The 72,089-nt window shown below is 35.0% G+C and overlaps 2 protein-coding genes across 6 annotated transcripts; both read left to right on the top strand.

Moving 5' to 3' along the window:
- Window positions 1-18,400: 18,400 nt before the first annotated feature.
- Window positions 18,401-60,233, top strand: LOC143257010 (ceramide phosphoethanolamine synthase-like). 5 transcript variants are annotated; one of them, XM_076515057.1, is made up of 7 exons: window positions 18,485-18,572; window positions 25,027-25,195; window positions 30,880-31,234; window positions 33,194-33,730; window positions 47,782-47,904; window positions 56,692-56,772; window positions 58,923-60,233. In XM_076515057.1, exons 3-7 carry the CDS (start codon window positions 30,986-30,988, stop codon window positions 58,950-58,952), a joined length of 1,020 nt encoding a protein of 339 aa, XP_076371172.1. In that variant the 5' UTR covers window positions 18,485-18,572; window positions 25,027-25,195; window positions 30,880-30,985; the 3' UTR covers window positions 58,953-60,233. The 5 variants fall into 5 exon arrangements, with proteins under 5 accessions (XP_076371171.1, XP_076371170.1, XP_076371174.1 ...); XM_076515056.1 differs by lacking the exons at window positions 18,485-18,572; window positions 25,027-25,195 and adding an exon at window positions 18,401-18,479; XM_076515055.1 differs by lacking the exon at window positions 25,027-25,195 and having other exon boundaries at window positions 18,444-18,572.
- LOC143257011 (uncharacterized) lies at window positions 39,362-40,279 on the top strand. The gene has a single exon (XM_076515060.1). It carries the CDS (start codon window positions 39,367-39,369, stop codon window positions 40,108-40,110), a length of 744 nt encoding a protein of 247 aa, XP_076371175.1. The 5' UTR covers window positions 39,362-39,366; the 3' UTR covers window positions 40,111-40,279.
- Window positions 60,234-72,089: the final 11,856 nt, after the last annotated feature.

Genomic DNA, 72,089 nt, shown 5'->3' with positions numbered 1-72,089 from the left:
TTCATAATATTTAAAAAGGCATTATGGTGATTGGAAGTGGAGTGGACAAAATTAATGCAACAGTTTATGAAAACCTTTCTGTTCAAGTGTATTTTTCTTCGATTTGTTGATGGAAAGTCTTTCTCCCTTGTTTATGGCGTATTTTACACAGTGTTTGATAACTCAACAGCAGTCACTGGTTCCTGTTACAACCAGATCAGAAGAAAACATACTATAGATGGCTATAATAACGTCCTTCCCTTCACACCAAAACTATAGTTATTGAGTTATCTAAAACATAGCGTCTAATAAAGTTACAAGGAACCTGGATTAGTTTGAAAGCAAGGATTTAATAACGACTATGTTTAGATGTTTGTATATGGCGTTTAAGTGTCGTGAGGACGAAGTAGAAGATAAGGAACCGCTTACGGTTGAAGTACATAAAGTTCTGACTAAAAAAAGTTAAACACTACTTAGATCTTCGATAAATATGAAGCCTTTATTAAAAATTGAATATTGGTATTAACTTCTGACCAAGCAAGCTGCGAACGTAGGTATAAAATAGCAACCAATAAACGCTATAACCAACCCGCTATCTATTATGAAAATGACAATGTACTGTTTCATCATTTGGCTACCTTCGTTGTTGGAGATACTTTTGGTCATTGAAGTTTGTTTCGGAAGTTCCTCTCTGGAACAGCAATAAATCTATACATTTACAACGTTAAAATCAGAATTTCGATTTTCCTTGTTGGACACAGCAGATAACCAGATGTGACTTTGCCATAAGAAAAACACCCACTTGTTATAAAAAAAAAATTGTACTCAAAGACCGTGTGGAAAATGATTTTTTTTAATTGAAGCTTTTTCTTAACATAAAAACATATGGGAAAAATGTTTAAAACCTTAATCTCTAATCTTCACAAGTAATGGAATTTATTTATTTATTAGTGTGGCTTTGTTATCTATAACTTCAGATAACAGCTAACTATATGTATGAAAACTGAATATAATTTATAAAACCAAATTTATAATGCTTAGAACGCACTCAAGCGTCAGTACTGTTAACGAGATTTTCGGCAGTTGTCAGTCTTATATTACATGAAGCTCAGCCAGATAATATTCATAGCTGTCTATTGTTCGTTTGTTTCAGATTCTACACGCAACATGAAGTGTTATATGAACATATCCGACCTTGATTTGAACTCTTAGAAGGAAGACAACTATTCAACAACAGCTTCCGCCAGTTCCTAAAAACATTCTCACCTGACTGAATGGGAGGAGGTAGGTTGATTGCTATTTTCTAACCCGCCAATGACACCCAAAGTGCTAAGTGCATTTTTAATGGAACGGAATATGAGCCATGAACTTTAGGGTTCACTGTTCTATCACACTGTTTAGACCCATGCCAGGTCCTCATAGATATGAAATATTGATAATAATAAAATGATAAAAATACTATTTTAAAGACATGAAAACTAATTGCTTACTACTGTGCCCTGTCACATACTCCTGTGGGCCAGAAAAGTGAATCTTTATATCATCCTTTTAAAATAACAGCAAATGACCAATGGAACCCACTTTATCCATCCCTCAATTTTTCATCAGAAATTTCGGCTACCACAGATTAGTACACAATACCGTGTGTAGTAGTTAGAATTAAGCTAAAACATACACTTTCTTTATGAAAACGTCAACCATATACATTGCACTAATATCGGTGTATTTACATAGCCTGCTAGGCTAAACAGTGACCCCAAAAAAAGGCCACAAAGCCACACTAATGATAACGTTAATCTAACGTAACAAAATATAATTAATTCTGTTGGATTACACAACATAATGCAGTTTCTTTAACCAGCATGTATAAACAGGTTATCATGCTCCATAGTGACGCGTATATCGCATATAATGTGTGTTTGATGGGATATGGCTTGGTGGTTAGGACGCTTGCCTGGTAATCTAAGGGTTGCAAGTTCGCATCTCCGTCATTGAACATGCTTGTCCTGTCATCTGTGAAGGCGTTAGGATATAAGGATCAATTTCACTATTCGTTTATTCAAGATCAGTCTAACTGTTGGTGGTGGGTGATGATGCTTTCCTTCTACTCTATCACTTCTAAATTTGAGACGGTTAGCAAATATATACTTTGTGTAGCTTTGCTCCTTATTTAAATCAAAATTATACTGTAGGAATGAATGTTAATTGTGACGTTACCACTTGCATCTTTGTTTGTTTATCTTCCTACCGAGTGTAAATAATGAATTGAAACATTAGGTAGTCAGAACAAATAACAGCGTTTCAGCTATTAGATAGATTAGTGCCTCTAGATGGCGCTATCTAATAATGCTATTGTTAGATTGGTTTAGTTTGTATTAAAAATCTTGGAAAGCTACTTGGGAGCTCTCTAAGCTAGCTGTCACAAAGCTAATAGTAACAGACTACAGGGAGAGCAGCTAATCAATACCACCTACCTCCAACTTTTGGTTACTCTTTTTCCAACAAATAGTGGGAATGACTATAGCGTTATAACGTCCCACCAGCTGAAAGAGCGAGTATGTTCGGTGGGACGGGGATTCGAATCCTCAAACCTCATATTGTGAGTAAAGTTTCTTAATCAACAGGTCATGGCACTGTTGAAATATTATTAATATACATTCTTCTAGTTACTGAAAATTCCTGAGGGCCTAGATTAATAATTTAATAGGCCTAACATGAATGACCTATGATAAGTATAATTGTAAATAAGTTAATATTGGCTTTTCAGTGAAAAGCTAAATAATAGGGTCTTTGTATTCGATTTACCGTGGGAATAGAATCCAAGAAGGTAACATTGTAAGTCCATAGAGTTACTGCTGACCTGCCAGGAAACAACAAGTGTATTATCTATTACACATAATTTTGACTTTATACTTATAAGAGATCTGGCAAGTAAGGAAATTTAACATCTATAATTTGATAAAATATTTCAAATGTTTTATTTAAAACTGACAAAGCCACATGTTGTGATGCTTGTCACACCTGCCTTAACGAAACTTGATTAAAAGATTAAATATAACTTAGAGTTAATTAGTTCGATTATTATATTATTGTTAAAATTAAACTTTATGTTAATTATCTTTTAAGCCGATGTCATTAGAAAGTGATAATTGTTAATGCAAGCATGGTGCGTTTGAAGAAATTAATTAGTAACTTAATATTATTGAAAAATGGTTTTTAGTTATCCAATTAGCAACTGCCTCTGTGATTCATATTTTAAAATTATCCAATCAGCTTGTAATTTCAATACTTCAGGCTACTGAGAAGAATATATGGTTGCTTGAGAACAAGTTTTGTAAGAGAAAATTCTTTCATTGCCCTCAGATGCTTGTCACACAGATCCCACCCCCACGTTTATCCAGTCATTGTATATGTGTGTGTATATGTAGATGCACAAACGCTATTATCTACGACTATGCTAGAATTACGTAGCCTCCTTCCACTTTTCAACAAAGTCAGGAGCTCATGGTATTGAACTGCACCCCCCGTGGCACAGCGGAATGTCTGGGGGCTTATATTGCAAGAAACCGGGTTTCGAGACCCATCATGAGCAGAGTACAGATATTTCTTTGTGCAGCTTTGTGCTTATTAACAAACGACACTGAATTAAAATTTTGGTCCTCCTTTAATAAAAATAAAAATAATGCTTTTAAACGGAAAGAAAATGATGCAATGAAATAACGCTCCCCATTCTAGTCATGACTTGGTGGCTATGGCACTCCAACATGCTCACCCTTTCAGCTGTGCACGGTATAATGTGACGCTCAATTCTATTATTCATTGATTAAAAAGTAGCTCACGTGTTGGGGGTGGGTAGTGTTAACTAGATGTCTTCCCTCCAGCTCAGATTGCCCTCGAGTATATTTGCGTACAATTCAAAACAAAACAAACTATCATGACGCAGGAATAGCAGTGTTAGCTACTTAAAATAAAAATTGACAGCTTTTCGATACCTATATTTCTAGGCTTTTATGTTGTAGCAAAGTTGCGAAAAGTAAGTTCTTAGTTTTAGACAGTTTTTTTAAATTGTGTTTTTTGTTCTTGTTGTGTGTTTTCTTTTTTCAGTTAGTGCTCTTTGTTTTAATTTCAAACGCAGATGCTTGAAAGGAAAGCATAACATAGTTAATCTGTTGTAGATCGGATTGACTATGCTGTGCCTAGTGCAGGGATCAAGTCTTCAATTTTAGAGTTTTAAGCCCTAAATATTACCTATACTCCAGATAAAGCAAAAAAGGCTTGGTATAGCCAGGCTGTAAAGTCGCTCGATTCGTAATTTGAGGAGCGCGGATTCGAATCACCATCACACGAAACATGCTTGCCCTTTCAGCCGTGGAGACGTTATAATGTAACGGTAAATCCTATTATTCGTTGGTAAAAGAGTAGCCTGAAAGTTGGCAGTGGGTGGTGACGACCAACTTTTTTCCCTTTAGTCTTACACAGCTAAATTAGGGAAGACTAATGCAGATACCCCTCGTATAGCTTTGCGCGAAATTAAGAAAGAAAAACAGAAGTAAAAAGCACTAAAGAATGTGGCGTTACAAATGCTTTTGTTCCACTTAATATAAAACATGAAAATTATTCATTTATTTTTGGTGATAATAAATTATTTAGTTGTTATTAAGCACAAGTCAAAAAAGTTGATTATCTGGATTGTGTTCACTACGGGTATCAAAACCTGATTTTTAGCGTTATAAGCTTTTAGACTTATCGCTGTGATACGGGAGGCTTGCTGTCGATATGAACTGCCGAACTCAATTACGTTTTTTCTTAACTTTGATAATCAATTTGTACTTATCCATCTTATTTCAAATATTAATACTCGCTCAAGCTCCATTGAAGCGCGATTTTGACGTAAATTAAAACATTTTTTTGTTATTTTATTTCACCCAAGTGTCTTTTATTTTTGTTATAATATCAAAATAACTTGTGTATGAAAATGTTAAATTCAAAACTAAAATGGACTCACAAGAAAACGAACGAATAACTCGGCCTTTGTTTAAGAGAAACTATATCATTTTTAAATATTTAGTTTCGTACACAAAAAGTTAGTTAAAGTTGTAAACAGCTGGCACAAAACTATTAAAATGATATTATTAAAATAAAAAGAAGCTAAGATTTATATGATAGTCAAAGGACTGTAACTGTAGCAATTTTGATTGCCATCTGTTGGCACAGCTTATTAAATAATAAAGGCCTAGGTGTGTGATCGTATGTCTCTTTAAGCTAGTGGAAGATTTGACACAGAAACGTGTACCGTTTTACAAACCCCCCTTACAAAATGCTGTTCAGTGTCTTATACTTCAGAAAATTTCCGTTGCAGATTATTTTATTTCTTAATGTATTGTTATTTTTCCTAGCTTATAAATGTATACTAATTAAAAGCCGACTATCTTATTGAGTATGTGTGATACCACACTCTTCACTATCTTTCTGGTAAATTCATTTAAATTTATTCCAAAGGATTAATTTTCTTATCTGAATGAACCGAAACCTGTTTAATTAAGGAATGAACATGTTTAAAAATATCCGAATATCAGCTTGGATATAACGAAAAGAAGTAAAATCTATCTATGGGTATTGATACTTTTGCTGATAAAGCAGAGAACAACATTTCGACCTTCTTATGTCACCGTCAGGTTTGTTAACACAATCCTTACTTATATATCTCTATACATAAGTATTAATTGTTTGTCCTGAGATACAAAGAAGAAGTAAAAGCTTTTTCGAAAGTAGACTTTGTATAGTGAGTTTTGGGTAAAATTTAACAAACATCTGAGAACAAGAATTTTGTTGCAAAGTATCAGTAATACGACTTTTTCATGTTTTTTTAGTAAGATTCTTTGAAGCTGCTTTTGTGTAAGGCGTAAGTTTATTAAATTTTATAATTCGCTGTTAACAAGATGGCAACACTGTGTCATATTACATAAATACTTTATTAAAATCAATGTTAATAAGATTTTCTGGTATCCCTCCAAAATGTCTTTTCAGACATTTTTAGTGGCAGACAGAGGTAAATTCCATTTTCTTCCTGAAGTCATGTGATGACAAGTTTAGTTCGATGGAAGTGGCATTATTATCCATTAGGTTTAATTCTACCAACAATTGGAAGCACAAATATGTCCTGTACGGCATTAAGACCGTATATTTCTACCACAACCATAGGTGTGTGTGTCACATCCCTATATAAAAAGGAGTTGAAACTGGTTTTGCATTCTGTATGAATGAGTATACACTCATCGTTAAACTGTGGTGTGAAAGCGACTTGTCTCTGAAAATAATGCTGCTTCACTCATATTGTCGGTTCAATAGGTGTGTTATTGGTACTAGGGTATGCGAGATTTTTCTTTGCCTCACTGTGAGTGGGTTTGTTGTTTTAGATATTCACGCAAAGCTACTCAAGGGCTATCTGATAGACAAGAGGAAAGTTGGCTAGACAATAATAACAACACTCAGTGCAAACTCTTGAGCTGCTCTTATGTGACCCTAGTAGTGGAAATTAATCGTTATTCTTATAGCGCACCGACGGCACCAAATTTTGGAGAGTGATTTTTACAGAAACAGCACACATACCATGAATCCTCGATCTCACAGGTCACGCATATCAGCACTCATTGAAAAGTTAAAGCGTGTAACAAGTATGTTGCATCATGTTCTACGTGATGATAAAGTTAATAAATTGTTTTTCTATGAAATAAGCTGTTTTATTTAATCAACGATAAATCTGACAGCTTTTAACGGTAAAAATTTAATTTGCATACTCACGATTGGAAAGCATAGCAAGCTCCTTGTGTAACTTTGAGCTTAATATCAAATAATTTTAATCACGAGATTTGAAACTCTTGCACCGCTCCTCCATCAGTGACAGAGCGGTGTGTCTGTGGAGTTGCAATGCAAGAAACCAAGTTTTGATACTCGTGGTGAGTAAAAATAACTCATTGTATTGTTTTATAGATATCTTCAAACTCAGGCAATAGATAATCATTTATTAGCTGGCCCGGCATGGCCAAGCGTGTTAAGGCGTGCGACTCGTAATCTGAGGGTCGCGGGTTTGGATCACCGTCGCACCAAACATACTCGCCCTTTCAACCGTGAGGGTGTTATAATGTGACAGTCAATCCCACTATTCGTTGGTAAAAGAGTAGCCCAAGAGTTAGCGGTGGGTGGTGATGACTAGCTGCCTTCCCGCTAGTCTTACACTACTAAATTAGGGACGGCTAGCATAGATAGCCCTTGAATAGCTTTGTGAAAAATTCAAAAAACAAACAAACATCATCTATTAGTCTAGGCCACCACCTGATAATGAATTGACAAAATAGTTTGATAACTTAATTAAATTGAAAATTTTAATGTGTTGATAAAAAATATTTTATTAAATTTAGTAAATAAACAATTATTTTCTGAGCATTGTAAGTCTAACCTGATCACAAATACATAAGCCTGCGAATTTAAACTTTATAAGAATTTGTTCAAATTTTAACAACAGATCTTCTGTAATTCATTTATGCAGTTTTGAAAGAAATGTTCATTTTTTATCAAGTAAAAGTTTATTTTCTCTATAAATCGGGAATATAATTTTTACTTCGATCAGATTATTATTTCTTTTACTACAACGAACATTTTTTATCATATTTGTTAAGAAATATACAAACAATCGGAAGAAGATGGAAGAATACTAATGCCAATCGAATTTGCATCCTCATTCATCTTGATTTTTCTTGTGAAATCTACGTCTATTAGTCTCAAAACTACGTGTTGTGATCTGTATTTTATGTATTGCGTCTGAAGAACCTCGTTTTAATGTAATCAGCCATCACACATATGTTTCACCTTCTCTGATACCTCCTCTCCAGTTCGCTAATTTCTTGATGAAACTTATCCCATTGTTTTTTGTGAGACGACAACAGGATTTGCAGGAAAGTAGTCAATATGCGAGTGTAAAAAATAAACTTTCAAGCTCATTTTACATCTAAACTTTTTGAATTTATCGAGCATGTTATTGACAATATATTTTTTTTTTAAATTTGCGTCCTTCTTGTTTCCTAAGAAAAGTCTCAACAACATCTTTAAAGACGATCCACGTTTCCTTTTTAACTTTCCCCACTGCCCTTTAGAACTGTTCATCAGATGTCAATTTCCTAATTTGAGGCTTAACAAAAATTCCTTGTTTAACTTTCGCTCCTGAACTTCCTGGGTACTTGAAACGGTCGTCATCTTTGTCTAAGTCCTTTAAAAACTGCTTCATCAAGCACAGCTTTATGTGAAGTGGAGGTAATAGGTTTTTCTTTATGTCAACCAAACATTCACATTCAATTTTTTTTCGATTCAGTAATATGGTGTCTCTGAAGATAGGTAGTTCTTAGCCTGAAGCCTAGAGTTTAAAATATTTGAAAATGATTCATTTATGTAAAAGTACATATGACATTTTGTGAAAAATCTGTACGTGATGGTGAAAAATGAATGCTATTTTGGGATTCATCGTACATAGATAACTGTAAAACATGTAAAGCCATTGCAGACTTGTGTTACTATATAGCTTAGTCATTGTTACCAATTTACTCATAAATTAAGTTCAGTGAATTTGGATGTTATATTAAAAGAACTATAGAATATCTTACATCACTATAATTTCATATATAATTCACTAAACATTCTTCTGATTTACGAGTTGTTTCACTATCATTAATTTTTTCCACTTTTAATTTCCAAAACATCAAAAAAGTAAGTTGTTGTTACAATTTGCATACTAACGTACATTTTTTGTAACTTAGAAAAATACTCACGTCTTGTAATTTCGTCGTTCCATAGAACGATTAAAAATATAAAAATGACCTTTGAGAAGTAGTAATACTTTCGAAAAATAGATGACAACACAGTGAAAGAAATTATGAAAATTTCCATTACATTCCCAGATCAAAATAAATGTTACAATGAAGTTTAAGAAAACTTTTAGATCATTGTAGTTTTTTCTAATTTGTACAAAACTGGCAGCTATTTCTAAATTAATAAAAATTGTTTTTTTTTTGTTTTCTTTATTTAGTTTTCATAAACATACAGTGTATAAATGATATATTTATTCATTTTTTCTGATACATTTATTTATTAGTGTACTGAATAAGTTTTAAAAAATTCAAATACATAATTTAAAATTTTTTTAAATATCCTTTTGTTTCATTGGTTTCTATGAGATTACCGCTGACAACCTCTCTACTAGCGAGGGTAGCTGACTAATTAAAAAACGCATTCTAATATTTATAAGCAACAACAATACATTCAATGAGTTAAATACAATATTGGGTTGATTTTTAGTTTTTCTCATTTAGGTGGTCTATTCTGATCATAAATTAATATTAGTTTCTTTCTGTTAGGTAGCCTTCTCTGATCATAACTTAATATTAGTTTTTCTCTGTTAGGTGGATTTTTCTGATCATAAATTAATATTAGTTTCTCTTTGTTAGGTAGCCTATTCTGATCATAAATTAATATTAGTTTTTTTTAGAAGTATAAATGTTTTTGAGGGTGACACAGAACTCTTTCACAAATTCGATAATATAATTGCGAGTAGTAAACCACGGCGATTGCATTACAAAATGCTAAATGTTTTCGCTATTAGATAAAGCCCTCCAGTGTCTGAGTGGTAAGCGTGCAGACGTGTAACACTAACAGTTGGATTTCTATACCTGTGATAGTCACTGACTATGTCAGATGGTCCATGCTGTAGACTTGTGCTTAAAAACCAACAAGAAATAACATTATTAGATTAGACACCTAATAACTTCATTGAACTACAAATACTTAATAATCATTAAGTTATTGAAGTACAATTAACCTTATTAATCAAGAACTGTTGTTTATCCAGTGAAAACATGCTTCAATTCTCAATTAAAAAAATAAAAAAGAATTTTAGTACTGCGATAAAAACAGTAATCGTGTTTTGTATTGCAATAAAAACACAGCAAACGAGTCTGAGTAGTGTAATAAATACAATAAATGAATGTGTACACTGTAATAAAAACAGTAAATGAGTTTGTGTACTGTAATAAAAACAGTATACGAGCTTGTTTACTGTAAAAACAGTATAACTGAGGCTAGAGCAAACATTAGCTGAGCTTATGGTTCTGAAAAAAATGTATGAATACAATGAATTACTTTATTCGAAAACTTGGTTCAGTTTCAGCTGTGAATATAATATCAATGCGTTATTTTGGAAAGGACGAATCATAGTCCTTTTGGGTGTGTGCGAATTATTGTGAGAAACTGGAAGACAAGCCTAATATTTTGGCAAATGCAGCTGGTCCTGATGTTGAAGTCACTAATATTTTTGGAATAGACGATTTCTCTAGTTTCGCAGCTTTATATTTGTCGGAGAAGTTAGGCTAATAAAGACCCACCTAAGTTTAACTTGCAGAAACATCTGCAATATGTTGCATAATTGTCTTTTCTAGTATTGGAGTCAATCGTGTTCTGGTGTCAAGCTTCGTTTCGAAAGGTCCAAGATTCGATTCCTTAACATACCGCTGAATACGCTTTGCATTTTAAAAATTCCGCTGATTGGTTAAAAAGTGTTTCATGTAGGAGGCATTGGATGCTGACTGTTATTCTCCCTCTGGATGACCGTCCAAAATTAAGTACTGTTAATCTACACCTCGAGGGTTTTGAGCAATCAGTTCAGCCTAAGCATTGCATAAGGTGCTATTCACATTGAAAACACCAATTACTAAGAGACATCTAGCGACAATAATAATAGAAACATCGCTTGGAACATTCAGTTTTTATCTAGAAAACACACTTTCGGGTATAACAGTAGAAATACATATCGATTTGATAGGCTCTGACGAAGAACGAGTATTATTATTATGGAGAAAGAATATTCGGTAACTAATACTATATTTTTAAATCTTTTCAACAAAAACGTTGTGTTGCTCTCGTGTTTCACCTACTAAAATATATTTTTATAATGAAAACTGGAAAAACCAAATGACTTCAAACTCTTTACACGAGTACTCACCATTTCATTCCTTCAGGAGTAATGTAGATGCAAATGACATAAGCGAGACAATCGTCCAAATTACACCCTTCTTGTAATACGATTCTCGTAAATGATCCGTGTTGAAGCAAGATATTTTAGGTAATGTGTTGGCTGCTTATGATTATTATGGAAAGTTAGTAAAGGTAATCTATTCGTTTTATTTAAAAAGTACTATTTCTTATATGAAGTTTAAGTTCGATCCTTTGTCTTGAGCTGCCATATTAGGACTATGTTATTGTTACTTACCTAGTTAGTGTTAATTTTGTGTTTGATAGTTGAGTCATCTAACTGAAAGTAGATAGTCATGTTTCTAATTATTTTTCATAATGTTTATCCTGATTACGACAAAAAAATCAAGGGATATTCCCTTTGAAATAATAATGTATTTTAAAGAATGTATCCAATAACCTTCCTGAATTAAGACAGGCCTAGAGTCACATGCGCAATGGATATTATTAAAATAGAAATAAAAAACGGGATTTTTTTCCTTTTCATTCTCTATATATAAGTTAATTAAATCCTATGAATGATCATGTTAATTTTTCAGTGTCCGCCCACTATTAGTAGCATCAGGTGTTTTTTATTAGTAGGTGGCAAGTACGACATAAACAGAATAAAATGGACATTTTGAGTGGTATAGCTTTTAAACAATAGGCTTTAATCAAACTCTTCTCAGTGTCGTGATAATTCCTCTTATCGACCGTTATAGTCACGTGGTTAAAGACTGCCCAATTACGCATCAAGAATGAGCTAAAAATAGGATAGTCGCAAACTGTAGAAAATGAATGAATATGGGGAACCACTTTGAGAAAAACAATCTAGACTCTGACAAGTGTATATAACATGTTTCATGTTAACTTTTGCAGTGTATTAATGCAACGATATCATGATTGCCCAATCAGACAGCTACAGTTGATGAGCGCTGATATCACCAATTTGAACGGGAAACAAAAATAATATGTTTTTTTTTCCCATAGGGTAATAAAATCCAGTTTATTTATTTTTTTTTACGAAAGCATTATTGTTAAGTTGCATGATAATGTGAACATGGGCCAGGCTTAGTTTATTGGTTAACGCCCTGTTGTTTGAATTCGAAGAATTGAACCACTGTATACTTCTGAGCATGCTCCTCACTTTCAACTGTTGAAGCGTTATTGTTGCTGATTTGGTTTAAAACATCAAAACGGATATTCTTATACGTAAATTAAATGTTGATACCATCACAAGAACTAACTTAAAGTGTTAAAATCAATAATATTATTTAAATTGATTTTGAGAAATACCATGTTCATTTGGCAAACGTGACGTTATATTAAAAATATGTACATTATCACTAATGGTAAGAAAACACGCGTCACGTATACGTACATTAACCACGATAAACTTGGAGCTTTAACACTTTTATAATTTAACTCAAAACAGATTAGAACCGTTTTACAAACAATTTTAAACGTGAATTACCTATAATCCGGTAGTTGTTACGGCTGACAGTGCCATTGACGATAAAGTGTAGGCCCGGCATGGCCATGTGGGTTAAGGCGTGCGACTCGTAATCCGAGGGTCGCGAGTTCGCATTCCTGTCGCGCCAAACATGCTCGCCCTTTTAGCTATGGGGGCGTTATAATGTGACGGTCAATTCCACTATTCGTTGGTAAAAGAGTAGCCCAAGAGTTGGCGGTGGGTGGTAATGACTAGCTGCCTTCCCTCTAGTCTTACACTGCTAAATTAGGGACAGCTAGCGCAGATAGCCATCGAGTAGCTTTGTGCGAAATTTAAAACAAGACAAAGTGTAACGTGTATACGCGTTTGTTTGTATAAGTAAACTTAAGTTTCCCTTTTGTTTTTCATTTCCGTTTAGAGATATTTACAATCGTTACCTTCCTGAAACGAGGATATTGTAATTGGTTTCTTTCCTGTCTGTCTGTCTATCCATGCGTGTATCTCAAAAAGAAAAGAAAAAAATTACATGGAAGTTTTATACACGATGGTTAGTATGGAATAGTTCTCCACAAACTTAATTCGGATCCAAATCTGGGTCTTAGAACACTCTGAAGAATTTTCCATAATGAGGAGATAGGGAATTTTCGCGGTTTTAGTTCAATAACTTTGTACAATTTAATCGTATTTATATCAAATTTCATGGTCACATGACGGTTGAGACTCCTCATGAAACTACAAAAAACATTTGGATCTCAGACGGATTTTTTGAGTTTTCGAAGATGCACTTTAACGTAATCTAAAATATTCGCATATTTACAACGAGTGTTGGATCACTTAACATCTGATGTAATACTCGAATTCAAGTGGTAATGCAAGATATAAGAAAAACTGTGAATTTGAGGATTGGCTAAAAAATCATTATTTTTGCAATCTCGGAACATTAAAATATGAAAAAGAAATCTAAAAGGTTTTACGTTTCGTTTACACTTACTATTACTGCAGTTTAAACTTCATTACTTATGTTGACTTATGCAGTCTGCGGATAAACATTTAAACATTAATGCTTCTTAAAGTCCAACAGATAAACTTTACGCACTTAAACTTATTACAATTCCTATAAAAAAGCTCCAAATTCATAATTCCAGTACAGAGCCTACAGAGAAGTGCCACGTCATTAGTTCAGTCTATGTCTGATACAAATACTTCACGCCTTTAACTCGTTCCAAATCCTCTATAATCCCAATTCTATAGAGGAAATATACGCACTTAATCCAATCCAATCCCTAGAAAGAAATTTTATATTGTTAACCAAATAAAATTCTACAAAGACACTCATACAGATAAACTTTAATCGTTATTCCAGTCCAAGTCTTACAGAACAACCACTTTTTATCCTTAATCGAAGTCCAAATCGTACATAGAAACTTCAAGTTTTTAATCTCACCCAAATACTCCATAAAAACTTCGCATGCTTAACATCATATAAAGTACAACAGAGAAATTTTATGTTCTTAATCTCAGATAAAGTACAACAGAAAAAAATCACGCCTTATACTAAAAAAAAAAAATTACCCACCATTAAATACCAGAAGAAATATATAAATGCCAACCCTGAACCTCACTTTCCGACTCCTATCTATGGTTTAAAATGATCTCGTACGTTTCCACTACACCACTGTTTATGAGTAGTTACAGAACTTGTGGTTAAAATGGCTACGAAGGAGGTTAATATATTTATAATAAATATACAATACATCTATTGATGAAGTTCAAGTAATCGTAAAGGAAAGATGAAGTCTGTCTTACTCAAAAGTAAATGTTCCAAAATATTAATTAAGTCTGTGGTTCGAAAGGTAAAAACGCATCTTCTAACTTGCTCACCCGTTCAGTCACGGGGAAGTTGTAATGTTAATACTAATTACAATTTCCATTGGCTAAAAGTAGCCCAGTTGTTGACGAGAGGTGCTAATGGCCGGCTGCTTTCCCTTAGTTCAAAACCAGGGACGACAGCAGATAACCTCGGTAGCTTTGTCATAAAGAAACAAAACAAGAAGTTTTTGTCTCTAAATCTCCAAAACAGTTTAACGGCTTTCTCAACCGTAATTTCTTAACAAAGATTCTGCAACTGGAAATAATCTAAAAAAAAAAAAATTCTTGTTGATAAGTTTCTTTCGCAAAACGTTAAAGTAAAACAAACGGCCCAGCATGGCTAAATAGTTAGAGCGCTTGGCTCGTAATCTGAGGGTCGCGGGTTTGAATCCTTTTCACATCAAATATGCCAGGGGAACGTTATAATGAATTATAATTTATTTCGGACGATTTTCCGAATTATTATATTACGTATTATAATATCAAATAACCGAAAGTGTGAAATTGAAGTTAATATGTATCAAATTTATGACATTTTTCAACAAGACTGATGTACACAAATTTGTTTTTAACATAAATATATATTTACTATACAAACCATAAAAGCTATGCAATTTATAATAGCGATTATCACTAGTAGTTATTACAAATGATGGTTCATATATAAAAGTTTTACAAAATTACATACAGTACTGATTCTTATATCGGGTCTTGAACTGAATATTTTATACACGATCCCGGTTCACGACGAGCAAATTAATTCTGAGTTGACATTATCATATCTCGCTTTTGCTGGTTAGGTCGGTTGACGTCACACCCTTACAAGCTTACTTCCTCCGGTGAAGATTTCTAATTCCCTCGTAGGAATAAAAACGTCCGAAGAAATTCACTGAAGTTAAACGGTTTGTAACGTTTGAAATCTATAAACGTTCCTGGTTCTATAGTTTTCCAATTAGTAGGCGTTAATTACAATTATAGCTTCCTAAGCTATAGCTGTACAATAATAATAATAATAGTCTTTGAGCGTAAGACTCTAGAACATCTATCAAAATTCGCTTGGCAACAATACTGTCAATCACTAGTATTACTTACACACCTAGTATGTTGTTAATTCTCGTGTTCAAGAACCTTCTACAAATTTCGAAGACAGACAGGACTTGTGCATTACAGGATTAAGAATATACGTCACATGCAAAAAAGAAAACTATACAGAAATAAGCGTTGGCATTAAAATAAATGTATAACAATAAATCTGTTACACGGCCAATCCCACTATTCAAGGCTACACGAGAACTATCTGCACTAGCCTTGAGTGAGATAAAAAACAAAAACACAGAAAGCAATAAGAATTCATATTGTGTGCTAGAGGGATTTAAGCATTTTGATAAAACGGTTAGAAAAAAAAAATATTGCGGATTCAATGCCATTACGGTTTTACAATAAAACGTTGGTTAAAATAAGAGTTGTTTTTAATTACCTGGAGTGTAAAGGCAGTTTTATTTGGCTTTATGATCAAAATATACTTAAATGAGTTCTTAATTACTTTTATAATTTTGCCATCCTCCAGTAATACAGCATCATCTATGTGTACCTGGACCTACCCCGCTAGAAACCGGGCTTCGATATTTCGGTGAGAAGTGTAATGTAACTTTACGCTTAACTAAAACAAACAGTTTAGAATGTCGTTGAGGATGCGCAGATAGAAATTACAACCATGTTAATGACCTAAGTTATGTTTCACTGTACTTGTTAGTTTTTATTCTAAAGTAAGTGAACCGTGAATGTTTTATAAGTGTCCAGCTTTAATTCAGCTCAAACATAACGTTTCGATCAGACTCCCTTCATGAGGCAGTGAAGAAGGACGTTTGCTCAAAATGTTAAAAACTCAGAAACTAGAAAACGTTTTTATTTATTATTTACTATATTTTATGAAGTTCCTTCTCTCGTCTTTCGGAACAACACTTCAGTGAACGACAGTGCTCAAAATGAGCGAATTCTCTTGAGCCTAAGATTACCCCTTCTTTCTTCTTGTAAAGTGTTTGAAAGACAAGGTGAAAATCGTAATTTTTCCGGATCAATGAGAAAATTTCATAAATAAATATATCTTACGCAATCATGATCTCGGCAAATTTCATAAGAATAAGGAATACATTTATAGAAATATCTCGCAGAACAGGGTGGCCTCTAAACAAGTAGCTTATGAAGTACTTTGAAGTATGATCTTTATAACTATAACTATATGTTATTACAGACAAGAAGTTGCGATACTCGTGTTAGTAGAGTTTCATAACAAATTGCTGTTTATGCTACGAGTACATCCAAACGTCTGAGCCTCGACTAATAATAGAGGGACGTACTGCATGTTTTCTATCTCTTTAACTATAAGATAAGCTTTTTTAAACTTATTGTTTTTTTTTAGTTTCCTTGGTCGCTGTGAGGCGATGAAGCAAGTTATTAACTTTCTCTTTTCCAGGTAATACACAGAATTTGTGTTTCAAAATCAGATTGTCTAATTTTCTTACAGGAATAGTAAGGCATTTAGCTAACTAGCTAAGTTATTAATAACACTGAATCTCATAGTAGTTACGGACGGTTATGATTTTAGATTGAACACCTCCTGCTAGTTATTTTTGGTTACTAGTGCAAATAGGATTTCTTTCCTTTAATTAATTTATAGTTTTATTTTACATTCTAGTATAATTTACATAGGAGAGATTATCTAAACATGGTTTCATATAAATGTAGCTTTATTAGTCCTTCACCTTTTTGTATTTTGTTGATTGTAATTAAACATTTGTTATTTGTGTAAAAATATTACTAAAAATCTAAATAATAGTAACAGTGAGATTATAAAAAAACATTGCATGTGAGATATATTTATATATATAACAGTTTCAAAATTTTCAATTTTGTTTTATGTTTACATTTATGATTGCTCGTTTTTAGAATATTTTATGTTGTGATAACTAAGCTTTCCACTTATATTAAAGTGTTTTTTTTTTATATTTGTCATAATCTATTAACCAACTCACTACTTGCCAAGTACTTTACCTTCAGGCCCAGCATGACTAGGTGGGATAAGGCGTTTTACTCGTAATCTGAGGGTCGCGGGTTCGAATCCCTGTTGCACCAAATATTCTCTCCTTTTCAGCTATGTGGGCTTTTTAATGTATGGTCAATCCTACTATTCGTTGGTAAAAGAGTAGCCCAAGAGTTGACGGTGGGTGATGATGACTAGCTGCCTTCTCTCTAGTAAGTCTTACACTGCTAAATTAGGGACGGCTAGCGCAGATAGCCCTCATGTAGCTTTGCGGGAAATAAAAAAAAACAAACAAAAACTTTACTTTCTTGGTCGCCTTGTAGTTGACTTCTAAAACCATTGCAGCCAAACAGTAACATCTCAAGAGGATAATTATCGTGTAAGCTCTAGGTTTCAGGGCCAAGAAGCATAGATATGAAAGGATGGAGAAATTATTTAGTGTCGCAACCCTATGGATATAAAATCTTATCTTGTATGTGTATAAACATCTTTGTGTTTCCACATACGTAGCCACTTCAGGTATTACTATGGAAAATTTCAAGCGATAAAGCACCTTTTTGTTTGTTTTTTTCTACTGAAGATGCAAGGCCATGATGAGATGAATGGGGAAGGAGTTAGTAGTCTGAAATTTATCAGGAATGGGAGCAGAACTATAAACTGGTTTCAACCATTAAGTTATGCTTTCAACGTTTCTGTAACTTGATGATGAAAATGTGGCTGTTACTTATATTTCGTGCAAGAGGAGTAATATGAATGTCAGTTGTCTGCTCAAATGTCAGTACATTGCGCAAAATAATTGTAGAAATCTGATGTTACTCATTTATCGCTAGATGAGAGAAATTTATCATACTGTTTAGTTTGCTCTTTCAGATGACTGAACTCTGATTTTAACATATTCCTACGCACTGTACTATCGGTAACCTTTGCTCGGAACTCTTCTTGACAAACATTATCTACACTGAAATTATTATTATCAAAATAAATACATAACCTTTGAACAAGTTATACTAACAGATCAATAAAACGACTTTTATTTAGGTCACACATCGAAACAGCTGCTGCAGATTCAGTGATAGTTAAGCTAACGTAAGTCTCTCTATGTGTTTAGTTTACTTCTGTAACCCTTAAGAATTATTTGAAGCACTGCTTTAGTTTAACATTACTGTATTAATTTCCAAGGTAAGTTTGTTATTAAATTTATTTTTCCTTGTTAAACTTGTGTGTGTTTGTTTTAGAGCAAAGCCACAGTGTGCTATCTGCTATGCTCACCTCAAATAGTCAAACCTCGGATTTTAGCATTGTAAATTAATAGACTTTCTGCTGTACCGTCGGAGGACTTCTCTTATCGAAATGAAACAATGAAAAGCGTATGCTAAGAAAGGTTGTTTGTTTGTTTGGAATGAAGGAGAGAGCTACACATTGATATATCCGTGTTCTGCCCACCACTTGTATCGAAACCCAGTTTCTAGTGTTGTAAGTCCTTAGACATTCCGCTATGCCACTGGGGGGCTTATATTAAGAAAGAATCAAAGTTTATAACGCTTCTAGAGCATCGATTTATTTCTATTTTCGAAATGAACAATACAATAAAACATATTGCGCTTTTGTTAAACACAAACCTGCCCAACGGGCACCATAGAGACAGAGCACCGAATTGTATTGTTACAGCCTCTCCAATTAAACGTTGGTCTATTGTAGAACACAAATATTTTGAAATAATCAACTTTTCTTGTGTTTCATCTTTTAGTGTAGACTGTTAAATATACCTAGGCTTACTGTGTTTGAAATTAATTATTTAAAATGAAAGTGGATTGTGCGTCTCACAATCTAAGATACTAAGATATTGTAGGCAAACAAAAAATTACACATTTTGTAACTAGATTCATATAACTAATTTTCGTGTCGTAAGTCAATATATGTTGATTTTGAATTCAATATTGTATAATAAGAATTTTTTTATCACTTCCAGATTAATATAAAATTAATTCAAATTGTTTAATACTTTAAACAAACAACGACGTTTTCTTGACGTTACTGTATCTGTCAGCTTCAATTTGACACATATTTTCTAAAAGGTTAGGCCTGACATGGTCCAGTTATGGCGCTCGACTTGCAATCGGAAGGTCGCAAAGGCGTTATTATATGACGGTCTCATGCACTATTAATTGATAAAAGAATAACTCAAGAGTCGAAGTTGAAACGTAATGTAAAAATATCAAACAAATGGCTATTAAACGAGTGGAAACATCCATTTACACTTGTTACTATTTTAAAATATTGTTACTTTAGAGCCACCTAGTGGTTTTTAAGGTCATTTTTATACAGTCAGTAGTTTGATAAAATAATATCATGAGCACAAAGAAAAATTTGGCTTTAGAAGTATAAACAATGTAAGTCATTCATATAGATAAAAACCAAAACTGGGCCTAGAAACTATTCTTGAGAAATAACAGAAGGTATATGGTTATCTATATACATATATATACACACGATAGCCATCTGTCACGTTCCATATGTCTTGGACAGTTAATCCTAAATATATATATATATATATTTAAAGATATATGTATCAAAATACTTATGGTTTATGTACCTGTGGCGGGCAGAGAAAATATACTCTATACTGCAGCTTTCTGCTAAACAACAAGCAAATCTAAACTAAATTTGCGCTCATGCCGAAATACGTGTGCAACAAATTTGAAAAACTTTTAGTGAATACGAAATATCACCTGTTTAAACTAAAATGGAAAGAAATGTCCAGTATCTTTCACGTACCACAGCTTACGCACCATATTGTTTGTTTTGAAGTTCGCGCAAAGCTCCTTGAGGGCTATCTGCGCTAGTCGTCCCTAAGTTAGCAGTGTAAGACTAGAGGGAAGGCAGCTAGTCATCACCACCCACCGCCAACTCTTGAACTACTCTTTTACCAACGAATAGTGGGATTGACCGTCACATTATAACGCTCCCACGGCTGAAAGGGCAAGCATGTTTGGTGCGATCAGAATTCGAACCCGCGACCCTCAGATTACGAGTCGAACGCCTTAACACGCTTGGCCATGCCGGGCCTTCACTATACTGAGACAAAAACTAGCTAATTTTGCTAAGCTCATTGTAGTCTTCTCTACATATTACTACTTAATAAATAAAACTACAGCTTCATTATTTTATTGCCTCCTTTTACTTATTCAAACAAATATCAGATCTGGTTGATGAACTCGATTAATCGATTACCTATAGACTCAAATTATAACAGTTAATGTCACGAAAATAATCAAGTAATCAAAGCTAGGGATCCTATTTATTACTTTTTCTGGTTATTATATTATTCAAGTAATTGTAATATTGTCATTATAATTTCTTATTCTTATTTTTCGAATTTTTCAAGTCTGGTGATTAAAGTGTTTACGTCACTAATCGAGGGTTTTGCGTTTCATTTACATTCTAACTAAACATACCTGCCTTATCAAGCGAGGGGGCATCATACTTGTTGCTTTACTTTTGAGTAGTGGCAAAGCTAATAAGGATAACTAATTTTGAGTTGCTAAACAGAGAGAAGGCATCCAACTTTCAACACTGACCGCCAACTCTCAGGCTATTATTTTACAAGTTAGCAGTGTAATTGACCATAAAATTATCATGTCCATTTGGTTGGAAAGGCAAGTACGTTTGAGAGCTCAATAGTTAGCAATGGAAATAAAGAGCTTTCTTCAAATCTGGTCAGTAGCTCCAACTTAGGGGCAGAATCAGGTAGCCTTAGTAGCTACGTCATAATCCAAATAAACTTGTTCATCCTTAGATACGTAACTAACTGAATACACGCGATGTGATATCAAGTTTTACTTCCGTTGGCGCAAGAATATATGTGATTCGTTCGTTCTACTTTTACAGGAAATACAAATGTGAGTGTATTAACTAGTGGTTGTTCGTTTCTAAACTAGTCACAGTTGTATTTGTTGTTTGGGTTTTCCTTGCTTGAACGAAGCAGTAATGTACCATTACCTTTTTATAAGCTACAAATGGAACCAGTGTTACATTACTTAACGCATACGCGTAGTTGTAGGCAGTGCTATGCACAACATATATGTATCTACGAATGGTCATATCTAGATAACTGAATACTGAGCTCTAACTTGAACTAATTTCAGATACCCAAGAATATACTTTACGTGTTTGTTACCGTTGTCATTTATTCAGTGGTCCTTAAAAGAATTTGCAGCTTCAACTGTGAGTTATCTTTGTTCAACCTTCCCCAAGTAGCTCTGAAGGTTTGTACAAGTAAAAAGTGGGATTTAATACTCGTGGTAGGCACAACGCAGATAGCCAATTGTGTAGCTTTGTGCTTCGAATGATTAATCGAAAGATTAATGTTGACGTGAGTAGTGACTTCTTGTTTTAAATACTGCTACACCTAAAGCACGTAAATAAGGACTCGCTTTTTTGAGTATTGCTACACTCAGAGCACGCTAACAGTGTTTTTTTTTTGAATATCGCGCAAAGCTACACGAGGGCTATCTGCACTAGCCCTCCCTAACTTAGCAGTATTAGACTAGAGGGAAGGCATCTAGTCATTATCACCTACCGTCCCGTCCGTAAATAATGATTTCTTGTTTTGAGTATCGCTACACTCATAGCACGTAAATAATGACGTCTTGTCCTGAGTATTGCTACACTCAGAGCACGTAAGTAACGACTTCTTGTTCCGAGTATGGCTATACTTAGAGACGTAAATAATTACTAGTTCTAATTTGCCTCTGCCTCAAGTGGCACAGCGTTATGTCTACGAACTTACAACGGGTCTCGATACCTGAGAAAAATCATTGCATAGTTTTTTACTTATACTACACAATTCTTATTTATTTTCACTAAATAATTATTTTTGTTTGTATTTGTCGTACAAGTGGTTAAATAATACTTGAAAAATATATTATTTTCTTCTCGGAAATTTAGAGATTTTATGAGTGTTACAACGGTAAATCTGAAGGCTTATACCGCTAAAAACCTGGGTTTTAATACACTTGGTGGGTATAGAACAGATATCTCTTTGTATAGTTTTATGCCCACTACAAATAAAAAATAATCTTAATTGTATACTTAGAATTTGTTCAGTGAAACCTAGTTCGTATTTTAGAACTCGTATGTTATTATACCCAACGTTTTCCACGTGATATGTGTTATGTTGATGGTGTAGCTATATAACTAAGTAGTACTTAAATATCTAACTTCACATTGATTTTAGTACCTTCAGTCCCTAAATGGGATAGCGGTAAGTTTACGAATTTACAACACTAAAATTCCTTGCGGTGAACAAAACAGATAGCCCAATGTAGCCCTAAAAATCAAAGAAAATATTAATTTCATATCATAATCCAATTTCCAGCAAAATTTCATAGTTGATGATATTATTGTCCAATTACAACTTTGAAACTAGTGCGTTCCTTCAAGGAAAAGAAAAAGTCAGAAAGCAGTTGGTTCATGGCAATGTTTCAATTAGCTTCTAAATGATAAGTTTTCTATTTTTATAATCATGATTAAATGTATATTCAGTAGGTGATAAATTATACAATCATTTGACCACCAAGCACCTTTGAAAACACTTATTTCTTTAGACTCTCACGCTGTTTGAAAACATTAACAGTAACAACAACCTTTAGTCACAAGTTAACAAAAAAATCAACAAACAGGCTTAGCTCTTGTTTTTATTTTCCTCATGCGAAGAAATGCAATTATAAAGCCAGCATGACTTAAACATGCATGTTTTATTTTAATTATGGCGCATGTCATAAACCATGTCGCTAATAATTTCCTCTTTAGAAGTAACTCATTCTTGTTTATAATTTTAATTGCCTTTAGGTTTGTTTTTCTGCGAGTGTTTTTAGCTTACAACATGTTGATTTGTCTTCTTGAAGAAATTAAATATATATATATATTGTCTTATTTTTACTTTTCTGAACGTAGCGAAACAAAACCGTTATCCTTAACTAGGGATTTGAAGTAGGTAGAATAAATATTATATTTTACTGCAAAGTAGATTAGTGTTTCTGATGCTGGTAATTTTTCTTAACGTAGTGTTACGTTATTCTCACTGCCACCTGGTCTTACAGTGATAAACTATAAATAAAATGTAATATATATATTTTCAATGTGTTTTCACAACTGTAGAAACGTGGCATTGACATAGGTCAGTGTACTCAGTCAGCACGAAAAAACTTATGTCACAATTGTATTAACATGGCAATGAGATAGTGCAGAGTAAGGCACTCAGTAAAAAGAAAACTTATTTCATAACTACATGTATGATAATACAGCAATGACATAGTTCAGTGTTAGCATGCAGAAGAGAGAAAACTTAAAAAGAAATATTGTTTATAAGAGCAATCACAGAACAGAAGCTGACGAGTAAACAATTGTTTTTTAATATATTTATCTCAACAGTTTTTGTTTTGCTCCCTGTTGAAGATTATTTCAGTAATGTCTATGCAATTGGTCTGATATGTTATCGTTAAAAGAGAGTGCAGAAAAAATGTTGTGTTTGGTTAAAGTTTAAACACCAAACGATTTGTAACTTAATTTATATGTGTATATATAACAGTAGGGTTGTAAATTTCACATGAATCATTAAAACTATTAGTCTTGTGTAGTTCTGTGTGGAAGAAATAGAAGTTCACACTGTGGGATTACTTATATAATTGGTCTAAAAACCTAGACAACTGCTTGTATGCAATTATCATATTAAACAACACAATTAAATTCTTGTCTAAACACTTAAACAAGGGCTTGTATGCTGACGGTGAAGCCAGAAAGCTTTATTGATGTTCACTCATGAGTATAATCACTCTGACTCTATTAATATTAGGTTTGAATCGTGCTAAACTCAAACTCATGCCGAGCAGAATGTGTTTTCTTGAAAAAGGATATTTTACAATGCAAATATATATTAATCTCAGTAAAATCGCAAGTCTTATGAAAATATAGCTCACCTAACTTTTTGTCAGTCTAACTTAAACAAAGAAAACTGAATAGTACAGTTACGACAGAAAGTGTTCTTACCCTTACGTCGTGAGTACTTTTTTCCTCATAACTTAAAATGTATCACGCTTAGAATAACGAAAGTACAGTATATTATAAATATTATACTAACACATATCCACATAAATTTTTATGTAAATTGAACGACAAATAAACTGTTTATAAACAAATAACCAAACATAGTAGGAACAGAAAGTGTTCGTACGTCTACTTTAATGGTCAGTTGTGTAGCCTTTCAGGTGAATTACTTGGTGCAATCTCTCCTCATAGCCCTCCATGATCGTTTGACAGTACTCGACTGGTATTTTCTTCCATTCTTCTTTACAGAAGACCTGCAACTCTTGCAAGTGTTTCCGATGACGCTGATGAACCCTGGTCTTCAACTCATGCCAAACGTTTTCAATTGGGTTGAGATCGGGTGACTGCGATGGCCACTCCAGAACGCTTATATGGCTCCTCTGCAACCAGGATTGCACATATTTTAATGTGTGCTTAGGGTAGAATGATGCTCGGAACTTGCAGCATTCTTGATATAAGTGCCTAATATATCAACGTACTCTTCTTTTTTTCATGATTCCGTTGACGCGGTGAATGCTGCCTACACCAGAAGATCTGAAGGAGCCCCATAGCATGATCGAGCCACCTCCGTTTTAACTGTAGAGACGGTGTTCTTTGGAATATTTCGTTCCCTTTTCTTACGGAAAATATTGCAAACATCATTGTGGCCGAAAAGCTCGATTTTAGTCTAGTCTGACCAAAGAATACTCTTCCAATAGGTAAAGGGTTTATCTACATGATATTTCTTGCATACCTCAATCGTGCTTCTAAATGAACAAGCTTTAAATATGGAGTTCTACGAGGATGGCATGCTTTGAACCCAGAAAATTTGTTTTCTTGTAACATGTTCGTAACTGTAGAGGTGCTTACTTTAACCCCAGTTTCCCTTACCCCTTTCTGTATGTCATTACGTGTCAAACAAGGGTTCTTACTAACTTCTCTGAGAACCTTAATCTTGGTTCTCTCTGGAATTTTGGTGGGGCGTCCGAAACGAGGGAGGTTAGCAGTTAATCCTGTGAGCTTAAACTATAGCAATACTGGAAAGAGACACACTAATAATGATAAAATTAGCAGCTTATTAGTAATTACACATTGTTGATCTTATAAAGTACCAACCGCAACAAAGATCTGAAACTCCTAACCATAAAACACGTTTTAAACTTTATTATCTAAAAGAAAAGACATTACTAATAGAGTCAACTTACTCATATTCTTCATATCAACTAATACTTAGTTTCATACAGGATTTTATGGTTAAAATAACATCACAGAGTGTCATTTTCTTTCACTTCTGTAATTCATGGGTGTATCTTTTATTCACATTTTTTGTCATTAGTCACAGTGTTTATTAAAGTGATTAAAATTTTAGCGTAGTGTATTGAAGAGATGGCGGGATGGAGTGTGGGTTTGTCTGATCACAAGGTGCTACGTGGGGCATCAAACATTACTTTCGCTTGTTTGTTTTGAATTTCGCGCAAAACTACACGAGGGCTACTTGCGTTAGCCGTTTCTAATTTAGCAATGTAAGACTAGAGGGAAGGCAGTTAGTAATAACCATCCACCGCCAACTCATGGGCTACTCTTTTACCAACGAATAGTCGGATTGATCGTAACATTATAACGCCCTCACGGCTCAAAGGACGAGCATGTGTGGTGTGATGGGAATTCAAACCCACAACCCTCATATTACAAGTCGCGTGCCTTAATCACCTGGCTACGCTGGACTGTATCGCGTAATCGAGTTTCACACAGTAAAAGGAGTAATGCGAGATAAAGCTGTACCTTTAAATTATAATAGCAGTAATGTTTGACATGACCGAAAAGCAGAAAAATACTTTAATTACGTTTATGTGATTCGAATAAATTGCGTTTTTCGTCTTTATTTTAATTTTGTTATTACGATAAATATTTGCATGGGGGTATTTATCTTTAAACGAAAATAATTAAGTGAAACATTCTAGAGAAAACTTTATTTCGTGTTTTCCTTTTTTTTCATAGCAGTTCAAATTTTTTCTTAGTAAGAAAACATCAGTTGTAATTTATTTTAGTTGATTTTCAAATATTACGTTAAAATATATAAGCCTACAGAGTAAGTATAATTCTTATAAAATACATTGCTGGCCAAAATCTTAAGGCTAATATGCATTTTGCGCTGCTAGACTCAACCACTTATTTGAGTATAGCTTCGAAAGATGAAAATAAGAAAAGGGAAAATAAAAAAAAACCTTTTTTAGCATTTAATAAGGAAAATGTGAACACTATGAAATTAGCCTAAATACTAGCTGGTCAAAAGTTTGAGACCATACTGAAACGTAGCGTTAATCGGTAAACATGTAACGACATTTAGTCATTTCTGTTCATTCAAGCATTAGCGTTGTCAGCATCACCCACTGACATCTCTTGTGTTACATTGGGTAAAAACATGGCACCCAAGTTAAAAAAGTTGACAGAGTTTAAAAGTGGCAGAATTGTCGAGCTGCAAAAGTAAGGTCTCTATCAACGTGCCATCGCTGGTGAGATTGGGCGTAGTAAAACTGGTGTTGCTCATTTCTTAAAGGCCCTGAAGGATGCGGAACGAGAATTTCAAGTGGTCGGTTCAAGAAAATTTCGCCGGCGTTGAGCAGGAGGATTCGACGGATTGTCCGGCAAGACACCAACCGATCGTCGAACCAGATTAAGGCCCTTACGGACGCAGAATGCAGCTCAAAAACAATAAGACGGCATCTACGAGAGAAAAGCTTTAAAAACCGTAAACGTCTTCAAATTCTACGCCTCCTTCCTACACCACGAAACAGCTCGGTTAAACTTTGCTATGAAGCACCAAACTTGGGACGTAGAAAAGTGGACGAAGGTTTTGTTCTCTGATGAGAAAAAAAATAACCTGAATGGTCCACATGACTTCCAACGTTACTGGCACGATAAGGATATGCCACCGGAGACATTTTCTACACGACACAGTGGAGGAGGTTCCATCATGATTTAGGGTGCTTTCTTATCCATGGATGGAACAATAGAGCTTCAGGTTATACAGTGACGTCAAACAGCGACTGGCGACATTGGTATGTTGGAGAGAGCATTCTTATTGACTGAAGGCCCTCGCTTGTGTGGAAATGACTGGATTTTTCAGCAGGACAATGCTTCAATCCATAATACCCGTAGGACAAAGAACTTTTTCATGGCAAATAACATGATTTTTTTGGACCATCCAGCATGTTCGCCCGAATTGAACCCCATTGAAAATGTTTGAGGGTGGATAGCAAGGAAAGTCTATAGAAATTAACGTCAATTTCAAACAATGCATGATCTTCGTGAAGCCATCTTTACCACTTGGAATAACATTCCAGCCAGCCTTCTACAAACGCTTATACCGACCATGTCAAAGCGAATTTTTGAAGCTATTCGCAGAGACTTCTTATTGGGCATTTCTTACCCTGTTTAGGACTTCTTTTTGGTATGGTCTTAAACTTTTGACCAGCTAGTATTTAGGCTAATTTCATAGTGTTTACATTTTCCCTTTTTAATGATAAAAAGTTGTTATTTTTTTTTTATTTTCCCTTTTCTTATTTTCATCTTTCAAAGCTCTACTCAAATAAGTGGTTGAGCCTAACAACGCAAAATGCATATTTTTTCTTTATGTTCATTGGCCTTAATATTTTGGCCAGCAGAGTATATATATATATAATTTAGATGATGTAATTACCTTGTATACACTATCACTACCTTCATTTATGATTCAGTTATCAATTGTATGAATCAGCCTTGTGACATCCACGTATAACATAGTCATGAAATGCTCTCTTGTGTGATTTTGTTGCGAAATATGTACTCAAAGGATTTGGTTGTATGTGTGGTAACAAAAGAACATATGTTATAACGTTTCAACACTTGCAGTAGAAGTCAAAGAACGTTTGCAAGTTACACTGGAACGAGTTTCTTATAAGGAAATAGGATGCATTTGGTCTGTTCATTTATGTCTATTTTTTTCTCTCTCTCTAACTGTTTGCTAGTCTGCCTGTCTTCCTTATCTACCTATCTCTCTTTTTCTATTTTTCTTAAAAACGATACGCTAAATGGTAAAGCATAAGCCTCTCTAAAAGTGTAATTAATCCCGGCATGGCCAGTTGATTAAGGAGCTCGACTCGTAATCTGAGAAACGCGGATTCGAATCCCTGTTACACAAAACATGCTCGCTCTTTCAGCCATGAGGGCGTTATATGTTACGGTAAATCACACTATTCGTTGGTAAAATAGTAGTCCAAGAGTTGGCGGTGGGTGGTGATGACTAGTTGTTTTCCCTCTAGTCTTGCACTGCTAAATTAGGGACGGGTAGCACAGATATCTTTCGTGTAGCTTTGCGCGAAATTTAGAAACAAACAAACAAATGTATAGTTTCTATGTATAGTAGCTGTGCACTCGACCTTTACTGAGGTTAAAACCACGGAGTTCGCTCTGAGTGTTTCGAAAAGAATTATTTTGTTGTTAGATTTTATTTATGCATGTGTTTGACTGTGGGGTCAAATGTTTCTGAACTTCTGACCACTGATATACTACATTCAGTGCCAAATTTTATAAATAGTCATGTTTATAGGCATGCATGGTGTGTTTAGATCTCAAGAATATTTAAAAAAATTACGTTTTTTTACATTGTATTTTACACGCGCAGCATTACTGGAATTAGTTACGGCCGAAATTATTAATAATCGTGAGGGCAGAGAACGGATAAATCACAGCATTTTAATCATTATAAGTTTTGTATTATGTCATATAATATAACTATATTACCACAGTTAAACCACTTAGTTAATTCAATTGCATTATAAATATTTGATTACATCTGGCATGATGGGTTTGACATAATTCACAACAACTTGTGATCAAAGCTAGTTATCTGACATATATCAGAACTAAAATGTATTCAAATGTTTATAATGTAGCTATAATACGTTACGTAACGTTTTAATATATTTATTTAATATATTTTTTATGCTATAGGTTTAAACTGTGATAGGATATTATAAGGTAGGTTAAAACAGTAATACTTTGTATTACAGTAGAGGGTAAAACTATAATACTACCAATTAAAAGATTAAAACTTTGATACTACTTGTGAAAGTGAGATTAAAACCATGACGTTGCTTGTTAAAATGGAGATTAAAACTATAATACTGCTTGTTAAAGTGAAGATTAAAACAAAGATACTGCGTATTAAGGTGGATATTAAAACTACGATACCGTCAATTTTAGAACAGAGTACTATAAATAATTACAGATCGATAACAAGTTTAAACTGAAGAACGAATAGAATCAATTTACGATTTTGTTTTTTCGAAGCAAGTACTTCAACTAAACTTCTGGATTTAGTTTTTATTTAACTGATTTTTTTCCAACGGTTTTTGCCCAATTTCTTGAGTTGAGATTCAGAATCGATGTACAGCCAGTTTGTGACAGAAAGTTTCTATTTCATACTTTAGGAACTTTAAGTATGAAGCATCGTTCTGTATAAATAAAATATTTTTAAAGAAATGAATACTGAAATTGCAAGGGATTTGGACCTGACACTCTGTCGACTCTGATTATATTACATTTTCTGAAATGCTGCAAGTCTCAGTGTTCGCTACGTTTATCTAAAAAGCAAGGACTAGAGTTCAAACTTTCACTTCTTGAGAAGAATTATAGCGTCACAGTGGTGTACCACCATTAACAATTCGCTGGTTTGACTTGGTACTTAATGCATTTTAGGCTTAGCTTTTAAATATCCAACTAATTTTCGGTTGTACATAATATCGAGCTGAGAAAGAAACGTAAATATTAGTGAAGAAAAGATGAAATAGAGGACAAACTTATTCTTTAATTACACACATCTGCTGCAGCATACTAGTTTTGCCAAGTTTATGGTTCATCAGTATTGGTTGGAAAAAAAAACTCTCATGTAATGGTGAACATTATTAAGCTTTTGTTTGGTTTTTGATGTCATTTAAACACCAAAAGTATTTTAGGTTAGTAAAGGACTGACTATTGGTCAAACCAAAGACACGTGGTGGGTTGTCAGTCAGTCAGTAGACACTAAAATGACGTCACATAAGGGACATTTAACGATGCGATTTGTACTCAGTAAAACGTGAGCATGTTTCAAATGACAAGAAGAATTACGCACTCTGTATGCTACAACACAGCATGACATATGAACTTGAAAATAAATAAAATATTTATTTCTTTTATTTTTAATTTTGGTTTATTTACTCTTAAAACAGAACACTTTGAGGGACGCTACGAAAGATCTTCCGTATCTCTTGTAGGGTCTCCGAAAATATCTAGTGTGTATATATATATGTGTGTGTGTGTGGAGGGGTATGTACTTATGCTGTGGTTCGTTTTTTTGTTTATTCTTTCCTGTCCATTCTAGAAAGAAAAGAATTTTGTGATACCTACTGTCACTACGGTCGCACTACTGAACAGTTCAAAGACAAGTAAAGGTCAGTATTACGACTGAGCATTACACTGACGTGGTTATGAACTATCCTGTGCTAAAGCAGAGCTTAGCCTTCACGTGCATATCAGGACTTGTTTTTTATTTCTTGTGGATGGACATAGCGTTGTACCATAATGTCCAGCATATAGCTCCAGTGTTGCCGAACTTCAAATCGAAACACTCAAGCTCTTCGCTTCTTTCACCATTCTCAGGACTCTCTGTCAAGATGATGATGATGGATCCTGTAAATAATTACATCATCACACCAGTAGCTCAGTTGTTCAATTATGTAAGTTGGTTTGAAATTACTTCAAAGAGCCTATACGCAATATTTGTTGTACGAATTGCATTGCGACGCTAGTGGTTTATCTTTCAGGTGTAATTCTTTACTTGTGATCTGTCTTATCAATTATAATGTTTTACTTGTGTTTGATGTGGTCAAAGTGTAGGCTTTAATTGTGGTCTGTCTGATCAAGAATAAGCTTTACTACTATTATAATTAAGTGTAATGCATTACTAGTAATCTAGTCAAGTGTAATGCCTTACAAGTTGTTTATTTGGCGAAGGGTAATATGCTGCAAGTAGTATGGTCAAGTGTAATAGTTTACTATTTAACCTGTCTGGTCAGGAATAATGGTTTATAAGTAGTTTGTGTGGTCAAGTGTAATAGTTTACTCTTTAGTTTGTCTAGAAAAGCTTTTCGTGCTGTAAACGGTGTTTCGAATCAGATAATTAACACCATACTATTACGGTTGTGGCTAGTGTTTGTTACAGTCACAGAACTACTAATAAGAAAAGCTAGGAAATAATTGTTAAATGTTTTTAAAACTGTTACTATTATCTATCAGGAAATTCGCTAGTTGGTTGTCAATTCATATATATATATATACGAACTAGATTATCTACGTATATAGCAAATCAAACATTTAGAGTCCTTTCATAATGATCTTCTTAAACTAATGTTAGTTTTGAGTGTAAGCTGACATCTAGATTCAAGCTACTTAATTATTTTCTAAAAATAAAATTGAAAAAGTATGTGCCAATTTATTATCCGTACGTTAAGTGTAACTGAGGTTCCATCATTCGTTTCTAGTTGTTACTACAACAAACAAACAATAAAATCACAATCAGCACTTCGGTGACCATGGTACGCTATAAAAGTAAGTGTCAAGTCCCATTTATTTGTCTGACAACAACATCTTAAGATTCTGCGGGAGGTGGGGTGTGGTTGACTGCCTTTTCTCTAGTTTATCGCTTCAAAATTATAATTTTGTATAATTATACATAGGGTGGTAAGATATTTAAATTGGCCCGGCATGGCCAGGTGGGTTAAGGCGTTCGACTCGTAATCTGAGGGCCGCGGGTTCGAATCCCAGTCGCACCCAACATGCTCGCCCTTTCAACAGTGGGGGCGTTATTATGTGATGGTCAATCCCACTATTAGTTGGTAAAAGAGTAGCCAAAGAGTTGGCGGTGGGTGGTGATGACTAGATGCCTTCCGTATGGTCTTACACTGCTAAATTAGGGACGGTAGAATTTTTGCGCAAAATTCAAAACAAACAGATATTTAAAAACACGATATATATACAATACACACTCAAACACTGTATAAAACCTAATTTTGTTCTTTCAGTTTACTGTTGTATAGTGTCACTGATGAGGAATAGATTACTCCGAAATCGGTATAGCTTAGTGATAAATGGTGAATGGAATGGTAAACTGGGCATTATGTTTATTTGTAGAATTTTGGTGTTTTAACGTTTTGATATTTAAAAGACAATAATATAGGATATTGTCAATCCATATTCCCAGTACTAAAGTATAGAATATTGTTTCAGTACTTGTAGATAGAAATATTGTTAATTCGGTTATTTTCTTTCCCTACTGAGTTTTGCGCAAAGCCGCACGAGGCCACAGCAGTAACCTATTAAGTTATGGGACATAAAAAACACTTTTACAAACCAATAGTGTGTGTGACTTCACCCCCGAAAGATCAATAAATGGGGAGTTGAACTCTTTTACCCTCAAATTGCGAGTTGAGCGCTTTAACTACCACACCACGGCAGCCTTGTCTCAGAAAACCAGGACCGATATTTTCAAGGAGCGCTAATTTGTGTCAGTTTGTGTTGAATCAAATTTTTATTTTTATAATCGCAGTTTCCTCCACGCGACGTTTTACTGTAATAATGATTATACATCGTTGTTTACTAACGTAAGCTAGTTGCATTTTCTTCCCCTCGTTTTTCAGGTCACGTCTTTCAGTGAGAAGTGCTACGTCGTCACTCCCAACATGATCAGTTTCACAGGTCTCGTGTTTGCTGTTATTGCAGCGAAATGCATAATCTCAGACAATATCATCAGACACCGGATCGCGGTTCTCCTGTTCCAGATCAGAACCTGGTGTGATGCCTTGGATGGTATAATAGCGCGGACTCGAATGGGACTGGTCAAACACGCCTCACTGCGATCAACTTCTGGTTACGTCATAGACGGGTTAGCTGATACACTGGGGTTTACGGCGTTTCTTGTGGGGTGTCTCTACTACTTTCGTCGATGGCCGCCTAATGAAGGTCAGTATCGGGTTCTGTACCCCAAAGAACATGCGGAAAAAAACGGAGGATGCACGACCGGAAACGGAAGCCAAGCAAACATGACTACCAGAAGGATCTTTTTTGTTGTCTTTTGTTTCGGAATGCAGATAACGTTAAGTGCCATCTTGTGGGACCGGTACATACACACTTACTCAGAACTCCTTGAAAGTACCCAGCCCACTGTTGGAAAAGCGGTAAGAACTGAAACACTTCCTAATGAGATAAACAGACACTTTTTTATTAAAACAACCGAATTAGTTTTACAAATTTGATACCAAACAATCAGTTTTAGAAGTTTAACTCCAAACAACCAGTTTTACAAGTTTGACATTAAACAATTAGTTCTTATAACATACTCACTCATTACATAACCAATTTATAACTTATCAGTAACATCTATAAATAAGTATTACATGCTACTACATGTTTGAAATGGACGATTTTTTAAAGTAACGATTTCCTTTAACTATAATCAACGACCTCAGTTGTAAAATGTTTGATTAATTTTAAATAATTTTATTAAAACATTCGAACTGCTGTTTTGCCAGTTTTAATCAAATCATCAACTAATATACTTGATACAGTATGTTATACAATTATTATTTTAAATATATATATATATATATATATATATACACAGAAAAAAAAAAAAAATTATTCGAAAAGAGAAAAGTTCACAATATTTTGATCTATAATAAACCATTGACAGTGTTAACTCAAATTTCTGAGAATAACTAGTTCACCATTTTGTTCGGCCCAAATGTTTCTAATGTAATCTGTGACTTCAATCTATTAATGAAATTATAGAATATTTTCTCTTTAATTATTTAAGATACAAATTTGTTTGTTTTTAATTAAGCACAAAGCTGCACAATGAACTATCTAAAAGTAGGTAAAGGCAATGCTATAGATATAATGAACACAAATGAATACATTCAAAAAATGAACATCTTATTAGATACAAACAAATTTAAACTAATAAACACAAATTCAACAAAAACACACAAAACCCAATTAAAGGAAATACTACTACAAATGAAAAAAAAACTAGCTTAGAAAATCTTCATTCTTACCTACACAGGACCGACGCACGCACACCACAACTATACGGCAACCTCAAGCCTCACAAACCCGATTGTCCACAACGACCCATAATGTCAACCTATGAATCAACCTCAGTAAATATATAATGTGGGCATTTTCTAAATATGTAACTTCAGCAAAGACGCTTTTAACTTTAAATATATTCTTAATCACCTAAATCATAAAGCCTTAATGGCCAGTTTTGATGTAATCTCTCTCTTCACAGAAGTCCCTACAACTAAAGCCTACAAGATAGCGTTAGAACTTTATATTCAAGACTCCAATCCACTAATACACATCCCCAGCAACAAATTACAACCCTTATAGAATTCACTACTACCAAAACTAACCTTATGTTCAGTGACCAAAACTACCTACAAATAAAGGGCTTTAGTATGGGGAATCTCGTGTCATCAGTTCTAGCCAACATTTTTATAACACAGATTGAATCTCAAGTGATCGATTCAGCCTTACACCCACCACTAGACTGGTACAGATATGTTGGCGATACATCCACCACTAGACTGGTACAGATATGTTGGCGATACAACTGCTGGATTCACATTTACAGAACACACGCATAGTTTTATTCAACCACGTTTACTCCATATACCAAAACATTAAGCTCACCTGTGAATAGGAAAAAACAAAACTATCAAAATAGCATGTCTCAATCTCAAGATCACAAGAACCGACACACATTTCAAAACAAAAATCAAAGAAAAATCCCCCATACTGGTCTATACATTCCCTGAGACTCAGCACGTGAAACAAAACAAACATTCAACGTGTCAAGAAACCAAATAAACACAGCCACAAAACCGTGCTCACTTGATAAAATTAACGATGAAATCAACAAAATAAAAGAACACTTCATTAACATCAACAAATTTACACAAAAAACATTGGAAAAAATTATACACACACACACCTAGACCAACAACAACAAATCGCAAAACACAAAAAACTACAAAACCTTATACTGCTGCATATAATACGTTCCCGGCATCAGCGAAAAAATAGCCAACATTTGGATAAAACTTATAACAAAACACCAAATTTCAGTAAACACCAAATTTATTCAAAAAACAGGTACAAAACTAAAGTCCATACTGTATAAAAACTACACTGACAAACATAACACCAACATAATTTATAAGATACAATGCAACAACTGTCACGACTTCTATATTGAAGAAACAAGCAGAAAAATGGAAACTAGACTGAACGAACACAAAAAGAAACACCCTCACATGTTTTTGAACATTGCAATTCAAATAAACACAACATACCCACAGAAAACACCTAGATACTAAGTGGAGAAACAAATATAAACAAACGCAAAATGAAAGAAGCCCTACTTTTATACAACTAAAACAAAAATTAAATCGGTATATAGGAATATATTCTTCAATGTAGTATAATTAATATAACTTATCCAATATTTTATACCTATTCTAATTAATAGCCCAGCAAATAACTGTAACGCCCCCTACAATCCCATACCCGTTTCCACTCTCGTCCCTAAGATGACCTAAGAAGGTCAAAACATTGTTCTCTGCGATATTTTGGTAAAAATGTTAATATTCATACCAGCCGTCTTAAAATACATTTTTACTTCAAGTATGTTTCTCGTGTGGTATGGGCTAGCGTTTGTAAAAACACGAATCTCTACTAATAAAACAGACTGTTTGTGTGTGTCAGTGCCACTTCGGACGCATACTAATGGAATTTTGAAGATGTACGCGTGATTATTAATATATACAATCCTATGATTCTTAAGCCATATATTTCACTATTATTGTCTGTTGAATAAGATTAAATTATGGTTTCTCTCTAATATAAATATTTATATGATCGGTAAAAGATGACAGAATAAGTATCCGATGATAACTTAAATTTGATATTTATCGTAAGTAACTATTTTTCTTTTTTAAATTATAAATAATATTTTATATCACTAGCGTAAATAAGAAAACACTTACTGAAACTTTTCGTCTTATATCTGTCTTACAAGTTAAAGTTGAAGTTAAAACCGACCCATAAACTATTTAAAATATGGACTTTTTTTACCCTTTGTCAACCGCCTTTATAATATTCCCGTATGGCTCGGCATGACCAAGCGTGTTAAGGCGTGCGACTAGTAATCTGAGGGTCGCAGGTTCGCATCCCCATTGCGCCAAACATGCTCGCCCTTTCAGCCGTGGGGGCGTTATAATGTGACAGTCAATCCCACTATTCGTTGGTAAAAGAGTAGCTCAAGAGTTGACGGTGGGTGGTGATGACTAGCTGCTTTCCCTTTAGTCTTACACTGCTAAATTAGGGACGCCTAGCACAGATAGCCCTCGAGTATCTTTGTGCAAATTTCAAAACAACAACAATATTCCCGCTGAAAACAAGTTTCCTGAGCAACTTTCATAAAACAAATTATAATTTATGCTGTTAAAGGTTTTTCAAGATCTAAGTTTACAATAGCTGACCGTTCGTTATTTTGATTTGTGAGGTTTATCCTATCACCCATAAACACGTATGTTATCATGTATACATCGATCTGGAACATAGTGAGACTAGCTCCCAAGGATAAATTGACTCATAACAGGTTTGATTCTATTTAATAAGACTTTCGGAAACACTTTATAATTAGTATATACAAGTGATATTGGTCGCCAAATTTTTAATTTTGTCCAATGTGTTATTTGTGCTCCATTTTTCATAATTCTAAATAATTCACATGTCTATAGAGATTCATCAAAAACCTATAGCAGAGAAATACTGATCTTAAGCCAAAATTTGACTAACTACTCAAACGTTATGCAATCAATTCCAACGAACTTTTCTTAGTGGTTGGCAAGTAGCAATTATTTCTATGAACTTTAACTAAACATTTATAGACTATTTTACAGTTTTTGATAACCTCTGTGAGCCCTCAAAGAAAGAATTGTTAATTTCATTGATGGTTTTTTCTGAATATAATCTTTTATAAAAATCAATAATTGTAGCATTTGTTTTATTTAAATTCCGAGTTGCTCTACCATTTTTATTTTTCAAAGCTATTAATACAGCTGTGGTAGGTGTTGTCCTATTGTAAAAAAGTAAGATATATGAGGTATAAATTTCTTTAAGTCTTTAGATTCGTTCATAAATTTCGCAGTGTTTGGCTCAATTTACACAAAGTTGTTTCAAAGCTTTTTCTATATATCGTCTGTCTGTGATAATTGTAATAACTTTATTTCAAAATGTTCTATCTGTTCTATCTTCCACTTCTTTTTTAAGTCATTTTTTTAAATAGATGAATATGCGCTTTGAAATACTCCTACCACAATTTCATGTGTTTAAATTTTCCTCATTTTGACATTACTGAAAATCAGTTATAATTTGGTCAATTTCACTTACATATTTGGTATTTTCCAACAATTTATTATTAAAACGTCAATAGAGGTTTTGCGTGTGACGTCACTCTTGACCTAGTTACTGCTGACCGCCATGATGGGTGGCACGCTCAGCGTGTTTATATTCCAACACAAGGGTGATTCATAGTCAAAAGTGCGCGATGGTACACTCGTGTTGTGCATTTAACTGTTCAAATCGACATGGACAGGTAGAAAATGTGTCATACTACAGATTTCCTAGAGATCCCGACCGAAGAAGACGATGGATTGCAGCTGGCAATAGGAAAAACTGGACACCCACAGATCACACCAGACTTTGTAGTAAACATTTTATGTTAGGTATGTATAATTCATCTATAGCCAGGCTGAATAAATTGAAACTTACATGCATGATATATGTATAGCAGAACACACTGCAGCACCAGTCAAAGAAATTTTTTGCACACTTTTCTTTTACTTTTAAATAACTGAATAGTAAATTTACTGAAGGAACAATATCATTCATGATGAATAGGTTATATAGCCATTTGTACATTAAGACAAAATGTTAATATCTCTTAAAGGACCAATTTAAGTGATTCATCAGAAAACCACAACTGGCACAAGATTAAAAAGTGTGCAAATAATTACTTTGTTGGCTGTACATTCAGTTGTTAAACAATGTTCAGCATATTCAGTTATACCTATATATATTCAGTTAAAAGTGTACAGTGTATCTGTTATATATATAAATATTATCTGATGATGCCTGTAGATGTATATCTTAACTAAATTATTGTACTCTGTTTCAGGGACGAAGAGTGATGATCCCCTATCACCTGACTATGTACCTTCCATATTTCATTTTACACGTTCTCCCCTGAAGAGAAGGAAAGCTGCTGAATTGTGTAAATATGAAAACAGGAAAGAAGTGACCAAAAGGAGAAAAGAACAACAAAAGAGACATGAAGCTGCTGCTGGGCTGCTTGACCTTGCTTTCATAGAATTTGCTGGCACTGCTGCCACTGATAGCAGCTGTACTGATTCTGCTGATGAACTTGAAGCTACATGTGATAATTTTGACTTGTGTACATCACAATATACAACTGAGACATGTATGCAGACGGAAATATCATTCACAGACGTAGTTAGACTTGAATCTGAATGCCAACAGTTGCGGAATGAAGTCCTCCACTATAAAAGTATAGCAAAAGCGAACTGTTTCGAAGATGCTACTTTTGCAAATGACGACGAGAAGGTCAAATACTGTACAGGTCTGCCGTCATATGCAGTGATGATGATCATATTCAACCAAATTTACAGATATTTCCGAGATACACAGTCAGTCTCTAAATTTCAAAAAAATCATATTGACACTCATGAGACTGCGATTGGATGTGCCACTGCAGCTCTTAGGATACATATTTGGATTGCACATCTCAACAGTATCACGCATATTTCAGGAGGTCATAAATGTCATGAATATTCGACTGGTACTAACATTTGTTTTCTGGCCTGAGAGAGAGGAACTAAGAATGACGTTGCCCGCGTCTTTTCGTGAGAAGTTTTCAAAGTGTGCCTGCATCATTGATTGTTTCGAAATATTCATACAGCGGCCGTCAGACCTCCAGGCACGAGCAGACACCTATTCAAGTTACAAGTCCCATAATACTGTCAAATACCTCATAGGTATTGCTCCGCAAGGAGTTATAATTTTTATCTCAAAGGGATGGGGAGGACGAACAAGTGATGTCCATCTTACCGAAAACTGTAGGTTTTTAGCCAATATAATTCCTGGTGATGTTATACTGGCAGACCGTGGGTTCACTATATCTGAATCTGTTGCTTTCTGTAATGCAGAACTTAAAATACCAGCATTTACAAAAGGAAAACAACAGCTTAGTGCACTGGATGTTGAAACTTCACGTGTCCTTGCTTCTACGAGAATACATGTTGAGAGGGTGATCGGCATGGTACGCCAAAAGTATTCTATGCTTGAAAATACTATTCCAATTACGCTGTTACAAACTGATCAAAGCTGTAATTTAACAACATTAGACAAAATACTAAGAGTGGCATGTGCTCTAACAAACATCTCTCCATCTGTTGTGCCATTTGATTGACATTGTCCTATATATATTTATTGTACATAAGACACACCTTCATTTTGTTTACATTTCAGTATTCATTCATGGGTGCTTGTTTAAGAGTTACACTTCTGCCTAGTTTAAAACTACCTTGTTAAAAAAACTGTACTTCTGGAAATCTTAAATAATACATAATGTATGCTAGAAATTCATATCTTAAATTTTATTTTGCCTGCAAACATGTATATGTGAAGCATCATAAACAGCATGAATATCTACATATTGCACTCTGTCTAATTATTTTTATCCATTAATAATATTTCATATCCTTGGCTAAAAAGGGTGAATATAAATTATAATGTGTAGTGACAGCACATTGAGATAAAATACACTGTACTGGTATATAACATCCATGCTAAAGAGGTGAAATTCTAAAAAAAATATTGATTATTTGTATAAGGCAGAATATGAACAGTTGGGTTAGCTGGCACCCTTTCACGTAACATGAACAGTGAACAATTTAAAATTTACACAAAAGCCAATAACAAAATAGTGACAACCTGATATGATTATTGTTTCTTTTTACTGAGGTTTTTGCAATCTAAGCAGGTCCATTTCTTTGGTTGTCTCTGCAGCCCGACACATTCCATATGGAAATGCACAACTTTGCAGCCCATGTTGCTGCACCGTAGTGTTATTGTATCAGTTCTGCTTGTACGGCAGTAGCTCAACAGCTGATCATCAGCTTGTTCTGATGGCTTTGTGAATTTCTGCCCCACGAGCTCAGGCAGAACACACAGTCTAAAGAATGTCTCCAGTTCTCCTACCATTCTATTTATGAAGTCAGTGTCCAGCATAATCCTTTCAACATGGAGAGACTGTTGGTCATCTGTCCACACAACAAAATCACAATAGTTCACACCAGTTAGAAGCATCTGCCCCTGAACCTGGTAATAATAGGCATGGTTTTTCTTCAGCGAGAGTTTGTCACCAATCCTTTCCAGGCAAAAGTGTCCATCTTCTGCAGCTTCATCCAGTGACTTGCCTCGTTTGCAGTGTGGGTATTTTATTTCAAGTACACCCTTCCTAAACAAAGGCATTCAACCAGACCATCAGGTGTCGCACCTAGGTAAGGGTATTGCGGGATAACGTGTAGCCCACTGTCTACTACCTTTAGTTGCTGGTGCTGTGTCCTTCTCACTTGTACATACAATGATCGAGCATGTTCTTCATGCTTACATCCCCATCCTGTTGCCTTGGTTGAACATTTGGTGGCGTGGGGGTAACAGATTTGTTTCAAAAGTGACTTAGAAGGGTTGGCGACACTGGTACGACAAGCAGCTTTAAATTTTGAGGCTGTTATTCTACCAGCACGATGATCGTACCATAGCCTACTTTTCCATTGCTGTCTGGTCAGCTTCTCAAGAGCTGTTGCTTCCTCAACACTAATCGTCAGTGAAGTAAAAATGTCATCACACACCTGGTTTAGCTCTTTCACTGATATTGGATTATGTCTGCGCAGCAGTGTCAATGGTTGTGGCAATGGCACTGATACTGCAGCAGGCACATAGTGTCTTGCATAGTCCTTAGTCAATGAGAGGAAGCCAGACTTCACTCCAGTGTTCTGAATTGCAAGGTAGCATGCCTTTACTTCTTCCTCAGTCATTGGGGGGCATACATTTTTCCTCATACCTGGCCTTTTCAGCACCTGTCAGGTGTGCTACAAGTGGCAGCGGCAGCCATTTACATGTGAATAGTAGTGAATACAGCAGTTGTTAACTCGTTCAGTCATGCGGGACACTTGCCACCCAATATGGCGGTATGTTTACAAACCTCGTTGTGGTCACGTGACACTAATAGGTTCGCGCAAAACCTCTTACCCTTCTTATTGCTTCCCAAAACCTTTGTTCATCGTACGACTACACCTGTATGATCAGATATTAACCTATTTACATGCAACAGTTTGAAATTTTCTTCAATATAGTATAATTAATATAGCTTATCCAATATGGTTTTTACAATAATGCCTTGTCTTTATCCAGTCCAGGTATATTATTTCTTTTGGGATAAAGGTATCGAAAAACATCAAAAAATCAAACTGATTTAACAATTTCTTTAATCTATTATCTATATCAAATCTATATTCTCCCGAAGGTATACAATCTAGTCCTGTATTTAATATTACACTAAAATCTTCAGGTAAACATACCAAATCATTGTTTTGTATTTCATTCAACTGTTTTCCAAATAATTTAAATACCCATGTGCTTTTTTTTGTCACACTGTGGTACATTAATTTTTTATAATGCCATAATTTCTGCATTATGACACATAATATCGTTTTTAACCACTAGGTATTTCATATCTATAGAACAACCTCTAACATTTTATATAACAATAGGCACCATAAAGTAAACAGAAATGGGAGAAAATAAACGGAAAACTTATAATGCAAATTTAACACTAGTAACAAACATCTTAGATTAAGTTTGTAAATTTTTCACTTAAAATTGTAAATAAATAATATAATATTTTCCTTCTATTTACACTATTCTGATCTTTTTTTTACTAACAATATTTAATCTCGGTTTTTTTATTTAATGTACCAGACTTGTTATGTTGTCTCTGTACTTCGGAGCCAATTTTAAATTGTTTAGACGATCCCTTAACTTTATTTTCAAAATTTACAAATCTTGATATTGAAAATGATCCTTCAAAAACCTCATCGCTATTCTCTATATCAAGATATTCTAATCATCGTTTTCATTTTGTTTTAAATCATTACACTGAATTGTTTGAACATCGCTATTATGTTCTAACTTGTCACCCGCTGGTACAGCGATAAGTCTACGGATTTACAACGCTAAAATCAGGGGTTCTATTTCCCTCGGTAGACTCAGCAGATAGCCCGATGTGGCTTTGCTATAAAAAACACACGCACATGTTTTAAATTAATTTGTGAAAGAGGTTCAATTAACAAACATTTTGTTCATCAGACTACCGTTTCCTATAAATCACTCATAACAATTACTGTTTTACGATTTACTTGGTCTGTGTAGTTTCTCGCCTCTTTAGCAACAGTTCGTTGTTCTTTTACATCAATTAACTCTGTTTGGTTGACTTGTTCTGATTGAACTTTTATTGTTTTATCCACTACCTTATCTTTTTTCGGACACTTTAGTTGGTTCTGTACTATCTTTTCATAAGATATTTTTAACAACTACTTGTTCACTGTCTTCTTCCTGACAATCCTGTATTTATACCTGCAGTCTCTAAAGAATCCTAAATCAATATGGCGCTGTTTGTTTTTTAATTTCGCGCAAAGCTACTCGAGGGCTATCTGCACTAGCTGTCCCTAATTTAGCAGTGTAAGACTAGAGGAAAGGCAGCTAATCATCACCGCTGACCGCCGACTCTTGGACTAATATTTTACCAATGAATAGTGAGATTGACCTTAACATTATAACGCCCAGACGGCTGAAAGGGCGAGCATGTTTGGAGCGACTGGAATTCGAACCTGCAACCCTCAGATTATGAGTCGAACGCCTTAACCCACCTGGGGGTTATCAATTCTATTGTTATCATATTGTTTAACTTTAGATCTTCTTGCGTCATGTCTTTATAATTTAACGTAACAGTTTCTGGTTCTTGAAGATGCTTTAACTGAATGCAATATTTTTGAGATGTTCATACGCTTTAGAATTGAAATATTACATCGACAAACTTTTGTAAAATGTATAACGAAAACCATCTGAAGAATAACTTAAGTGGCTTGGGATTTTTGAAAACTAATTATCTTCAATAAGTTCAATTTAAACTTGTTGTTTAAAACTTTTGATAATTTTCGTGATATTAAAAAATTGTTGGTTTAATTTTAAAATGCTGTTACTTAATATCCACATCTGTTTCAATTAGCTCCATCACTCATTAACAGTCTCGTAAATATAACCTGAAACCCATTAAATACTGATGAAGCTAACGTCACATGTTCGGTGTAAAACTTAAAATTTTAATATCCTCAAATAAGTCGTCTTGTAAAATTTATTTTGTTGTAAGAATTACGATGTCATCTTCTCCTGTAAGAAAATTTTCTCTGTCAGCTTCTTGTGTTTGTGAAGTTCCATTTGACGTGCCATTGTCTTGCTTTTCTACCACACTTGAACATAGATTAATAAACCAGGAGAGTCCAGACATTATACTTTCATCAGTGCACGTTAAAATATCCACCTTTCAGTACACCTAGGGTCCTTACGGACTCCGCATATATTTAATGATAGTAACATTGAAGCTATGGTTTAGATGTTGAAAAGTTAGCTTACTGGCTTCTCATAGCATTGTATAGATAAACTGTAAGAAAGACTGAGTACCATAAGTATATAATATCTGATTTATTATTACAAAATATGACATTCACTTGTATCCATTTTCTCATATTTAGATAAAATATCGCCATCATTGACATATATTTCGATAATATAAGGCCACTTCTTCTCTGACTGACATCTCACAATTAAACCTAATAAAGCACTGAATGAAGAAACAGATTTCTTGAATATGTAAAGAAAAAATAACATCACCAAATTGTACAAAAATGTGCTTGAAATCAAACGGACCCAAGGGAGTCGAACTAACCAAACTTTGTTTCAGAGTTAAACTAATGCCAAATTTTGGACAACATGCAAGCAAAACTTATTCTGAGTGAACATAAAGTGTTTCTCATATCTTTTACCGGTCATTTTACAAAAACTCGTCACAACGTACACTGGGTGTGTAGTGATCAGCGCAGACGTGGTTTCCACATGCTGTAAAGGTTTGATGAACTTTCCTATTCGCGATTCTTGGGCAAAGGTAACATTGTTTTTTTTTTTTTGTTGCTGGAACATCTTGACCAGCGTGCTGTCTTGTGTCCAGCAATCCTTGACCTACAAAGGCAGATTCGACGCCTTTCAGCATTGCTTAGGGATTCTGGAGACGTCTCTGAAATAGATTGTGCGCATTACTTCACTACAGGAGAGATCTAAGTACGTAATCACTGTTTATCACAATGAATAACCTCTGTGAGTCCATACATACAAGGCCTGATGAAGACACAGAGCTCCAAATCTGTATATTACTTGGGGTCAGTGCGAACCCCATGCAACATTTTATTCACAAAAATTATTCGACTGCAAAACATTGAAAGTTTTACTATTTTTGTGTCAGTGGATGATAATGTGACAATTACGTAAAATGAAATAAAAATATAACTGGATAATGAAGAAAATATTAAAATATATTTATCGTCGGAGTCCATATGGACCCAAGGTTTACTGATGAAGGTTAGTTAATCACGTAAGTTTGGTTTGTTTATTTCTTGAATTTACGCGCAAAGCTATTCAAGGACTATTTGGGCTAGATAAACCAGAGGAAAGGCGGCTAGTTAACATTATTCACCGTCAATATTTATCTTACTTTTTGCTAATGAATTGTGGGATTGGTAGTTGCATTATAAAACGCTTCCTTGGCCAAACAGGCGAGTATAATCAGGGACAAGTTATGATCCCGTGGTCCACAGATTGAGACTTTAGTTCACTGGCTATTAGTCCACACCAAGCCTAAATTATGCAAATTATACGAATATATTACTAATGCGATCCAGGCATGGCCACGTGGTTAGGGCGCTCGACTCTTTCTCTCTCTCTCTCGGGTTTTGGGTATCATACATACCCTGGAGGGTCAGATGCTCTTCGACCACTCCCTTCTTCCTTTACTTGTATAGACATGCAAACTTGTCAATGAAAAACTCTTAAAATATATTTATTGTCGTGGTCCATATGGACCCCAGGTGTACTGATGAAGGTCAGTTAAGCACGTAAATTTGGTTTGTTTGTGGTGTTCCATTCATATATATTTCAGGCTGTAGTTTTTTTTTGTATTTTGTAAGCTTTGTAAATAAGACAAGATGTGTTTTGCTGTATTTATTTTTATTCTATATTTTTGATAGTATTCACTTATTCTATTTAGTTGTGGTTGTATATTGTGGCTGCTATTGTTGGTGTTGTAACACATTTCCAGATTGCCACATCATCAACAAACTGTGAGGAGAATACATGATTAGGATTCTTAAATGGCATATTGTTTACATACATGATGAAGAGTAGAGGGCTAACCACCCCTCCCTGAGGGACCTCAGCTTCTGGAATAAACTACTCAGAAAAGGTTTTCTCTATATTTACTCTACATTTTCTATTTTTCAAAAAGTTAGATAACCACGCTGTAGTCCCATTTCATTCATATGGAACCGTAGACCATTGTGCCCGTACAGTGTCAAATGCTTTCTCAACATAAAAAAAAGCAGGCAACAGTGTACTTTTTATTAAAGCTATTTATTATCGTTTCAGTTAATTTGATTAAGTGGTCAATTGTTTGTCTAAATTTTCTGAATTCATTTTGTTCTTTTGGTAATTTTGATGTTATCTCTTAGAATATGGAGAGTCTGTTACTGATTATTCTTTCAAGAATTTTGCCTACACAGCTGGTCAGGCTGATTGGTTGGTAGCTATTAGGTTTATTTGCTGGCTTTCCTTCCTTATGAAACATTCATATATTAGTATGCGTCCAAGAAACTGTTATGTATTTTTAGGATAGCGATAAGTTAAAAAGTGCCTTTAGGTGGTTAAACAATTTCGAAGTGCCCTTTTCTTAGGAGGGTGGCTTGTATCTCATCATCACCCGAAAACTTGTCTTTTGTGTTTTTATTGCTTCAAGAAGTTCATGTATGGATATTTCTTTCGTTAGGATCGTGTCTTCGTAGTTTGTTATGTACCTTGTATTTGTCTCAGATATACTTGTTGGAAAAATTGGTTGAAATTGCTCTTTATTGTTTAGTATACAATTTGTGACGTTGTTGTAAAAATAAGCATTTATATCTGGATCAGTATCTTGGACTACTTTTTTACCAATGAATAATGGGATTGACCTTCACATTATAACGCCCTCACGGCTGAAAGGGCGAGGATGTTTGGTGCAACTCGGATTACGAGTGGAACGCCTTAACACACTTGGCCATGCCGAGCCCGGCAATTTTATGAAGGCTTAAATTTAAATAATTGCATATTTTGTGAGACAGCGAATTCTATTTTTTATTAGTTGTGGTTTAATTTATCGTTCATTTATTATTATTATTTAGGTTATCTATGAATGTTAAGTAATTTTGAAACACTAACTCATCTTCTAGATGATGTCGTTTATTTGTTGTAAATATGTATTATAAAATTGACATCAGCTCCCCTAGCAATGATGCACAGATATTATTAATGTAGCAAAAGGTTATGCAAATTTATGATTACATGAGATGAACCCTTGAGACATAAGCAGTAAATAAATGCCTTGTTTTAAGCTTCATAAACTGAGTCATGAGATAATTAGTGAATTATTTCTATTCATTACGTAATATTGTTATTAATGTCGAAAAGTGATTATGAAATTTTGTTTTCTTTTATGAATTCGGTTTTTTTTTTCCTCTGGCTCATTTTCTTATTTAATTATTAATATTGATATCTATGTTTAATTGTTCATTAACATTAGTATTAAATCTTGATCAGCTATGTGTTTATTAGAAGTTTACTTGAAATGTTGTTATAGCTTAATAAATATTCTTCAGTCGAACCCTAATTACATGTTATTTTAGACCGTTACAATTTTTTTTCATTTGTTTTTCTACTGTAGATGGCGCAAAATGAACTGTTGAAGTCTGCATTCAACTGGATCATCATGTGGTTCTGGAGAGTTTCTAACGCTCATTGTTTGATTCAATTTTTATTAGTTGCAATAGTAATCGACAAAATGTGGGTGAGTAAAACTGTTCATATTTTCTACTGTTAGTCAGAATTAGCGGTAACAGTAATTTTTTTTTTTTTTAATGGAACTTAACTGTCTTTGATATAGCCTACTCTAACATATCAACGGAGATCTAGGACTAATTACCTGCACAAAATACCCGAAACCTCTAGTACAAACTGCAAAAAAGAGAATATCTTCAGTTATATCTGTGAATTTAAAGGACAACAGATACTACTTTTGCAAATATAGGCATTGCATAAGGAAACGTTTTTCAAAAGGTTTAGCTTTTTACATGTATAAGCAATTAAATCTATCTACTTTGCTTGAGCCAATTACATGAAAACAAATTCATTCTACGAGAACATGAAGTATGCACATTTGTTAAACGCAAACTTGCTCGGTGACTTATCTGAATTGTGTTCACCATAAAGATAGTATCCCCAATTTTTAGCTTAACGCTGGACAAACGGGAGAAGAGCTCCAAAGATTTCTTTATCCAGCTTATGTTTAGTTGTTTCTGAATTTCTTGCAAAGTTACACAAGGGTTATATGTTCTAACTGTCCCTAATTTAGCAGTGTAAGACTGGAGGGAAAACAGTTAGTCGTCACCAGCCAACGCTTGGGCTACTCTTTTACCAATAAATAGTAGGATTGAACGCACATTAAAACGCTCACGCGGCTTAAAGGGCGAGCAACTTTGGTATGACGAGGATTTGAGCTCGCGACCCTCGGATTACGAGTCGAGCATCTTAACCACCTGGCCATACCTCCCACCCCCAGCTTATGTTGTTTCATCTGAGTAATCTTAATTTCCATTGGTTGAGGGGTTTGTTTTAGAAGTAGCGTTAGCTTTTATTAATGTAGATTACGTATCCTTCAGTGTAGGATCAACGTATAATTCATCTTGCAACACAATTGGAAGAAAGTGTTTGTAGTAAAATCTGGACGAACAATTTTAAGATTCAAGATACTTGTTAATGAAATTTCCTAAGGCAAGGCTGCATAATGAATCTACCTGTGCTCTCTCCTCTACGGGTATCAAAACCCAGTTGTTTTTTTTTAGCGTCGCAAGTCTATGAACTTACGGCGGAACTTAAGATTCATACCTCAAAATAGCGTTATATCGTTCCCATGTGTAGTTCATCCTATTATTTTTCATTTCTGTAATTTTTACTATGGCAAAAATAGCATTAAACTACATTATTGTTTAAGAAATTTCCCATGTATGTGTGTGTGTGTAATATATAATATGGTGATTTAGTATTGTTTGATAATAAAATCTATTTACAAAATCAGTGAAAGTATCACACAGTGAAACCTATTCAACATCTTAGTAAATACATAACTTTACCCAGAACAGGAGCCAAATGACCATATTTGATGAAAGACAAGCCTTATACTTTTATCGATAAGAACTCAAAACACAAGTTGCGGCCCGGCATGGCCCAATGGCTAAGGCACTCGACTCGTAATCCGAGGGTTGCGGGTTCGAATCACTGTCATATGAAACATGCTCGCTTTCAGCCGTAGGGATGTTATAATGTTACGGTCAATCCCACTCTTCGTTGGTTAAAGAGTAGCCCAAGAGTTTGCGGTGGGTGGTGATGACTAACTGCCTTCCATCTTTTTCTTACACTGCTAAATTATGGACGGCTAGCGCAGATAGCACTCGTGTAGCTTTGCGTGAAATTAAAAAAAACAAAAACAAACGCAAGTCGCACATCACTACCCTAATCAAAAAACGAAGACAATTAAGAAGACAGTACATAATAATAAGAGACAGAGAAACAAAAATGCAAATAAACAATATTAGAAATCACATCAGAACACAAATAAAACAACAAAAACAAGATAAATGGGACAACTTCTGCTCAAAACTAAATGATAAAACTGACCTGAAAAAATTCTGGTCACCTTAAAAGGCTCATCGACGATAATAAAGTCGCAAAGTAATATCTTGTACTCAAACATAATAATACTATAGCACACACAAATAAATAAATAGCCGAAGCTTTCAAAGATCAACTTCAAAATGCATTTAAAACTCACTCTGATATGAATACATATTTCTACAATAAAGTCACCAACCATATACTAAACAATAAAAAACAATTTGAACCAATTTTTCCAATAAACCCAACTGAGACAAACACAAGACCTATCTCAAATTATGAAAACACGTTACTAACAAAAGAAATATCCCTACAAGAACTATTTGAAGCAATAAAAAACACAAAAAACAAATCTCCAGGTGAAGATAAAATACAAACTATCCTTTTTTTTTTTAAAAAAAAGGGCACTCCGAAATTACCTGACCACTTAAAAACACTTTTAATCTATCTCTATCCTCAGGATACATACCAGTTTCTTGGAAGCTCGCTAATATGTTAATGTTTTATAAAGAAGGAAAGCCAGCAAATAAACCTAATGGCTACCGACCAATCTACCTGACCAACTGTTTTGGCAAAATTCTCGAAAGAATAATCAGTAATAGACTCTCCACATTCTTAGAGATAACATCAAAATTACCAAAAAAACAAAATGGATTCAGGAAATTTAGACGAACAACAGATTACTTAATCAGATTAACCGTAACTATAATAAACAGCTTCAGTAAAGAAGAATGCACTGTCACTTGCTTCCTTGATATCAAGAAAGCATTCGACATTGTATGGCACGATGATCTAAGTTTCCGAATGAATGAAATGAGACTACCGCGTAAAATTATTCACTGGCTATCTAACTTTTTGGAAAATAGAAAGTGTAGAGTGAATGTTGAGGGTACCTTTTCTGATTACTTTACTCCAGAATATGGTGTCCCTCAGGAAGAGGTGGTTAACCCTATACTCTTCATCATGTAATTAAACAATATGCCATTGGAGGATCCAAATCATGGATTCTCTTCACAGTTCGCAGATGATGTGGCAGTCTGTAAAAGTGCCGTAACACCAACGATAGCAGCCACCAACATACAACTGCAATTAAATAGAATAAGTGAATATTGCCAAAAATATAGAATAAACAAAAACACAACTTGTAGTCTTTACGAAATTGACAAAACACAAAAAAACAACAGCCACAATTAAATATGAATGGTACACTACTTCAGACTGCCCCATCAGCAACATTTTTGGGTCTATCCTATGATTCAAAATTAACTTGGATTAATCATGTCAATGAAATTAAAAATAAAGTCTGACAAAGAACTAACTATGCTAGGAGTCTAACTGACAAAAACAGTGGAGCATCTACAGACAACATACTAAAAATCTATAAAACATGTATTAGACCAGTAATAGATTATGCAGCTCCAGCATGGATAACTGTAAGCAATAAAATAATTAAAACCAAACTACAAACAATCCAAAACACACTCCTCGCTACAGCATACAGAGTTCCAAGAACTCTATCATCTCAATTCATTCACAAATATTCGAATATACCAACCGTACTAGATAGACTCCTACATAGTATAATAACGTACTTCGATAAAAATTGGATGAAAAACTGATTACTATACGAACTAGATAGGTACCTCATACATAATGAAGTTAGTCCTAAATATCTCTCCCCAGTCAATTTATATTTTAAACATGAAATAAATAAATAAAAATAAATTTAAAAAAGTGCCACCAACAAACTTGACATTCTGCTGATAGAGCAAAATAACAACTACACCCTTGGGCAAATTAATTGAAACAAATGGGTATTTTACAATATTTTCAGCATGGCAGCCGGTGAAAGCTCGCTGGACCCGCTGATTTCCTTTAATATTCATTTTTTCACACAGACGGCGTCATTAGCTGTATTTTGCAGTACGGTCGATCTATTTTTGGGATACATGACGAAATTTTGAGGAATATTACGTCATTCGAAATTGCATTAGAAGGGCAAGGAGACCAGTCAAGAAATAACTTCTTACCAACTCAATGAAAAAAAACGGTATCAATGGGATCCGAAATACAAGAACTCGATGCAAGAACAATGGAGGAAGGTGTTATTCAGTGAGGAGACTCATTTCTTCGTACAGAGTCAAAGAAGTCTGCATGTTCGCAAATATCCAGGTGAGAATCTTCGAGAATCTCACATCAATCAGTTCGTAAAACATCCCTTGAAGAAGATATTTTAAGGCTTTTTCAACTACTATGACGTCGGAGGTTTACATATCGTAGAAGGTATGATGCGAGGATCACAGTACATCGAAGTTTTGCAGAGAAGAGTCGTTCCAACATTGAAAAAGAGATTTCCAGATGGATCTGGCATTTTTCAGCAAGATCTGGCTCAGTGCCATACATCGAAACTTGTGAAGAATTTATTACTACAACGCGAATAAAGGTGCTGGACTGGCCTGGAAACTCTCTGGACTTTAATTCTATTGAAAATCTTTGGGCGATTTGTAAAGAAAGACTTCGGGGAAAAGACTGTACTACGAAAGATAAGCTAATTGAGGTATGGTACCGCGATCCCAAAATTATTAAATATTGCAGTCAACTTGTGAACTCGATGCGAAAGCAGATTAATAATCTTCTGAAAAATAAAGGCGGTCATATCATGTATTAATTTGTGATTAATTTTTGGATTCTCAGAAATAAAACGCAAAAAAATTGAAAAATCGTAATTTTCCGTCTTGTTTCAATTAATTTGCACAAGGGTGTATATATGTACCACAATACATGGACATTGCTCTAAAAAGGATCAGAATAATATTCAGTTCAATAATTACAAATTCCAATACTGCAAGACCATAAGTACGGGGAGGAGGAAGAGATCAAAAGAACCTGACCCTCCAGGGTATGAACATATCTTACCCAAAGACACACTGAGAGAGAGAGAGAGAGAGCACATCACTATAATTTGTCCAATTCTCGTTCTTACAACGATTACTATAAGTTTTACATTTATATTTTTGCTGGATTACATTTAATTATTTTATCTCTAGACGTAAACATAAAATCACATTAAAAGATAAGTGTGATATGTACAAAATTCCTTGTAACGTGGTCTTCTTCAAATTGGTCAAATGTACATATTAAAAATGTAGGCTGAATGAACATAACTTCAGGAAAACCCATACAAGTAGTTGAAAGTTCTTGCGCCTATAGTATTAATTGGGATACTATCAAATTGTTTAAATATACTAATAACAAATATGGCCTAAATATAACAGAATCATTAGAAATATTTGAGAAATTAAATTTAAATAGAGGCGCGAGACCAGAATTTGCAGAAATTAATTTCTGAAAATCCCCTTGTTAATGAGATAATAGGTGGCAGCACAATCTATAGTAAATGATTGGTCAAAGAGAGTTTAGAAGTGTACAGCATGAATGGGAACGTTTTATTCGTTATTTAAAGATACCACCCCAGTGACAGAGCGGTATGTCTGCAGACTTAGAACGCTAGAAATCGGGTTTTGATACACGTTGTGTAGCTTTGTGCTTAATATTAAAAAAAAATTAAAATGTGATCGATTACTCAAGCAAACCTTTCGTTAGGATTAAGGCAGCGTTTCGCTATCACCTCTGCTGACTGATTTAGGCTTATGCAAATATTTAAAAATAACTTGAGTCAACAAAACGTGATAATACATAAACATGATGGTTGTATATACTGAAATTAAAAGTACATGCAAAGGGACAAAATTATATTGTTTAAGGCACACACAAAATAGGTTATTTTACGAATTATGTACGAACACTAATAGTTAAAACTTCCAGGTAATTTTTGTTTAACAATGATTTATTCTCTTAAATCCATAATGCTTATTTGCATTTATTATTTAAAAGGCTATGACAATCAGTATCGGTTAAATCACGTTTGTCAAAAAAATTTTAGACTAGCACTGACTTTACTGTCTAATGTGTTAAGAGCTCGGAGGTTTCTAACCCTAATAAAACTGCCTGTTTCATCCATGTGTACAGAACTATAAAATTTGCATCTCAAACTGTACACTACATTATTTTGGTTGCAGTTTCCTCTTAAACCTGATTTACAACCTGCACATTTTTCTCATGGTTTATTGCCTATTTGAATTCAAATGCTTATCTTAAAGGCAACTAAACTTGTCATCATACATTTTTATTAGGCTTATTATGTTTTAAATGCAAAGTTTTTAATCTAGTCCCTTTAGAGATTTTCAAGAAGTGGAATAATCCATCTTATTTTAAAGAAGCTTGCGATGTATACGCTCCAAACTTGGATAATATCGTACCGATTATTACTAATCATATTTGTGCTACTATAGCATATGACGTCAGTTATAAATCACGCTCTTAAACTAATAAAATACAAAATCCCATTACATAACGTTTTGTTGGGGGAAAGTATTCTTCGAATGAAACAAGGTCAAACAATCAAAACTATCACAATTATAACCTTAATTTAAGGTATTCTTCTAGAACACACAACTTATTAAATCATTATTTGCCAAACAAAAACGTGTGTGTGTGTGTATATCTATATATAATATTATTTATCCAGAAATTATTTTAGCGAATCATGACAATGGTGTTGATGATAGCATCTGTGTAGACCAAACACTATAGTTTAATTATCTGTGTGGGCAGCACGTTGTAATAGCATTTAATATTTTCATACCTCACTAATAAGTAACACATTTTAAAATTTTCACACAAATGATATGTTTCAGATTTAACAAATATTACAAACGAAAAGGAGTTAGCTCTAAATATAACACAAACTGTAAAAAAGTTTTGTTTTTCTGTAGTGAAAATCTATCATACGAGTATTAAAACATAAAACCAAGACACTTTTATTAACAACTATATCTTCAAATACTCCAATCAAATCTACTCTGTCATAATGCTGTGATGATAGCTCATTTTAAAACTACAACTTAAAACAAAATTACTCATAGTTGGGGAATATTACTGAATGTCAAGTATAAGTACATTGTTGCAGAACTATGAAATAATTCCAGAAAAGGCCGCAGGAACAATAGCTTCCGCGGGAACTACCAGTTATACCTATTTGGAGGACGGATATTTTTCCTAGTAATAATAATTTTACAATCATACTACAATTGTCACGATCATTGCTTTAATCCAGAGTTCTTCGGGGATGGCTGGGATACAATAAACATAGTAGTGGTTGGAGCACTATTTATAGAAACCATTTGATGAAACAACGGTGTGGTTGGAATACTATTATTATACACCTTTCTATTTTATGAAAATTTCCAAACGAACTAGATACAGAACATAACATTCCTAATACTAATGTATTATGACATAAGTAACTGTAATTTATTTTCGCCGGTGTATAAAAGGCCTACGTATCATAATAACTTACGTAAGTTTTATACCTGGTTTCTATGTGACTTGTGTTAAGGTTTGATTGTCTAACAGGATTTGAAATCTTAAGACAAATGTCTAGTACACAAAATACGCGAGGAATTGTTTGATTTTACTTGTAATAGTGTTTCCCATTGTGATTGTGGAGATTTCTAAATTATGCAAAACGATAACATATAAATATCACAATGTGTTTCTTTTAAATGCTATTTTACTTTTGATAATAGCGACGGGTCATTAAAACACTGAAACATGTAGATATTTTTATTAAGGTCTGATGCCTTCGACAATAGTTTTTTAAGTATTGTGTACTTCCAAATGTTTTTTCAATAAACTGTCCTTTTGTCACAATATTTAAGTGGGACATTATTAAACGTGCAACAACGCATTAAAGTAATCTTTTGTTTGAAACTTGGTGAGGCTTGGAAACAGCAAATTTAGCTCATTTATTTCAGCAGAGTTTAAACATCGAAAGTGTATGAAAAAAGTGTTTAGTACAAACTTGTATTTACGAGCTTATATTGCGTTTAGTCCGCATATTGTCAGTACAAACGTATGCATGTTTCTACAAGTTACCTATAAATCAGTCTTTGCATAGCTACACATATTTGTTAACACACTGCCAGAAGAGTATATAAATATGTTTGAGAGTTATTCAAAGGCACTGATTGGAAGTCATTTGTTTTCTTCACTCACGTCCTGGTACTATTTTGGCGTTACCCTTAGCAGTAGCACTGAAATGCAAAAACAAAAATTTGACTTTTCTCTGTCAAAAATGAAAGCTTTCTCTTGTTAAAATAAAAATATATTTTATTGTTGGAAACAACAATCTTCCAATAATATGAATTGTATGCCTCTTCTATACACCTGAGGTGATTTTTTGAAACTTGGGAGGGTGTGTATTTCTTAAAGCAAAGCCACATCGGGCTATCTGCTCAGCCCACCGAGGGGAATCGAACCTCTGATTTTAGCGTTGTAAATCCGGAGATATACCGCTGTACTAGCGGGGGGCAACTTGGAGGGCATATACTTTCATCCAATACGCTATGCCAAATACACCTTACTATACAAACTTCCACAAAATGGAGCAAATACACAGTTTTTGCGACTTCTTTGATATTTCACAAGAGTCAAAGACAAAAAAATCTCAACAAAGGCTTTCAGTCTGTCATTCTTTTCATTTCTTCGAATCTACATGGGACATTGCACAACTCCCATAAACATATTTTAGATTCGTGCCTTTCTTTATTTTTTTTTTATTTTCAGGGGTCAAACATTAAAATATTATGCAGTGTAGAATTTTTGGTTTGCTACTTATCTGTGTTTCGATTAATTTAGAAAATACTTTACACAAAGATACCTCGTGATAACCTACATAGTTATTCTGGGATTTCCATATACTTTGCCAACAAAACTCTCCAGTTCTTATATATGTATTTACTTACCGTAATTTTTAAAAATGTTTCATCTTCTTTATTTACAGGAATTCCTCAGGTTTGTACAGTATGTTGGGTTTGTTGAACTTCTGATTCTAGCTTTCTTCAGTGAATTTAACCTTCATCGAGTAAGTATCATTTCCATTACGTGGAAATCTCTTTAAAAAATTAGCCTTAGGTTCAAACACTTATTTTAATAATTTATCACTTAAACTACTACATTTCACTTCCCAATAATTACTGATCTCGAAGTTCTAAGAATTCTTTCAAATACTTGAGTTTGGGTCAAAGACAAGTTGCCCCTAATTTTAAATCGTTAGAATTGTGGGAAGAAAGCTATTCAACAATACCCATCGCAACTCTTTTTCCAACGAAGAGTGGGATCGACAAAGACATATAATACCTCCACGGCTGAAAGGGCGACCATATTCAGAAACGCAATTCGAATCGAGTGCCCTAACCACCATGGCAAGTGGTAGTAGTATTGTTTAAACGTGTAGTATACATATTTCACGATTATACATACCAGCATTCAAATCTGATGTTAACTGCTCGTTAACTCTTGGATATTGTACATACGAGGGCTGTTCAAAAAAAATACGCGGACTGACGTCATAAAACAAAATGTACTTTATTTAGAAGTTACAGGTCTGGGACCCCTTCAAAGTACTCTCCTCCCCAACGCACACACTTATCCCAACGGTGTTTCCACTTGTTGAAACAGTCCTGGTACGCCTCTTTTGTTATGTCCTCCAGCTCCTTCGTCGCATTTGCCTTAATCTCGTAAATCGTCTCAAATCTTCTTCCTTTCAAGGGTCTTTTGAGTTTGGGGAACATGAAAAAATCGCAAGGAGCAAGGTCAGGTGAGGTGGGGAAGAACAGTGATCGAGTGTTTGGCCAAAAACTCACGAGTTCTGAGGCACAAATTTCGCAGCAACGCGGTGCATCTTCAATTTTTCAGTCAAAATCTCGTAACAAGATCCAACTGATATCCCACACTCTTCAGCAAGCTCCCTGACAGTCAGACGTCGATTTGCCCGCACCAGGGCGTTGATTTTGTCGACGTGTGGGTCGTCAGTTGACGTGGAAGGACGTCCAGGACGCTCATCATCTTCAATGGACTGTCGACCATCCTTAAAACGTTCACGCCACTTGAAATATGCCATACGCTTCATAGCAACATCACCGTAAGCCGTGTTAAGCATAGCAAAAGTTTTAGTCGCAGATTTTCCAAGTTTAACACAAAATTTCACAGCAAGTCGTTGCTCCTTCAGGTCATTCATTTTGAAATACGCCAAACGAAAAAAATCGCACTTCACTTAAAACCGCGTAGCTAATACACAAATGAAGATATCTGCAATCGGATTTTGGCGTCGTAATCAACTGATCTGTGCGAACCTAGCGACACCAAGCGGATTCCCCTGGAACCAACTGGAGCCGCGCAATTAAAACAGTCCGCGTATTTTTTGAACAGACCTCGTACATTATGTTCTAAAAATGTTTCAAAACGGAATGATCTAAACACAGCAAAAATAGGTACAACTATAAATGTAGCATATTTTATCAAATTAAGTCAACATCAGTCCCACTTGCAATTCACAGCGTCATTCAATAAAGTGATAAAGAACTTTCTCCAAGTCTTCCATTAGAGCTTTAGGACTAGCTAATGAATTAAAAAGAAAAGAGATAATGGCATTTAATGATCAAGTTTATTTTAAAAACTTAAGTATTTTTATTCAAAAGAAATGTACAAGTCATCATTGACTTCCGATGATAAAAACAAAAAAATTGTGAGTCAAATAATCGGTTTTACAATAACTATTGGCTCGGCATGGCCAGGTGGGTAAAGGCGTTCGACTCGTAATTCGAAAATTGGGGGTTCGAATCCCGGTCGAACCAAAAATGCTCGCCATTTCAGACGTGGGGGCGTTATGTGACGGTCAATCCCCCTATTCGTTGGTAAAAGAGTAGCCCAAGAGTTGGTGGTGAATGGTGATGACTAGCTGCCTTCCCTCTAGTCTTACATTGCTAAATTAAGGATGGCTAGCGCAGATAGCCCAAGAATAGCTTCGCGCGAAATTTGAAAAACAAACCAACAACTTTAACCATTTTTTGCCTAGTTATCAATGGCTGTTTTAAAAAGCAAACTACTTACTTGTATAGTTATAAAGTAAGATTATTAAAGTCAAGTGTGAGTTAAGCTTCTAAAAGCCTTGACAATTACGAATTGCACTATATTAATTAAGAAAGACAAATGTTTATTATGCTTGTATTGCAGATGAAGAACTATCTTATGGAGGTCATTTGATGGTTTTATGTCACAAGGCAATCCAGCACAAGGACAGTCTAAGCAATTAATTCAACGAGTTGAAAATGTGCTTTCTGGCCACTTTTTTGGAGAGTGATTTGTTTTTTATTTACCTGAAAAAGGTCCCTAGCTTAAAATGACGAAAAAATAAATAATTTTTGGAGACTACTAATTAGTTGTAGTATTAAGCTGATCGTGAATTGAATAAAGAGAATGTCAGGAAACTTTTCCGTCGAAGCTTATGAGAAAAAGAAGAATCGTACATTTATGACTAACGCAACCAGTGACTCATGAAGACGTGTTGATTCCCAAACTAAGCCTTTCGGTACTCTCTCTCTTTTTAATTCTGAACAGAGATTTGAACTTCTTGTGATATCTAGATTCCGAATTTGCCCCCAGTGTGACCAAATGCGCACTAATTTCCAAGCTATTAGGGAATTAAGCACTATGCAATTCCACTGTAGTGATTACACATTTTATGCAATGCAAAATATGGTTTCTCAGCTTTATAAAACCATTTTAGCGTGGTTTTTTAAGTTCTATCGATAAAGCTTACTTATCACTTTAAAGTGCGACACCTGACCGAACATGAACACTTCTACTATTCTGTGCAAGATGAACACAACCCAACTAATTCTATAAACTCTGCAACATAACTGAAAGGTGAGTTCTTTTTTTAGTTTAACAGATCGAACCGTTTACATTATACACCACTTTTGTTCTAACATAACTAATGGAGATTATGAATAAATTACAATATTTTAAATTACGGGAAGGTATTTATAGCCAACCCGACTCATCGACTAAGAGATAATTATATATCATTAAAACAAGACGATCCTTTTGTACGATATAATTTTAACTTGTAAAATCTATACGAAATATTCCTGATGATATATTTCTCGGATTTTAAGGTTTTAAGATTCTATAGCCAGGTTATCTGAAGAAGTACTGTTAGAAAACTTGTGTACGGTGAAGAAATGGCAGGATTTTAAGTTATGACAAAATATGATTCATTAACCAAGTATCATAATACAATTACAAATCACTAATCTGAAAATTAATTGGTCACTTTATAAAAAAGTATTGGCTTGACAACAGAATTAGTTGGCGTGATTCCAAGTTTAAGAATTCAGACTTTAAACTTTGTTTTATTTACATATTTGTGAAGAATAGAGAAATATATCTGTTACGTAAGAAATATGATTATTATAGTACAATTTGTTGAACAGTGATTTGTATAGAGACATTAAATTTTGATGTATCAGAAATCTGCCTGAATTTGACTTGTTTGGGTCTGACACAAAAATATTATTTGAACGTGATGTCTTAAATTAAACACAAACGTATGTATGTTTAAAATGTGTTTAACTGAACACCAGATATGTTTAATACGCTTTATTTTGCTACAACCCTGATGAGACTGTTAAACAGAACAGCACGATATGTGCTCTGCCAACCAGGGATTTAGATCGATTTGGACCTAATTTCTTTCATAAAATAGACAATAAATCATCAAGAGATTTACAATATTTTATACAACATTTGAAGAAAAATTTAGTAGTTGTAGGCCTCAAGAGACCTGCTTTTATCATAAAACATATCTACTGAAACCAATTACATAAGTTATGATATATAGTGAAGTACAGAAACATGGGCAGTAAATATTACTTAATTTCATTCTGTTTGAGCAGTGCTACACCACACTCGCATATTCAAGGCACCCTTACAGCACAAAAATTGACAGGTTAAACTTCAACCAATACACCTGAATATCAACAGTTCTTTACTCAAGAAATAATCATACTGACATTAATAAGTACCTAAACAACTTAATTGATGTAGTGAAACAATCTGTTAAAAACTCCACAAAAACACTCGAAATTAACAATTGGAGGCTCACCCCATCCATACACACTCCCTCATACTTGAAATAAGACGACTTACAAACAAATGTATTGAAGATAGCAAAACTACTTACACCTTGAATCCAGGAAAAAATTCACAATACAAATACGAACACATATACTTACAAGAACTTCTATATAAAATCTTAACCCTTTTCCTGCACCTTTATTTAAGAGAAAGATAAACTGATGAATCCTCTTTTTTCCTAAGGTTAAAATGTTAATCAGTTTCAACAGAGTTATGTACAGAATTGATGGTAAATTAGTATCCTTGAAAACAGCGTGAACAGTGGAAAGCTCAAAGCCAGGTACCGTAATGGATCAGTAATACTTGTATTTAATGATTTTTGTTTTTCTCTCACCCTCCATGGAGATTATAAACAGTAATAAGCATGGTTCATAGATCTGTTACACAGCTTTATGTACATCAAACATGCCACTCGCAAAACAAAGTGTCACTTATTGATTTTAAAATATTGTTTTGTTTTAATACTTTTTAATTATTTATGGTATTTAAAAAAAAAGTCACTTTCTTCCTGACCATAATTGTGAAATTTCTACACTTCCTTGCCTCATTACCCACTAATAAGTTAGACATGCCCATCACACTCAGCAAAATAAAAATCAAAAGTAAAAGATTTATAAACTCCTCCCTGGGTGAAGACAGAGTTCAGAACGTCATTCTAAAAGAAAATGCATCTTATACACCTTTGTTCAATCTATCACTAAACTTCGATTTCCAGGATATGGGATAGTAAACAATCAGCCAAAAAAAAAGGGGTGGCCATCAAACTATAGACCCGTTACCTTAGTGGCACAGTTATGGCCAGGTGGTCAGGGCACTCAACTTCTCAACTAGCAATCTGAAGGTAGTGGGTTCGAATCCCCGATACACCAAACATGTTGGTGGTGGGTGGTAATGACTAGCTGCCTTTTCTCTAGTCTTACACTGCTAAATTAGGAACGGCTAGAGTAGATACCTTTGCGCGAAATTCAAAACAAACCCAAATCATTATCATAGTGAACTGATTTGGCAAACTCCTGGAGAATATAACTACAGCATGGTTGTTATATAACCTTTGAATTAACAACCTTCTAACAGACATACAGTACACCTTTAGTAAACACAGACAGAGCACGGACCACCTGGTGAGATTCACCTATCGTGGATTCAATTACAACAATTACGCTACAGCAACCACCTTCTTGGACACCAGAAAAGATTTTGGTAGTGTCTGGCGTAACAAACTAAACTACAAATTAACACCCCTGAAGCCTTAATATAGTGGGTTTTCAGCTCCATCGCCTGCAGAACAGCCAAAATTAAAATTAACAACAACATACCCACCTCTTTCCAAATACTAGTAAAAGTTCCACAAGGTTAATTTTTAAGCTACCTGCTATATACCATCTTCATGAATGACAAACTTCTCACTCTCACAAACATGCACGTCTCAATATTTGGCCATTTCCCTATGGAGCAAGTCTCACAATTCCTGCTTAGCTGTACAAAAAATACAATATCTCCTAAACCGCAGCTAGACATGGCCAGGTGGTTAGAGCACTCGACTAGTAATCCGAGGGTCGAGGGTTTGAATCCCCGTCACACCAAACATGCTCGCCTTTTCAACCGTAGGGATGTTATAATGTACGGTCAGTCCCACTATTCGTTTGTAAAAGAGTAGCCCGAGAGTTGGCAGATGGTTATGATGACTAGCTGCCTTTCATTTAGTCTTACACTGCTAAATTAGGGACGGTTAATGCAGATAGCCCTCATGTAGTTTTGCACAAAATTCAAAAACAAACCTAAACCACATAACGATGTGGTGTAACACCTGACATGTTATACTTAATATTCTCAAATCACAAGTAATCATTTGCAAGAAAATTCTCAAAAGAAACAAACCAAAAATAAACATATCATATTCAAATTTTGTGATTCCCAAATCAAGTTTCAACAATACAAACTGACGTGGAACACACTTACATACCATACTCAAGAAAAAAAAAAAGGAGGGTTCATATAAGGGTGTGGTTTCCATTCACTCATTTTAATTTATAAAATGTGTAAATACCAGTTATTGAATGTTGCAACCTTAACACTTTCAACATGCCACAGCACCTATTCAAAAAGCTTGAAATCTACAGTCAAAACCAATTTGAATAAATAAAGATTCCCCTACCTTGCCACAACATTCTACACAAAATGCAATCAACAAAACTCTCAATTCTTGGTGGAAATACACCTCTCCTTACCGAACAGACAAAAAAGCCACCCAGAGTCAACCTCTGAAAAAAACCAAAAAAAACAGTTCTTCCTCAACAGGGAATCGTCTCACTTAAACATTCTCTTTGTTTTTTCTCGTTCAACTCTCTAATACATATCCCAGTATTCTGTGTGTAATCCCATCCCATGAAATACCCTGTATCAACACCAAGTCTTTCTGCCACTCCAGTTTTCCCATCCGACCACAAAAGCAGTACCTTGGCCTCCGATATATTTAACCTACTAAGTAAAATCCAAGCAATCTCAATAACAAAGACTACTTTTCTAGATATTCATAGCAAATTTTAATGTTCATCCTGCACACATTTTCATTGTATAAATCATTATCATCAATTCTGTATTGTGAAACATGTGAGATGTTCAATGTATAATATTTGACTTATTGATTCACATTGTCTTTTTCTCCTGTTTGGTAAAACTCTCATGTTGTCATAGGTATGTCAGTTTGTATTTTGATATGTTGTACATAACAATTATTTAATAAAAACAGTTCCAGTTCGTTTTGAAGCAGAGTGTCTAGCCAGAGGCGTGAGCAAGCAGCTTGATTAATGCTCGTGTGGATCAGAAGAATGCTTCAGAAACAAGTACGTCATTTGCACATACATCTCCAAACAAATTACTTCTGCTTTTCTTGTCTCTCATTTAATATCAGTCAGCTAGAAACTAACAGAACCACTAAACTGTAAGAAACTGTATCTCAGCCAGAGTACCTCTGGTTTAGCACCTAAATTATTATCAAGGCAGTATGGTATTATATCAGACATTTAGCATTTCTGACCAGACCACGACAGAGTGAACATTGACCAAGCCTGTCGTAAGTATTGAAAACCATTCAAGTTCACAGTTATCCTTCCCCACTTCTTTTGTCTACACCTTCTGGCTTCAGATTGTAGTATGACTTCAATAACAGACCTTTTCAAGAATATTTCTTCTAATTATTGTTCTTTTTGCTTTTAAATTTACAATTCGAATCTGAGATGCATTGACAAGCCATGACAACCATCATCGTTTGTCAGGGCGAACTCCTAACCGATAAGAATCACTTTGCTTTTGTGTTGGAATGCAAAACAAAGTGCATATCGAACAGCAACACAGGTTTTATCATCGCTCTGTCTGTGTTCAGCTATGATAATGAATTTGCTTCTCAATCAAGTTCATCTGGTAAACCTGCCAGTCTACCAGCTAATAATAAGAATTCATCTGGTAACTAAAGCAGCCAAGCCACTACCAACAAGCCTCCACTAGTCATCATAGTGAAGGGAAAACCGAACACCTTCAGTTAATCAGTTATCATCAATAAATTCATCCAATTATTTCCATGAGTGGAGTTTTACAGTATATCTCTCCTACCTAAGGACAGAGTGTGTATCAAATGCAAGCACCCACATGGATATGCAACCTTGCTGAAAACATAGCCAGATCAAGTGTTAAAAGGGGCAATGATAACATTCAACAATAGCGAGTCTCTACCAACCAAAACCTATATTACCATGAATATGTCCAAAAGACAGAAGCAGTTGAAATCAAGGAAGAGCTAGCGTTTCAAAGGATCCATACAGAACGAATAATCTCGGCCAGAACAAAGCAAGATTCAAGTATTACCATAGCTGACAATCTTGTTACTAATGGAGTATTGTTCTAGTTTCAACAGCACGAAGTTGAAGCTGCCAGACTGGCACTGACCAGGACCCTGCAGTGTTACAATGGTCAGAGGTTTGGCTATACATGCTAAGTCAACACAGTTGCCACATGCTGTATCAAATGTGGTCAACTACATCTTGTTGCTGAGTATATAAATGACCAGTAATAAACAGGTTGCACTAATTATGGTGGCCCCCAAGCTACTTTTTACAGGGGATACTTGATTGAAAGATGTAGAAAGATAAGCAACCCTTCTTGTCATGCAGAACCAGCAATACGTGAGATAGCTGAACCAAGACCCGAAGTAATCTCTATTGATCTGGTGACCAGATCGTATGCTGAAGTAGCCAAGACCAATAGCTCACTTTCTCAACACACGTGTTGCCTTTGACAGATATAATTTTATGTAACAAGACATTGACGTGACAACAATGCTGATATGATACAAGTTACTGAACCCTAAGGTTTATTTGTCCTAGCAGCTTAAATCGGTATCACTACCTTACATTACTTTGACACATAAACTTTGATACAGTCCTACAGTAGATATACCACTGTATTAGCAGGGGCACTTGCAGATGATTCAAAGCACTTAGGAGAAATTACAAATGAACTAGAATTTGTTGGAAAAGTGAAATGAAGTCTTGCAAAGCCCGAATTCACCTATTGATGCATGATGAGGATTATCACATTACTAAACGTGTTGGTGAAAATCATCATGCTGTAAAACACAAAGTTTGTAAAAATTTAACTGAAATTAAAATTTCCACCAAGAAACTAAAGTGCATGTCTTCTGGCCAAAAGGGAATAAATAAATTCATTATAAATATTTTTAAAATAGCTTTAAAACAGGGAAATAATGATTAATAGCCCTCAGATGATGCTACACTTATAACTACGATAAGCAACAAAATATCCCAACAGGTATGTTTGAAAGAGAGAGTACCTGTAAGACTAGTTAAAGTAACGAAAGTTCCTTGTTGAAGCTAAGGTGGAAGGAGAAGTAATTCTTGATAATGAGAAACACACTTGAAATAGAAATGTATCTCAGAACGGCTGGTATGTTTAACTCTTTTATAATAAAGAGAGAACAACATTTCGACCTTCCTAGGTCATCCTCAGGTTAACCTGAGATACAAGTGAATGATTATGGGGAAATAGGCTACTAACACAAGATGTTTGTTTGTTTTTTGAATTTCGCACAAAGCTACTCGAGGGCTATCTGTGCTAGCCATCCCTAATTTAGCAGTGTAAGACTAGAGGGAAGGCAGCTAGTCATCACCACCCACTACCAATTCTTGGGCTACTCTTTTACCAATGAATAGTGGGATTGACAGTCACTTTATAATGCCCCCACAGCTGAAAGGGCGAGCATGTTTGGCTCGATGGGGATGTGAACCCATGACCCTCAGATTACGAGTCGCACACCTCAACACGCTTGGCCACGCTGGACCAACACAAGATGTAACAATTACTTTGATAACAAGCATATAGAGTTATTTGAATCATCGTAGAATCACACACACGAAACTTTAAAGGAAGATTATAGATCGATTGTTCCCTATTAGAACTGACCAGATGGGCAAATTTGAAGAACACATTGATACACAATGACATTGTGAAGTTGCTTGGTTGGTTTGGTATTTTATGGCGTGAAGAAACTAGGCTATCTGCGCCAAACATCTGCTAAAAAGTTAAAATTAAAGCAAAATTAGTGAAATTCATAAAAGGAAATTAAGATAAAACAAATCAAAGTTTAATTTGTGAATTAAAAACATAAATAGCATTAAATACAATTTTTACATCTAGTCTACAGCAGTAAAACTACAGTAATACAAGATGTAAAGGACTTTCTATAGCTAATTGTAATTGTCATAACTCTCAGGAAGACTAACAGGTAAATTTTAAAAACCACAATTAGTCACCTGAAGTTGGCCTTTCCAGTCCTGGTTTCGATTCATTTGACATCATAGCCATTTTCTACTTTCAAATCAAACAAGATGCATTTTGATTTTTAAAAGGGAATCACATTAAAAAACGTCTGATGTATAAATTAAAAAAAAAAACAAATTGCAATAGCATTAAAAGATTAATAACTTTAAAAAAACTAAAAACATTTCTAAGGTGTAGTGTCACCATTGCCAATAACACTGTCTGACGCAGTGGTTCTTAACCACAGATATTAAAACCAAGTGATCAGCTGCAGCCAACTTCCTGCACATAGCAGTCGACTTGTGACTGTAGCAATCATGTGTCATTTGTGATTTTTTCCTAATCTTTCAATTACTTCATACTATGTCGAGCAAAACCAAAGTGGTCTGACAAATACGTACAATGTGGATTCACGTGTATAACGGAACATGATAGGAGTCAGCATCCTCAATGTATGATTTGCAATGTCAAGTTGAGCAATTCTAGTCTAGCACTGGCAAAACTAAGAGAACACTCCCTAAAGCTGCATGGAGATGGGAAATACAAGAACACAACGCTTGCTTAATTCAAGGTAAAAAGAGCCAGGTTCGATGAAAAGGCTACTTTGCTTGTTCTTGGCTTTGTACCCATCAACAAACTGATCCTCACAACATCGTACGAAGTTGCGTACTTGATCGCAAAGCAAGGCAAACCACACACCATTGGTGAAGCACTCATAAAACGAGTTATGTTGAAGATGGCAAATATCATGCTGGAAAAAGCTGCTGAAAATAAGTTATCCTAAATTTCTCTTTCAAAGTATACCATCAGCAGCAGAATAGATGACATGAGCAATGACATCTTGGCTCAAGTAGTTGCAGATCTGATTTCAAGCCCAGCAAAATTCAGCCTTCAACTCGACGAGACCACCAACATTTCCAATCTAAACCAGCTTGTTGTATTCATGTGCTATGTGAAGAACGACGAGGTAAAATAAGATTTTTTTTTATTTTGTAAGCCTCTTACAACAACAACTAAGGCAGCCGATGTGAAGAAACTTGAGGATGACTTCTTCAGAGACAACGATCTTTCGTGGGATATGGTTTCTGCAGTTTGTTCAGACGGAGCTCCAGTCATGCTGGTATGAAACTTTGGTTTTGGTGCACTGGTGAAAGCCAGTTACCACACATCATTGTAACATACTGTGTTCTGCACAGGTATGCACTGGCAACAAAACCTTGCCTTCAAAACTTGCAGAAGTATTAAAATTATTGTGGAATGTGTGAACTTTGTGCAAAATAGTGCCCTGAAGAACTGCATCTTGAAAGAGCTGTGTAATGAAATGGGCTCTGAATTCGAGGTACTTCTGTACCATTCTAACATTCGGTGGTTATCCCGGGGAAAGGTGCTGAATTGTGTTTTTGCCATGCATGTGGAATTAGCCCTGTTTTTGTGAGAGCACCAACATTATCCTGCAGATTGCTTTGAAAAATCTGAGTTCATTCTCATTTTGGCGTACATGGCCAATATCTTCAATGCTCTCGATCATCTCAATCAACAGATGCAGGGTGGTGGAGTCAACATCATCAAAGTAGAAGAAAATCTGAAGGCTTTTCAAAAAGCTACCGTTATGGATGAGTTCATTCCTTTGAATAACAATGTGGCTCTGTATCCAGAAAAACTGGAGAAGTAGATGTTAAAGAAAAATGAGTTTTGAATATCAGCAAGAATAGGGTGTTAACTAATGTGAAGCAATTGCAGGGCTGTAGAGAACTAAGCAAGTCAGTATAAATGGTGCAATTTGAGTACTGCTTAGCTTCTATGTGATTTAGGGCAAGAGAAATGGTGTACAGTTCAGCAGTGCACACAGAAGCTGTAGAGAAGATTCTGTGTGTAACGACCTCACCACAACAAACCATGACAGAGCCTACAAAGTCACCTGATTTCAAACCATCTGTATAAACAGGAATGGAAGAATGGTTCGAAAATGTTCAGCAAATAACACAGTATTCCTAATCAGGAGTGTTCGCTTTTCTCAGATGACTTAAAAATAGGTCACATCTGAGGACTGTAATAAGCCATGGTGGGATGGGCTGACCAGTGGATACAGCAATGTTATCCATGAACAGATCCAATTCATCCAACTGCACCTGGATATGAAGGCCAAAAGGAGCAATGTATGATCGTCTGTTCTGAGAAAGTATGGCTCACTGAGAAAGGAAAATACAACCCAAGGTGGGATGTGTTGGTAAGGAATGAAGTTTTGAAGCATATAATAAAGACAGTTGCAAATGGCAGAGGTGCAAAGAAGGTTCATGAGACTCTAAGAATATAAGCTCTGAACTGGGGAAGTGCAGAAAGCCCAGTGCAGAGCCGAAGTCCTTGATAATGAATGGGGTCCAGTATCTTTAAGACAGAGGTTCTGGAAGAGCCATAGACCAGTGATCCATACTCTAGTTTAGATCGAATAAGAGCACAATATATCTTTAGCATAAAACATTGATCTGTTCCCCAAATGGTGGAAGAGAGGGCATAGAGGATGTTCAGTGCTTTTGTACATTTGACCCGTGGCTGCCTCATGTGTGGTATAAAGGTCAGTTTATGGTCAAAGATAAGCCCCAGGAACTTTCAGGGACCACAGGCAGCACAACTTAAACTAGACAGAGTTCAGGATCAGGGTGAATACCCCGTTGGCAGCAAAAGTGCACGCAAATGGTTTTAGAAAGACAAGTTAAAGCCATTTGCTGTGGTCCAATTCAGTAAACGATTGAGGGCAGTCTGTAGCTGCTGCTCAATGTATCTCATGTTCAAAGGCTGACATGAGATGTGAAAGTCGTCGACATAGAGCCTGTTTCCAACAGTAAGAGGGAGTTGTTCAGTGATGGCATTAATCTTTATAATGAAGAGTGTGACACTCAAAATACAGCCCTGAGGGATTCCAAGTTCCTGTAGAAAAGAACAGGAAAGTGTCAAACCCACATGAACTTGGAATTGCCTGTCCATTAAAAAGTTTTAATAAAAATGGGCAAGTGGCCATATAAATGGAGGTCTCGCAAAATGCCATACCTTCATGTTATATCATAAGCCTTCTCAATGTCAAAGAATATTAATAGAATATGTTGTCATTTGAGAAAGACTTCTCTGATTGATGTTTGAAGTGAATCAGCTGGTCCTTGGTGGAGCATTGTCATCAAAACACATATTGGGTGTGCAAGAGAAGGTTGTTTGATTTGAGGAGCCAAACAAGACGAGCATTAACCATCCTCTCAAAGGTCTTACACAAACAGCTCGTCAAACCAATTGGATGGTAGATTGAAGGAATCTTGGGATCCTTTCTAGGCTTAGAGAAAGTTAGGACAATAGCTTGGCATCAGATATCAGGAAAAACATTCTCCTGCCAAGTCCATTTAAAAACAATCAAAAGAATAGCAAGAGAAGAAGGAGATAGATGGTGCAGTGTTTCATAGAGTACATCATCAGATCTGACCGATGTACTGCCAGACCAATGAAGGGCCAGTGTAAAGGGATGATTATAGTCACAGAGACAATCAGCTTGAAAGGAAAGAAGTGATTCCTCTGCCCAAGTCTTGATGGTTAAGAAGGGGGAAGAAGAAGTAGAAGTGCTACTTACCTGGCAAAAGCTTTCACCTACAGTATCAGTGATGCTCTGGGAGTATCAGGTACTTCCTGGCCATCAGAGAGCAAGATTGAGAGGGAACAGAATTATATTGCCCACTGACCTTTCGAATTTTGTCCCTTATGATTTTGGAACTGGTGGTAGAAAATATGCTGGTTGTGCACTTAATCCAAGTCCTTCTGGCTTTGAAGTCTTACCCACCAAACATGTGCATGGGCCTGCTGGAAAGTGATGAGGTGTGAGAGTGTGGGATACCTGCGAAAAGTATTCCAGGCCCATTTTTGAGACTTCCATGCCATGTGGCAGGTAGGGTTCCACCACAGACAAGAATATCGTGAAAACATGTCGAGGTTTTAGGAATATATTGAGAAGCTGCCCATATAATACAGTTAGTTACAGCTCCCACACAGTCGTCTATTGATGGCTTACAAAATATAGCAGGATCAAGTTCTGCAAGAGCAGTGAAAGAGAACCAATTTGCTTGATCCAGCTTCCAACAGGGCACGCTGATCAAGTGGCATCGACCATGGCCAGTTTCTCTCAAAATTATAGGAAAATGATCACTGCCTCGTGGATTATTCATTGTCAACCCTCCATGAAAAGTGGGAGAATAGAGAAGGGGAGCAAAGTGAGAGATCAACAGCAGTAAAGGACAGTCTAAGCACATGAAAATAAGTATAAGAACCACTACTGAAAAGAGAGAGTTGTGATCAGAGAGCATATGCTCTAAAGAGTGACCATTCCCATCAGTATCAGCACTTCCCCAGAGGGGATGATGTCCATTTAAGTCCCCCAGATTAAGAAGAGAGACAGCAACTGTTTAATGAGAGCATCAAGGTCTCTCCAGGTGACAGGTAGAGAGCACAAACAGTGATGGTACAACTGAATGAAACACAAATGGCTACAGTCTACAAGAGTGTGTTGAGTGGCAAAGACAGGGTGGGCATGTGCTGATCAACCAATAGTGCCACTCTTCTATGCACTTGGGATAGTAAGAAAAAATTAGTGTTTTAATGTCATCCAGATCAAAATGTAAACCTTGACAGTTCCATTGTATCAAGAGAATTGGAAGAGGATTCCAGCGATTGAGGACATGAATGTTTGATAATTTTGCATCTTGGAGTAGGAGCAGAAGATGTATCTGAGGAAAGTAGATCTTAGGATTTGCTGGAATGAATGCTAGGGACAAAGGTGGGTGTAGACATTGATACAACTTTTTTAAACATGGAGATGAAAAGACTTTTCTCATATGGTTTGAAAATGATTGTTTTGGAGGCACAAAGAGATCCATCTACATTCCCACTGTTGTAGAGGAATGAAGTGCAGCAGCATATGTCCGAGATGAAGGGGTGGACATTAACTTTCGAGCCTTAGGTTAAGTAATGTTTTGAATCATCTTCAAATGCTGCACCTCTTTTTTATCCAACCACTTAGGGCAAGAACAAAAATAGGGCAGGTGAGAGCCATTGCAATTAATGCAATGAGGGTTTGTTTCACACTCATAGGCATCATGGTCCTTGCCACTGCAATAAGCACACATCAAGGAACTATGACATGAGATGGTGGAAGGTGCATGCAGTGATGTAAATGTTAAATGAGGACACTGGTTGGTATCATAATTCCATCTTTGCAAGTGGAGATACGCCTCACTGCAGAAACTCCTTGGGTGGAGAAAGCCGTGAGAATCTCTGACTAAAGGATGTTCTTCAAACCACTCTCAACAATAACTTCTCATAATGAATTCAAAGTAGCAT

This window comes from Tachypleus tridentatus, chromosome 7, assembly GCF_004210375.1.
Source record: "Tachypleus tridentatus isolate NWPU-2018 chromosome 7, ASM421037v1, whole genome shotgun sequence".
Classification (NCBI taxonomy): Eukaryota; Metazoa; Arthropoda; class Merostomata; order Xiphosura; family Limulidae; genus Tachypleus; species Tachypleus tridentatus.
The sequence above is the reverse complement of the archived record's forward strand: the minus strand, read 5'-3'. Positions and strand labels throughout refer to the sequence as shown.

Excerpts from the sequence above, each read along its gene's own strand:
- LOC143257010 (XM_076515056.1), top strand. The coding sequence starts at position 30,986 with ATGAACTATCCTGTGCTAAAGCAGAGCTTAGCCTTCACGTGCATATCA. Across the intron at positions 31,235-33,193 it reads TAGCTCAGTTGTTCAATTAT|GTCACGTCTTTCAGTGAGAA; the intron begins GTAAGTTGGTTT and ends CTCGTTTTTCAG. Across the intron at positions 47,905-56,691 it reads TAGTAATCGACAAAATGTGG|GAATTCCTCAGGTTTGTACA; the intron begins GTGAGTAAAACT and ends CTTTATTTACAG.
- LOC143257011 (XM_076515060.1), top strand. The coding sequence starts at position 39,367 with ATGAGACTGCGATTGGATGTGCCACTGCAGCTCTTAGGATACATATTT.